This window comes from Pisolithus orientalis, assembly GCF_024613125.1.
Source record: "Pisolithus orientalis strain OTSU chromosome Unknown F5J12scaffold_11, whole genome shotgun sequence".
Taxonomy (NCBI): domain Eukaryota; kingdom Fungi; phylum Basidiomycota; class Agaricomycetes; order Boletales; family Pisolithaceae; genus Pisolithus; species Pisolithus orientalis.
Window position 1 is genome coordinate 31,447 of NW_026260792.1, and position 64,749 is coordinate 96,195.

The 64,749-nt window shown below is 47.7% G+C and overlaps 10 protein-coding genes across 10 annotated transcripts; 4 read left to right on the forward strand and 6 right to left on the reverse strand.

The window, feature by feature from the left end:
• Positions 1-892: 892 nt before the first annotated feature.
• Positions 893-3,429, reverse strand: F5J12DRAFT_935275 (uncharacterized protein; the record flags this gene model as incomplete). The annotated part of the gene is made up of 13 exons (XM_051749607.1): positions 893-1,006; positions 1,093-1,133; positions 1,254-1,287; positions 1,342-1,407; positions 1,508-1,590; positions 1,650-1,692; positions 1,763-1,999; positions 2,170-2,263; positions 2,374-2,530; positions 2,670-2,735; positions 2,801-3,010; positions 3,075-3,191; positions 3,291-3,429. The coding sequence occupies 13 exons, from the start codon at positions 3,427-3,429 to the stop codon at positions 893-895; spliced, it is 1,401 nt and encodes a 466-aa protein (XP_051600715.1).
• Positions 3,430-3,915: 486 nt separating this feature from the next.
• F5J12DRAFT_891793 (uncharacterized protein) lies at positions 3,916-4,477 on the reverse strand (the record flags this gene model as incomplete). Its single annotated transcript, XM_051747524.1, has 2 exons — positions 3,916-4,344; positions 4,391-4,477. The coding sequence occupies 2 exons, from the start codon at positions 4,475-4,477 to the stop codon at positions 3,916-3,918; spliced, it is 516 nt and encodes a 171-aa protein (XP_051600716.1).
• A 6,189-nt stretch (positions 4,478-10,666) lies between these two features.
• Positions 10,667-11,535, reverse strand: F5J12DRAFT_782149 (uncharacterized protein; the record flags this gene model as incomplete). Its single annotated transcript, XM_051742684.1, has 4 exons — positions 10,667-10,954; positions 11,078-11,125; positions 11,197-11,292; positions 11,347-11,535. The coding sequence occupies 4 exons, from the start codon at positions 11,533-11,535 to the stop codon at positions 10,667-10,669; spliced, it is 621 nt and encodes a 206-aa protein (XP_051600717.1).
• Positions 11,536-13,234: 1,699 nt separating this feature from the next.
• F5J12DRAFT_926936 (uncharacterized protein) lies at positions 13,235-13,899 on the reverse strand (the record flags this gene model as incomplete). Its single annotated transcript, XM_051749394.1, has 2 exons — positions 13,235-13,418; positions 13,616-13,899. 2 exons carry the CDS (start codon positions 13,897-13,899, stop codon positions 13,235-13,237), a joined length of 468 nt encoding a protein of 155 aa, XP_051600718.1.
• A 19,856-nt stretch (positions 13,900-33,755) lies between these two features.
• Positions 33,756-33,983, forward strand: F5J12DRAFT_703930 (uncharacterized protein; the record flags this gene model as incomplete). Its single annotated transcript, XM_051740545.1, has 1 exon — positions 33,756-33,983. A coding segment is annotated over one exon (228 nt), but the record flags the coding sequence as incomplete, so codon positions are not given.
• Positions 33,984-34,005: 22 nt separating this feature from the next.
• On the forward strand, positions 34,006-34,164 carry F5J12DRAFT_719425 (uncharacterized protein; the record flags this gene model as incomplete). The annotated part of the gene is made up of 1 exon (XM_051741170.1): positions 34,006-34,164. One exon carries the CDS (start codon positions 34,006-34,008, stop codon positions 34,162-34,164), a length of 159 nt encoding a protein of 52 aa, XP_051600720.1.
• A 2,299-nt stretch (positions 34,165-36,463) lies between these two features.
• On the reverse strand, positions 36,464-36,712 carry F5J12DRAFT_719506 (uncharacterized protein; the record flags this gene model as incomplete). The annotated part of the gene is made up of 1 exon (XM_051741175.1): positions 36,464-36,712. A coding segment is annotated over one exon (249 nt), but the record flags the coding sequence as incomplete, so codon positions are not given.
• Positions 36,713-37,207: 495 nt separating this feature from the next.
• On the reverse strand, positions 37,208-37,966 carry F5J12DRAFT_912503 (uncharacterized protein). Its single transcript, XM_051749072.1, has 2 exons — positions 37,859-37,966; positions 37,208-37,716 (listed from the first exon to the last, which is right to left on the reverse strand). The coding sequence occupies exon 2, from the start codon at positions 37,561-37,563 to the stop codon at positions 37,288-37,290; it is 276 nt and encodes a 91-aa protein (XP_051600722.1). The 5' UTR covers positions 37,564-37,716; positions 37,859-37,966; the 3' UTR covers positions 37,208-37,287.
• Positions 37,967-38,389: 423 nt separating this feature from the next.
• Positions 38,390-39,229, forward strand: F5J12DRAFT_719406 (uncharacterized protein; the record flags this gene model as incomplete). Its single annotated transcript, XM_051741169.1, has 2 exons — positions 38,390-38,566; positions 38,645-39,229. Coding segments are annotated over 2 exons (762 nt in total), but the record flags the coding sequence as incomplete, so codon positions are not given.
• Positions 39,230-39,629: 400 nt separating this feature from the next.
• On the forward strand, positions 39,630-40,173 carry F5J12DRAFT_48517 (uncharacterized protein). The gene has a single exon (XM_051739653.1). It carries the CDS (start codon positions 39,744-39,746, stop codon positions 40,083-40,085), a length of 342 nt encoding a protein of 113 aa, XP_051600724.1. The 5' UTR covers positions 39,630-39,743; the 3' UTR covers positions 40,086-40,173.
• Positions 40,174-64,749: the final 24,576 nt, after the last annotated feature.

Genomic DNA, 64,749 nt, shown 5'->3' on the forward strand with positions numbered 1-64,749 from the left:
GCATAATTCGGTAGCAGGTTGATCTGAATCCCACCCATCACACATACTAAGTTTATAATTTCATGAGTACATTGTGTAGTGCTGCAAGTCTACTGAAATCCAAGGTATCAGTAAGGTGTCCATGATGTACAAGCTTGACTGTTATTAGAAATCTAGTATACATCACTAATAGTCCATGTCCCAACTAGAATTTTAAATTCTATGCATGTACAAACACTGCTGCTAGTCAACTGAGAACCTAAATTTCATGTGTGAATTGTATGCAGCAGGACAGTGATGAAAAATAATGTCAAATGTGGAGAGCAGTACATTCAGTGCCTGCATGATATACTTAAAATCAGGTGAGTTGATATGCTATGGGAAAACTTAATGTTGGACATGCTGCAGCTGAGCTGCTACACTGACAGAAATTTCAATATCAGTCAAGGAGTAAACATGTCATGACTTAGGGTGTTGTGAAGGTCACAGTCTTGGTGGCATTTCATCCTTTGTTTTGGATGTTGGCTGCATGTTGATGAGTGCCTGACATTTTATGTTTCAGTCACGAGCCAGCACAGCTCCCAGCCTTAATGAAACTTAAAACATCAGTAGAGTCATTGACATGCACTGGCTGCTGGAGCTGGAGCCGGCCCACTGTGCTGCGCTGCATGGCATTACTGGAGGTACACAAGAGCCAGAGCACTGGCAATTCGTTACTCTGTGGCTCACAAACATTTTATAATATATTTTACAATATCAAGTCAAGAGCAGTCTTCTTTTATTGACGGGGACAGTGGGGAATGCAGGCTGGCGATCTACACAGTGAGAAGTCATGGTGAACGTTTGGCATGATATATCGATAAGTGAGAAAGTGCCGATTCATCATCGATTGGCAGTGTACAATACCAAAGTCCTACGGGTGGCCCTGGATGCACCCTCTGTAATATTGTCGCTTGCTCGCACCTTTATCTAAGGACAATACATGTGGTTCCATGGATGGGAATGGTGGGGAATGCAGGCTGGTGATCTACACAGCGAGAAGTCATGGTGAACGCTTGGCATGATATATCGATAAGTGAGAAAGTGCCGATTTGTCATTGATTGGCAGTGTACAATTCCATGGACAGGAACAGTGGGGAATGCAGGCTGGCGATCTACACAGTGAGAAGTTGTGGTGAATGTGCGGCATGATATATCGATAAGTGAGAAAGCGCCAATTTGCCATCAATTGGCAGTGTACAATACCAAAGTCCTATGGGTGCCCCTGGACGCACCCTCTGTAATATCGTCACTTGCTTGCACCTTTATCTAAGGACAATACAGGTGGTCAGTTTTGTGAGCATGCATCGATTTTTGACTTACCATGAAGGGGTCGAATTCCAGTGTAACAGGAAGGCAAAGGGCCCCAATGATGAAAGTACTTCCTACCTACACGCTTGTAAGTGGACCATTGAGCAGCATTCCAGTTCCCACCCCACCATCTCTTTATCTGCTCACTGCCCCACTCCTCATTTTGCTGTCAAGTAACCCCTACATCTTTGAATTCCTCCATGTTTGCAAAGGTCACCATTCCCCTCCATGCATCCATCGTGGCATCTTGGGCCGTCTTGACTGGAGGAGTTCCATCTCAGGTGGAAGGATTGGATGAAGTGCTGAGTAGACTGGCTCACAAAGCCCGCAGAACTGAGAGGGACCACCAGTAGTATATATGTTCTGTGTTGACATCATGGTCAGTGACAAGTAAAACAGCCCCAAGAAATAACTGCAAAGGATATGGCCTTACTTTTACTAACCGCGCCTTTTCTGTGTCTGTGAATGTTGCGGGGACAGTCTGCAAAACCTTGCCAATTCTAGCAGCATTGGCTCCTGCCACCAACAGAGCAAAGTATGATTCACAGACATGCCACCATTTGGTGTTGAAATGGATTCTTGCAGCAAAAGGTTGGGTCATGTGCAAGGAGCTTCGATTCAACGAGCAGCAGTCGTTGGATATCGTCTTCTTCATCAGAGGATGGTGCAACTGTATTCTGGTTACATAGTTGGGTAATAAACATATGGGAGTAAAGGTATCTGGGATGTACGATTTTACAATATATTGCCCAATCTTCGTTGTCAGCGCCAAACATGTCCTCTTTCCATGCCCTGTCAGTCTTCAGCAGGTGAACTCTGCTTGCCCAGATGGAGACTCACCTGTACCTGCCTTCCTGTTCGTCTTTGATACTCGATCGTCTGTGGGAAGGGAAGCAATAGTTCTTCATCTGTGCCTGCTGCAACAACACTGTTCCTATCCAAAAGGGCAGCTTTGCGACTGTTCATGCTCCTTAATCCTGCTCATGATCGCCTAAGTGTAGTGTCACCAACAAGCAGTTAACACAAAGAATCGAATATATATACCTCTTGTTCCTCACACAGCCTTCCAGCCCAACCATCAAATCATTCTCTCGTTCTGCCTCATCATGACATTCCTCTGCTTCCCGCTCTTCTCTTTCCTTTTCTTTCCCTGCATGCTGAACACGTGCTTCAAACCCAGTCTTGAGCAGTTCGTTGGTACCTGTAGTAGAATGACATAAGTGCATTGATGCAAAATGCCAGTAATGGGACAGAGTATTGTTCAAACATGAGCTGGGACATGACTGCTGGTGTGCTTGAGTCAACCAAAAAAAAGAATGAAACATGATGAGCGAAAGCACCTACAGGCTCGAGCATAATGGAGATGCGAGCTGCTCTGTCATTAACACTGGGGTGGTCAATGGTGTCTGTGTCGATCCCCAATGTGATGAACACGCAATCAAAGGCATGTTCCTGTTCGCGTTAAGCATACCGTAGATATACCAGTACAGAGGACATAGAGAAAACCCAAAACGTAATTGGGATGCACCGTTATCGATGAGTGGGGTGTCCTGTCCATGGCATACATTGTACAAGTCGAGTAGCACAGCAGCCAGAAGGGTTGGTGTTGGGACCTGAAAGACCTCAATGGGCCCTTGTTCTGACATCCTCTGCAGGGTGCTGCCTGTCCAGACTTGCTTTGCTGTTCACTTTTGGCAACCAAATGACATCTAACAACTCTATCTGAATTGATACTACATGCATACCCAGAATGGAAAGCCCAGCATTTCTGGCAGAAACTTGGGGGACAAACAGTTTGGACCAGGATGTGTCCAGGAATTTGTAACATAGTATTACACCAATCAATCTTTGTAAATTTCTATCTATCATGCAACATTCAAAAAAGCCTTAGAGTAGCAGAGCCCTCTACAGTATTCAGTCCTTGTCTAAGCTTAATTGAGTAGTAAAGTCTTCGACCCCACTCTCAGTGTTGCTGTCATTATCTTCCGGTTCGATGGAAGTGTCATCACAGTTCTCATTGTCTGTCTGCATCACCGGCGGGGTAGCACCAGCATGTGGTGGGACAACGACCTCTGGGACTTGATCAGTAAACACTGACATGTCAGCCGAGGATGACCTGACCTGTTTTTCCACTCTCGAAATTATACCACTTATCCACCCGGGCATTCAGTTTCTTTCTCTCATTAGGCAGTAAGGACAGTCAGCCAACTTCCCTTGTAGCAGTTGAGTGGCAGTTCCGGGGGTGCCACCACATCCTCATTGACGAGGTTACTGGGTACTCGGCACCTGGGTTCTTGACTGCAAACAGATATGTGTCCAACTCTTGGCTGGCGATTAGAAACCATTGTGGAATCTATGGTGCACATAAGATCGGCCAGTTCTTCACTGTGCCAAGCAGGAGGGATTATCGGATAAACTTTGCACCCATTTGAGTCCATGTCCTGACTCGTCCAAGCTGATGCCTTGAGAGCCTATTAACTGTATCAGGTCATTATGAATGATAAGTTCATCATTGTTTGTGACACAATCTGCCCTGCTCGTATAAAGCTTGGGGCACGTAAGATAAGGGAGGGCATGTAGGTACAGTCAATGATGTACCCTTGTTTTGCGCATACTACGAGCGGCACTCCTCAGCCTGGTGCGACGCATCTCCTCTGACTTTTTCAAGTTGGTGTACACATCCTTGACATAATGCAGGTGAAGGTAGAGGGACAGCTCGATGTATTCCAACTGCAGGAAGTGAGCAGGTGGAGGTGTTGGAAAAGAATACCATTTGCTCTCCTCTACCTTCCTCTTGAAGTCCTTGGCAAATACACAAATAGCCTCCATGTTGAAAGGCATTTGACGGGAGTGTGATAGATCGATGTGGAAGTCATTGGGAGTTATCTTGATGCGACCCGGGTCATGCCTGTTGAATGCAAGATTTTCATTGTCAGAGGGGGGCAGTGGCAATTGGTCTAGACAGCTATAATCACTAATACGCAGTAATTGCAAGAAGTGTTTCTGTATCGATTGCTGATGGAATGTGAGCCACTCAGAATTGTAGTGAGTAAAGGCATACCCAGAATTTTGTATGACCGGGTTTTCCATGATATCTGTCTTCCAAGGGGGGCTGCTTGTGTCTTCGAGTGGGCTTTGTCATGTCCATGACTCTCGGACTCAGTCCCGGTCCAGTCTGGACCCCTAGCCCCTATCTCCGGTCAAGTCCAGTCCTGGTCCAGCCTAGAAAACCCAACTCTGGCCCTAGAAAACCCAACTCCAGCCTAAATAACCCAAGTCCGGTGTTTTACCCCTATCTCCGGTCCACTTCGGCCTCCTGGCCTTGCACTGCTCCACCCCGGTCCTCCCAGGTCTATGTCTGGGTCACCTGGACATAACTCCGGTCTGTTTTCCTTTGTTTGTGCTATGTTTAGTTTGTTCCTTTCGTCTGGCTCTGCTTACTGTACAAATCCTGTGTCTGACCCCGGTTATGCCAGTCACCCGGACTTTGGCTATTAGCCTCTGCATAGCCACTGTGGCTATCCTCGTCTTGCTAATCATCTCACTAATAGCTTATTCACAAGTCCAGCTCTATGTTTGTTATCCTGGACCAGCCTCGTGTATTTAACCCCTGTACATACTTCATAGCACCCCAGTCAGAATATCAATTAAGTATTACCCTCAACTCCTGTATGACACCCCAAGACTACTCTATAGCTAAGGCTGAGCCTTAAGCTATCCCCGACCCCCTGTCCTGGACCTCTCCCCGGCTTGCATAAGGGTACAGCACATAAGCTGAGACCAAGGGAGGTAGATCCAACCCTGGACCAGCTTCCCCCTGTGTGCACTCCAAGACCAGTCAGTTTCCCATGCTACCAGTCTTATTCCTGTGCTCCCGGCCTTAAGTCCGGTCCTCCGGACTTAGCCCCTAACCTCCGGCCTCAACTCTGGTCCAACCGGACTTAGCCCCTGACTTCCAGCCTTGACTTTGGCCACTTGGACTAGCCCCTGTCTCCTGGTCTTGAAGCCTGGTCACCCAAGGGTAAACCTGTACTTCACAGGCTTGGACCCTGCAGACTTGTTTTGTCCCTGCGAGCTTGCCTGAGCACCCCCAGATTCTGATCTGCTGTTGAGAGCTTGGTGATTCAGCTGCATCAATCCATCAAATTCCATGCACATTTGCTTCATGTCCCATCGGTGTGCCTCGGAACTTGCATTCACAGCTGTGATCAGCTCTGACATCCTTGCAGCCATCAGTGAAAAAATCGGGCCCATGCCAGAGCCTGCTGTCAGAATCTAGATTGATGCATAGTAGGTATAGACACAGATTGAGAGAAGAAAGCCAAAGCTTACCTCCTGTGCATTGTGTGTTGTCTCCTTCTCATGTCCTACGTTGACTCGTTGTGGCTGGTTCATTTCACGGGCAGTGGTGGCTGGTGGGTTTAAAGCACCCTCAAATGTGGGAACTGTTGATTGAAATCGAGGTGCTGGAGGGAAGGTATTCTGCGCCATAATTGGTTGTTGAACGACACCTACAGAGCCACGAGCCAGAGGTCGGCCCAAAGTAGAAGCCGTCTGCTGGGGTTGGATGGGGTGTGCAGAGTCAATGGTGGGATGACAGGAACTGCCAGTGCTCCTGTCTGTGGAAAAAAGGTGCTGAGATAAGGGGGCAGATGGGACGACATGTTGCCCCCTGGTATTGTGTTGCTGAAATGACCCCATGGGGTCCTGAGGCATATGATGGTTCGACCCAAGTAGCGTGAGATCAGTCATTTGACTGGTCTTTTGATTCTGCTCCATCCAGGCATCAACCATGGTTGTCAAGTCCAGGCCTACTCCAACCAACTCCAATGCTAAACAAGGTCTAGAGAGTGGTTCGGAAGCAAGTCCGACACAGGGAAGCAGAACCCCGACTAGCAGAGAGATGGCAGGAACGAAGTCCACCAAAGCAAAGACAGAGCAGAGTGAGGGTGTTGGGTTTAGCTCCTGTGCTACCCCCTTGCACAATCTCAGCCCTTGTATTTCAGAGGGAGAGTACAGACAGAAGGTCAGAGGTGACTCCGACAGACAGAAGATGGAGTCAGAGGGAGTAGGAACTAAGTTGATATTCATACTGAAGAACAGCGGAGTACAGTACATGCTTTTATACTGCTACAGAGGTACAGTAATCAGAATCGGAACTGGCATATGGAGACTCATAAATTTTCAAGTAAAATTTCCTGGATGACAAATGAAGGGTAGACGGAGGACATACGAACGGGTAACACAGAACATCTAGAAAAGGAAATAGTCCAGGCACTGGACCATGTGGTGAGTGCACTGCAGAGTACCTGACTGCAAAGGTAGTCACATGACCCCTCAGAGGACAGACTGCTCAGTCCAGTAGAAGAGCAACACAAGTCTGGCAGCAGTCAGAACAGAGATGGCTCGCAACCAACAGAAGTTGGGTGGAGTTGGTGCGGAGTGAGTAAGGGCTTAGTGTGAACACACAGTTATGACAGTGGTGCCAATGGAGGCCAGAGGAGGGCGTGCAAGGTTGCTAGGGGCCATGGTTGTTACAGGGTCGACCTGCGAGTGCAGGAAGGTAGAGGAAACCATCATGACCTGGTGTTCATGTGGAGTCAAGTCGTTTGGTGGCAACTGATGAGGATAATGGTTCATTGGCATTGGCGGATGCGCATTTCCCATAAGGGGTCTCAGTGTTGAGGGTTGGCCTTGCAAATATTTTGTGATGTCAGGATATACATTCGATGAACAGGGAAAACTTGCCCCCTCCATGTTACCCACAGGGAACTGCAAAAGACTATCAGTACATGTCAATGGGCATGGCCACAGCTCTTACCAAGTTGTGGGAACTGTGTTGTAAATGCCCATTTGACTGAACAAGGAACAGAACACAAGAGAAACCAGTAAGGTCCAGCCATCCATGGCCCTCAGTATCTACTGCATTCCTGAATGACACCAGTTGCATCAGCATCTCTTAGTATTCTCATAGTAAAAGGGAGATATCTTGTACCAGACCTCCTGAGATGCTGATGGTGAAATCTGTAAACCACTCAACACTGCAAGGACATGCTGATAAGCAACAAGTCCCTTGCATCCACCCATGGCCTTGAGATGGTGAAACCAATTTTGTATGTCATCTGAAATAGCATTGAAACGTACACTTTGTACAGCCTAATTATGAAGTTCATTAGCTGGTAGGTGATGGTGGAGCATTCCCACTCACCTGCTGTGCAGATGCACGATACAGGGCATGGGCTGCCTCAGAAGACATCTCGATATCACCATAGGCCTGACAGGGGTTACAGTCGTTCGAGAGAGATACTTGCCCAGCCTAGCGAGGAAGTCCATTAGTAACTGTGCAGGAGCAGATTCACCATTCATTCACCTGCTGTGCAGACCACTGATATGAGATGAGAGGCACCTCAGTGGCCATCTGAACATCACTGTAGTCGGGGTGTATTGTCAAGTCTGAATCGTGGTCATTCGACACTTGCAAGGTCTGGTGAGAAAGTTCATTAGTGGACCAATGGGGGAAAGCAGTTTTCTTTCACCTGCTCTACAGATGTCTGATGCATGGCATGAGGCGTTTCAGTAGACATTTGAACATCACCATAGTTAGACAGCTCTGTCACGATATGTTGAGGAGGGATAGTACAGCCATTCAAGGCAGATACTTGCAAAGCCTAACAATGAAGTTCATCAGCAGCCAAGGGGGGGCAGAGTTGTTGTCACTCACCTGTCGTGCAGATGTCTGAAAAGTGGATATCAGATCATCGCTGCAATTCAACTGCTCTGTCAGGTTTGGGGTGATATGCTGATGAGGATTATGATCATTCAAGACCAAAGCCTAATGACAAAGTTCAGTAGTGGCTGAGTGCAGGAAGAGTTCTTTTCATTCACTTGTTGCGCTGATGTCTGATACGCAGGCATCTGAGCATCATGGCAAATCGACTGCTCTGTTGGATCCAGGGTGACATGCTGAAGAGGGTTATGATCATTTGAGACCAAAGCCTAACAATGAAGGCCATTAGTGATCGAGTGCAGGAAGATTTCTTTTCGTTCACCTGTTGCGCCGACGTCCAGTACATGGGAATCTGAGCATGACAGTGAATCGACTGCTCTGCTGGGTCCAGGCTGATATGCCGACGAGGATTATGATCATTCGAGACCAAAGCCTAATGACGAAGTTCATTAGTGGCTGAGTGCAGGAAGAGTTAATTTTGTTCACCTTTCACACAGATATTTGAACATCACTGTTGTTAGACTGCTCTACTGGAGTTGCTGGCACTCCATTAAAGTGCATATCACTGTTGGCAGTTGAACAAACCTGAACATAAAATCAGAAGAGTGCTTGCCTTGAGTGATGAAAACTTCACCTGAGGTGACGTGGTGTCATCAGAATCCAAAAGATTGCAAATGGTGCAGGGTAGCCATGTGGACCATTCCCATGACTGGCATAGGCAGAATCGATCCAGAATTGCTTGCCAAGGAATAGTGATTCACGATGCAGAATCGATCTGAGTCCTGGTCAGTGCTCAGCTAGCCTAGTGGAATGCTGTCTCTCCACCAGTTCTCAGAGGCGACTTTTATGAGGCAGGGGATCAGGTACCTGCAGACTGTTGACATGCAAAAATTCATACAGCAAATAAAACACACCACACATACCACTTCCAAGCCAGCATCCTTATTGGCCTTCAGGGACTTAGGAAGGTGATACCCACTTGTCCATTGCTTTTTGGGGCCACACTTTGTCCTTACGGGTGCCAGTTCCTCGACTACTTCACATTCAGATCCAGGTGATACCTCTTGCTGATGCCCCCCCACTGATTCTGGGACTCTCTGCACCAATCCAGCCAATGAGGATTTGTGCCCATCTGGAGGCTCTTCAGTGCCTGGTGTCTGGCCCCATGCAGAGTGAGTAAATGTTCATGGTAGTGCGATTGAAAATGTACTGTGCCCACATATTCGTGTGGTTCTTGTTCCATGGAAGTAGCATGGAACGGAGCCACTCAGTGAGCGGAATAAATACCCAAATTCACATCCCGGGTCCAGTGCTCTCGACAGCCTTGTGCCCTAAGAAACAAAGGCAATTCAAACAATCTAAACATAAAGACCAGACCATTAAAGACCATACAACCATGGTAAAACAATCTTTGTTCAACGGTTGGCTTGAGGGTGATCTTGGATGTCCAGGACAAATTGATAAGAATGGCAGGTATGACGACTATGGATGCCCAACGTGTGCCACTCTTGCACCACTCGGGGGGCAGGATGAGAGGAATGGTGTTTACATAAGAGCCAACGAAAACAGATGTTACAAGGTCACGAGTCTACCATAGTTGGGAGAACGATTTTCTTGCCTTTGGTCTGCCTATGGGAGACTACGAATCTACACCATTATATATTGAAAAATAATGCTTTGGTTCTTGCTCTAATATAAAATGGGGTCTGACAGTAATGAATTGATTTCTCACACTACAAAGTAACCTACATATATGTATGAACAGACTTGATGTGATCAGTCATCATAATGAAGTATGTACATTGTGCTGCTAATGAGGAAACACTATACTTTCTAGTTGCAGGGTAACTTTAAAGCAGGTGTGATCAGCTTGCAAAAAACTTACGATGTAGGATCATAAATGGGACCTCACGATAGAGCGTTCATACAATGGACAGCATAGATATATCCCCTGCTGCATCACCATTCTCCCCTTCTGCAGCTGCTACTGTCGACATAGCAGGTTCGGGGGTGGGATTCCTCATCTCAGGGTACTTTTTCTGCAAATAATGCAGCAATGTGTCGCATGACCTTCCCAATTTTGGAAAACTGCAAGCATGTTCGGGGAGGTAGAGGTCAGGCACATAACACCATCAACTCCAGAAATGGGAGACGCATGGAGAGGTAGTCAATGAGCTTTGGATGTTCGTAGTTGTGAAAAGTTGATTAAGGCCTGGAAAATGAGTAACGTCGAAGGAGTTATTACTTACCAACGGTGCCAGCAACCTAAACTACCTTCCGACCCAACTATAGTTCCTCCCACCACCAAGCTCAGACACGATAGTGGGCAAAGTGGTAGCAATGACTGTCTAGGGAATGTGGGCATGACAGACACTTTGGAATGATAAGTAGTGTACCTCATCCGATTACAGATGCCCAATGCATGTGACTCTTGAGCGACTCTGGTTGGAAAGCGGGGGAATTCAGAAGAGGGTGGTAAGGCGGAGAGTGGGCCGACTCACAGAAATCGAAGCAATTTGCCTTATGGTGCCCATATTGTGAGAACATATGCTGAAGCCGTAAGGGATGTGTATGACAGATCAAATATGCATATCATGCAGTGCTCGCCATTTATTCTATGTCTTCTTCATAAAAGACATCCGCCCAGATGTTGCCATGCTGGAGAAGCAGGCCTGAATCGACTTGGCCTACAGGAGCTCCAACCACAGCATTGACCACACCGATCATATGCTTTGCGACAGCTACCTCGATAGGCTTGCGATCCACAAAAGTCTGGCAAGTTACAACAGGACAGGTATACCAAGGGATATAAACGTGCTTGTTTTTGTGCAGCTCTTTGAGCTTCGCAGCCATCATAGGCTTCTCCTTTAAGTGAGCAGGGATATCCTTCCAGCCTACCTGATCCAGTAAACATCTGTGGAACCATGTCCTCAGACAGCCAAAGCAAAGTGAATGGCCACATTCGACCAGCCTGATACAGTGGGATGATTACATAACGTCACACGTGAATTGAGCACTCACGTGAATGGACAATCCATACAATTCCTGCACATGGGACACTTGACTGCCCTGGCATGGATGGCAGCAAACTGCAACACCAATGCACTCAGTGATTGCATAGGTAGGTAAACTGATTTCACCTTTGCCATATGTTTATGTATCTTCCCTTCTGTGGCCTTCGCATCAGCCTCGGCTTTCTGAGCAGCAACTTGTGTGTCCTCAGCAGCTTGTTTCTCCTATGGACAGTCAGGACTTTGGCATTGGGCTGGAGGATCAGAGGTAATACTCACCTCCCAAGAATGTATCACTTCCAGTTCAAAGAACTTTGTCATTTGCTCCACTTTCTGCAACAAATCATGAAGAAAACGATCTGCAACTGTCGCCGGTGGAATCGCAGGAGCTGGTGCTGGCTTGAGTGCTGGCTGGTGTTTACGTGGGGAATGCTGGGGAGTTTGTGTAGAAGATTGGATAGCAGGCATTGGAGTAGAGGTTTGGGATGCTATTGACAGTAAGTCATGCTCAACGGTGGTGCCATACTTATAGGCTGAGCAAACAGCCTTTCAAGTTTTTCTCGATAGCGGCAACAGCAGAGCTACAGCGCAGAGCCTGCTTTCAATTCCTCCTGCAAAAATTATTGGGTCTCTGTTTGTGTCACCATCCCTGACATGCGGCCATTGTCTTGTCATCGCTTGATTGTCGCTGAACATCTGGTCCTTCCGATATTGGCCTGCTGGCCTGTCCTAGTCTCATGATTCACATGTTTTGCTGGTTGTGATATTGCTCAACACAAAGGATCAACAAGTCCTGCGATGCATGTACCATTTCAACTCTTCACAGATTCACATAGCACAAAGGATATCAGAGCGACTTGCCTGCGATACACACATCATGTCTTGGGATTTGCTTGTGCTATACTGCATACACAGCTATTTCGACTCTTCACAAAATCACATCTGTGGCGCGTCTTTTAGGGTGCATAGTATCGTATTATGTCATGCTACCTTGTGTGCTGTGAGGGCAGTTTGATTGGATTTCTTACAAAAGGAGCGAGTTCCCTCAAATCGCTGGTGATTTGCTAACATTTCACAAGTATTTTCTGATGCTCTCCACTCCATACATATGGGATAAAAGCCTGAGAGGCCATACTGATACTGTGAACTGTCTAGCATTCTCACCTGCAGGTCGATTACCTTGCAAGTGGTAGTGACGACTGTTCACTGATGGTGTGATGTGTCAGTAGTGGGGAAGTGGTGTGCATCGTCTGCACTCCGGTCCCGATACTCTCCATTCTCTGGGATCCATGCTGGTGCTCGACTATTATTTTTGGTTGTGATAATGGAGTAGCAGCAGTGTTGAGTGATTTTCAGGTAACAGAACATCCGTCATCACCAAAATTGTCAAACTCCGCTATTGCCCAATAAGGAATATATTTTCGAGTGGCTGTGCCGCTGACGCGCCAGCGAGTCAGTCTCGTGATACCAGTGCACCCCTGCATGTCCTGTCGATTGCTGAGGCAACGACATAGCATTTATCGATCTACATCAACACCTAGTGTGCGCTGGTTACTATATATTGTGTCTACCACACATGCCTGTACATATTGATGAATATATATATCACCACAAGTTCATTGTTCTGGGCCTTGCCAATCGCTTCATTAGAACGCACTCCTACGACATGCTTGGTAGTAAAACATAGTTACACTTTACAGTAATCTGTACTGAGAGGGAAATTGAAAATCTAAGAGGAGCTCCGGTGACGTTTAAGCTTCTTGTGTGCCATAGCAAGCTCATTGACAATGACCGGAGGAACAAGGGGAGTGACAAAATATTCAGAGGGTGAGTGCTGCTTGAATACCTGGCAGGGAGTTGCAGAGCATGGGCTGTGAGCAGACATCAGTAGAGAAACCACAAAGAATACCCTATGGCACACCTAAACTTTACATTCTCCATGTCTCGCAATGTAGGCTCACACTTTACTGTGAGTGTAGTATCGTCAGCTTGGGTGAGGGAGGGGTCACTGGCTTGCGTGGCCTGCTCCTTTGTCTCCTTGCTGTCTGTTTGTATAGCAACATCATGACAAGGCTTCCTGGGATAGGGGATCAATTAGAATACACATTTAAATGTAAAAGGATAGCTTGTGTTATCTACTGCAGACATCTTTCAGATGAAACATGACTCATTTCCTGCCAGGGGTGGTGATGTTGACATTGAAGTAATGCATGTTCCAGGATGAAAGGGCGCCATTGATTTCAAGGTAGACGACATCTTGAAGCATGTTGACGGTTGTTGCCCTGATTTCGCCTGCCATTATTACCCTGTTGTAGTAAGGCCCCATGTCGGAAGCACAATGGCCACTGCCACTTGGAAGCAGATTGGCAAATTCCAGTAATGCAAATTACAAAGTAACTATAATTGAGAAATGACGTCGAATATATGATGATTTAACATGAATATATGTGTACACATTCAAGCTGAGAGGCATCTAAGAAGACGAAATCATTGACTTTGAATGAAAATGACAAGTGACTAAAGCATCCCATATCCCTCCTGGGCATACAAGTTCTCATTATCATCGAGGCCTGCCACCATTTCACCATCATTATCGTCCAATTTGTCATCGTCAGGCTTGCTGGAGCTTCCCTCATCCTCGTCCAGGTCTGTATCATCATCTTCCTCTTCTCCACTCATCTTGTTGTCCTCCTCGGCTCCTTGCACTGTATCAGCTTCTTTGCACGTGCCACTGACCTCCTCACCAGCGGTTTGACAATCCAATTGTAAGAAGGAATCCCACTCCCTGGATACCTTATGCCCGATGCTGCCACCTCGAAACCGCATGAACATATCTCAATCAACAAACCTATCTGAGCTTTAAGTACACATCCATGCCGATTTATTTCCTCACTTACATGTTAACATCAAAATATTGCCAGTCCTCATGGAGGTCCTCATCAGGCCACACGAACGATGGTCCTAAATATTCAGATGTTTGTCTGAGCGAGAAAGCTGGAATCAGATGGACGCCACGAATGACTACATCTGGGTCCAAAAACCCAAACGCATCTGGGTCATCATTGGAAATGAATCCTACCTGATACAGTCAGCGTGCAGCAAACCCTGATCCCCCTGGTCTGCTGTTATCATGGCTGAACCACCGCACAAAGAGCACATTCATCTGCTTTATCCCATCAGATGAGGCATTGTTGTCATAGTACTGTACATTGACATGGAAAATTTTAATGATGCATGCGTACCAATATGGGTGACGACAACCATCTGTCTCATGTGACAAGAGCATGATGTCAGCACGAGTGCGTGGATTAATGGTGTCTTGTTCCTGGCAGAGGTTGTAGGTCGTATAGTTGACATGCAATGTCTGATGCTCATACATCATATTATGTGAGATGATAAGATTGTCACGGTCGGTGTCAGAAAAGCTTGGTGGGTCACCAGTGTAGTCCACTCCAAGAATGCATTCAAGGAGATGGTCTTTGAGGTGGTCAACAAAGTCCTGCAAAGAGTTAGTTGGTTGCACGCAGTCATGCACACCAGATGACATACCTCAGTGGCTCTGTCACCTGCCAACAAACCCAGCCAACCAGGGATGTCCACAGGAATTCGTGATGATGCTGCAATGTGATAATGTTGAGAAGGTGAAGACCTCTCATGTTTCTGCCTTGGGCGGTTTTCACCACCGCTTTCACTTCCTTCAGTGTCATTGCATGCCAATTTATCCAGAGACTTGACTATTCGGTCAATAACTCGTTCTCGAGCCTCGTGTTTGCTCATGGATGCCATTGTTGTAGCATGGTTCTTCGAAGTTTGTGGGTACCACCGCTTCAACTGCCTGTGTTCAAATTCACCCTATGAAATTCATCTGTAAGTGTTTTACAATTGTGCGAAAACAATCCTAGTGGTTGTGTTGTATAATTATCTGTTGTACCACATTGTCGGATCGTGTTTGGATAGTCACCTAGGGCGTGGAACTTGTACGTTTGCAGATTGAGGGATTTGTGTTTGGGTCCAGATAACCCAGCTGAGCTCAATGTACCGGTCTTTACTGCCATTGCTGCGGTATGGCAGCTGTGGACAGCTGTCTCTTGTGGTAGTTCACGTGTGTCGTAGTACTCACATGTCGTTTCATGAAAGTATGGACCGTCTGACCTAGAGAGACCATTGCAGAGTCAAACAAGTCTAGTGTGTCAGATGTATGGAGCCGAAGTTTTGCATATGCATGCCAAGTAGCAAGGTTGAATAGTAGGTTGAGTATGCGACTGTTGTGAGGCTCTGGCAGCAAATTTTCGAAGGGAGGCATAGCGCACTAATCCAGGCAAAGTCAAATAGGTAGATGATGTTTGTCTCTGGCTCACATGAACCTGTAATAAGTCCTCAAAGTCTTGTGCTGCGAGTCTCTTCATGGCTGATGCATTGTGGGCAAACTTCTGAATCGTTCCGTGACCAAAAGTAGGGATGTTTCGAAATCTGGTGAATGTATTTAGTAACGAACATGCAAGTGGAGATTGGGATTGGTTGAATCATTATGAGACAAGTACTTACCTTTTATTGAGTTCTTGTATACCATCACCTCCTGCTGCAAAGAGAACACGTAGTAGGTGTGTGAAAATCGCCTTCCATACACCAAGCTCGAATTCATGGAGCTGGTCCACGACCAGAAGGAGGAAAAAGTTAACCATGAATTGTAGCAGGTGTTCAGAGAACACATTCTTAAATAGATTCCATTCAGCAGTCTTCTATATGTAGTTTACACTGAACACTGACCGTCGTCAGAACATAGGAGTGCTCGTCCAGTTGATATCCCACTCGCTTTCCATTGACGGCTGCACCTTTCTGGAATATGAGCTTGCATCCCCGACTGATGCGCCCCTGCCATTCAATACTGTCCATCTGAACATGCCTGACAGTGTCACATATCGCATGCCATGCCCATCTTCAAAAATGACTTTTTCGCTACAAGACATCACGGACAGGCACATTTACCAAGAAATTTCGATTCCTGCCACCAAGACCCTTAGGATGGCATTAGTATGGCACCCCAGTGACCAACAGCAAACTGACTTTTCTGGGTAATTGGCTGAATAAGAGAAAAAGTGGGGATATATCTGCCATGTGATCCCGTCAGCACACCATATGACTATACCACTTTGGTAAGCATCCATGAACTGTGTGTCAAGGATTAAGTCCCAAATGGCGTGGAATAAATCACACTTGCAATGAGTGAGAATCTCCCTGGAGGACACTTGACCATAATGTCCCCTATAGATATCTTGAAAGTTGTCCAGAAGCTGTGAGGGATAAGCACAAATGTGACATACCAGCTACAGGAGCTACCATACCTTCGGAATGTAAGCGACATGGTGACATGCCATGGCTGTTGGCTTCCCTCTTAGGTACTTCGACTGGTTCCCAAAATACATATAAAATGGCCACATTGATGTGTCTCCGAAGTTGGTAAGGGGTGTTGAGTCTGACCAAAGCATCAGGCACGTGACAACATGTTCTAGGTCTCCTGTCCAGTTCACAAGGCAGTTTATTGACGTCTTTGTGTGCATGAAGCATTTCCGGTGAGGAGTAGACTTCTGAAAGTATGTCAATTACACAATCATCACTAACCTGCCAGCACTGTCTGAATGGCATAGTGTGGAATGTCTTGAACTGTTCACTTTGAAAGGCGCTTGTGATGATGTCAATGAGGTCCCAATGCCAGACTCCATCGATAATCATTTCGGGGGCAGCTGACTCAGATGGCCACTTCGACTTTTCATTTGGTAGGCGAACTGTGACAGCAGATCGATGCCATCCATATTCTTCCTCAAATGGGTTGTTCGTGCCAAGAACTTGTCAAGTAGTTTGGCCTCACGTGAGTGGTGGAAACCGGTGAGCTCCCTTGGATTGCAGAGGGGGTAAGCCAGGAACTGGGCCAACTGGTCGAGTTCTGCAGCGGACTTCTGGTTAGTTCCCGAATACTGCCAAGCCATCAAAATACCACATGTGAGGTTGGTGAAAGGAGCAAATGTGGCCGCATGTGTGCAGCCACCTTCAAAACCTGGAACTCCCATAGACACTGGGTCAGTGGTGCAAGTAGGTGGAAATGGGCTGTCCAGGCCTGGAGCATCGCAAACACTCCCAAGTGACTCAGCAGGTATATGAGTTGGCCGGTTGGCATAGACATGGTATAGTCCAAATGTGTCTGGGTCAGTTGTGAACGGCTCGAGACGTGGTGTAGCAGGTGTATCGGACCGGGTGGACTCGGGCAAAGACGGAACTGGTGAGTCAGGCCTCAAAGAACGTAGCTGAGCGGCTGAGAGAGGCATGTGCACGAGGTGGGTTGAACTTCCAGGAAGGAAGTCAACAAAGCGAGTGGGCATGTGAATGTGCCAACCAGACTGATGGGACAGAACCGGCTCTGGTTGGTCCGCCCCCGGGGCAACCTCCATCATAAACTGCGCATATGACAGTTGTCATAGTTGCAGATATATGGACAATAACTTACATCGATATTAGTAGCTAGCGCATCATAGTCATCCAAGTCTCCTGCTGGTATGTCATCGGGGGAACCAGTAAGCAGGGTTCAGCATCAGCTTGACGAGTTCTTTTCGGACGTCTTGTGCATTCAAGATGGAATACTTGGTGCGATACCTCACAGAACTCAGGACACTGGGGTGTGTGTGCCAAGAGCTGCTTCTGAGTCTTGAAGAAAGCATCACATCCAAAGCAGCTATACATCAGAATTTTCAGAAGGAGGGAGTTGGATTTCGGGCAACTCGAACAGATTAAAATGAATGCCAGAGACATTGGTGAATAGTTATATTTCTAGTACAAATTACTGTGAACCACCATCAGTCGACTTAGATGGGTGACATGAACAAAAACATACCAAGTTTGAACTACTCAAGGAGCATTCAATGATGCATCCCAGAAACTTCAAAAGAACAAGTTAACAGTGACATTAGTCATGAAGATCAGTGTACGAAGGGGACCAAGTGAGTTCAGCATTTGCTGACTTGCTCCTTCTGTCCTACCTCAATGTCTATGCGACATCCGTGCAAGCCTGACCCTACTTCTGATAGTTCTGAATCTGACAGCAATCAATCTGATAGTGCTCAAACATCCTCAAGACACCACCATAATGGGAAGATTAATAAGTCAAAGTAAGTTCCAACCCTGATGATGCAGTGCTCTCCAGCTGATGTGACTGTGGATAGGACAAAGTCGAAGAAATCGCAGGATTGCGCTGTTTCTACCCTGCGAGATCAGTGTCTCCATGCAGCAAGATGGATTCCCCACGCGTTTGATATGTACTGTAACCTGAATGAAGTCATTCAAGTCTCCCATGCCCTCGAAGCAGACGATACAGCGAGTGGTACTGATGACCCTGATGATGAAAGTGCTAGAAAGGCCCACAATAAGATCCTTAGAAAAGCATAAGTACAACATTTAACAGCATATATGCAATGTTCTTATGATCACAGCAACCCTGAGAAATGCAAACAATACAAGCGCATATATGACTACCTGAAGGAGCAGGCACCGTACTTCATTTGTGTCTGGACCACCTCCAACACTAGAGCACGAGGCTGCATCACACTTTATTGTGATCCTATGATTGCTCTTTTGGTCAATCCTCATGCCACTTCAAAATTAAAGTGGGATGATCTAGAGGCAGAATATGGCAAACCATCTGCCATGACTATGTTTATGGAGTTGGAGCAGCTCATCAAAATTCAAATCAAACCCAAGGATGACATTATGGCAAAAATTGCTGAAATTAATATGCTCTTCAATACCATCACTGGTCAGGGCATCACCTTGGACAACAAAATGAAATCACTGTTACTCATTCACTCTATGACTGCCTCTTGGGACCAGGCTCCCACAAATATTTTATTATCCTATCAACCCTACACAGCTGGAACCCAACAAAGTAATCCCTTGTATGAAAGAAATCTGGTCACACCAGTCCAGACAATCTTTATTGTCCTAAACAGATGGAGCAACAAGGCTCCTCATCTACTCAAGTGAAAAAGGAGAGCAATTCATTGCTTGCTCACATGAATAAACCTCCCCTCTGCAACATATGCAAGGGAGGTCATAACACTCAAGACCATCATGGAGGAAGTTCTCAAGGCCATGGTGGCCAAGGATTCCATGGATGTGGAAGAGGGGGAGGTTACCAACCTTACCCTCAACATCAACAACAGCAGAGTGGTTCTTCCAATCATGGAAAGAACCAGAATTGTTGCCATGGCAAAGGCAAAGCAAAGGCCCAAGCCAATGAACTGGATGTTCCAGGACAGGGCACTGAGGAATTTAACCTCGCCTCTATTGAGGAACTTCCAGAAAATTACCCAAACAACAATGACATTGATATTACTGCTATTGAATACAACTGCCAATCCCTGGAATATTTTCCTGCTCCTGAAGCAGTTGAACAAGTGCATTCTCCAGACATGGAGATGACACTTGGCCAGCACACTATCATTGCCTCTCATGTTCCATCTCCCAAGTTAACTTGGGAAGATATAACTATGGCAATGGAACATGTTGGATATGTTCCATCACTTCCCATTCAACCAGATGGTACTCTCATGGATTGGTACCAGGAGGAGATTGCCTACTCCTTCATGAATGAAGTTGAGTCAGTCACTCCTTGTGTCAACATCCTGAGATCTAATTCTCCTTGCCAATGCACTGTCTGTCTCCACTCTGCAGTGACAGCAGGCTTCAGAATGGATACATCCCTTTGGGAATCCCAACAATGGGAGACAATGGATCCTCTTTTGTGGACAGTTCTGTTTCCCTCTTCTGAACAGGACTGGGTGGCATCATGTGACACCCTCAGATCCTTGGATGGAGTGGGAACTCCCAATGTGGTTAGTGCAGATGTGGCAGGAGAGGGGAATTCTGCAGGTCAGAGCTTGCAGACTTCTGGAGGACTATGACATATTCCCAAGTCTTCCAGAAGATCTTGCAAGGGAATTACAGTATCTTTAGCAGAATTTCATGCGAGTGTACCAAATCCTAGGACTTGTATTTGTCCCAGACCTTTTATTTCACTTGATGTACTGGACTTTGACTTTGATCCAGAGAATTCTGTCAGTGGTTACCACCCTGGCAAATTTGACCACAATGCATACAACACTTATGACTGTTACCCATGTGACACATCAGTTTTCTCATCACTACCAAAAGGCAAGTCCATTTGGATGCTTGATTCTGGAGCTTCACATCATGTGACTCCTTATTGCTCTGACTTTTTGTCATATCAAGCATTTAAAACTCCAGAACTGGCTAATACTGCAGGTAAACAATACATTAATATTCTTGGCAAAGGAACAATTATACTTTGCCTTGACAATGGTGATAATCTTTGCCTCGAAGATGTTGTTTACAGCCTGCAATTTTCAAAGAGACTATGTTCTCAAAATATGCTTCTAAAAAGGGGATATAGAAGTGATGTGACTTCTACAAATGAAGTAATCTGAACACCAGATGACCAGATTCTTGTGAAAGCACAATTAGCTTCTCCAAGTTCACCATTACATTAGTTTGTGGGCATACCACTTCCACCCTCCAATGCTTTTATGGTCCTTTGCCTGATGGTAACACCAAATGCCAAACTTCTTTGGCATAATCGGTTAGGACACCTGGCAACAAATATTTTATGTCACCTTTGCTGGTTGGGTCTTCCAGAAATTCCTTCTTTACAAGGAATTCCATCCTGCAAAGGATGTGCCTTAGGCAAAATGGCTTCCAAGTCATTCAAACCATCCTGGAAATGTGCTACACGACCTCTTGAACTTGTTCATGCCAATCTCCTTGAACTTCCCATTGAATCCTATTTCTGCTCCAAATATGTCTTGACTTTACTGGATGACTACTTTTCCTTTGGCTTCTGCATTTATTTGCAGAATAAATCCAACACTTATCACCAGTTTGCTGATTGGCTTCTTTCCATGCAGTGTCAACATGGCTTGGAACTTTCCATGCTCCATTCGGATCAAGGGGGAGAGTTTATGGGAAATCAATTCAAAGCACTCCTCACTTCTTGAGGAATTGCTCATCAGCTTTCTATAGCTGATCAACCACAACAAAATGGTCACACAGAACAATTCAACTAGGACTATTCTGGAAAAATCAGGAGCAATTCATCACTATGCATGTGTTCCAAAGAAGTATTGGAACTTTGCTTTTGATTGCGCACTTCATGTGTACAATAGAACACCACTCAAGTGAATTAATTTCAAGACACCAGCTGAACTTTTCACTGGCAAAATTCCAGACATTTCATATTTCCACACATTCAGTTGCAAAGCTTATGTTTGGGTGCCAAAAGAACAAAGAAAGGATAAACTGGACCCACACACAATTGAAATGATTTTCTTAGGATACAAACCAAAAACAAAAGGCTATCACTTTCTTTATGGCCAAAAGGTCATTTTATCTCATACTGCCAAGTTCATAGAAGACTCTTTTCCATTCTGTTCAGATAGAAAACAAAAACCTGATACCTCAAATGACCCAGATTCTGAACCTGACCAACCAACTGGTCATCAATCTATTCCAGTTGAAAACTTACCAGATTTTGGGATTGATCCTCCCGCTATTGGACTTCATCCTGTCCAACCACCAGCTCCTCACATTCCTCCTCATATTCCTCCACAAAACCCACAGCAGGGTGGTCCTCCACACAGACCACAACAACCACCTAGACCACCTCCAAAAGCACCTGCTGCTGCACCACCAGTCAACCCTCATCTTGTTCAGCATCCATTACAACCATGGAATGCAGGACAATGAGAACCTTGTCCACAAAGACAAACCAGAGTCCCCATTAGACCTGGTAATACATACAGAGAACAGAGACATCCAGTCCAAATTGAAAGAGATATTCATCGACCAGATTGACTTGAAGAACTGGAGATTTGGCAATGCCAACAAGAACTACCAGAGCAAATTAGGAGAGCTGAAGAACAAGCTTGTTGAGCTCCAGAGCTCTGACAAGAGGCTATTTATAGAGAGTTGGAGGGAAGGCAACCACCTTCACCACTGTTGCCTCCTCATATGCAACAACCATCTGTTCCATGAGAATGGACAGAACATCCTCCACTTTCTCCTTTAACTCCTCTTCCTGAAGAAGGAGAAGAAAATAAAACTATGAATACCTTCGAATTCCTTCTTGCTGCTCATGTCAAGGAATCTCCAGAACATTACAAGGATGTTCTCAAACTTCTCTGGAGTTGCAAAAGAAATGGCAGGATGCCATGAAGGATGAAATCAAATCTATAGAGGAAAGGAATGTATGGACCTTAGTGGACCCAAAACTGGATAGAAAACCAGTCAAGTGTCAATGGGTTTTTGCTATTAAAAGTGATGGTCAGTATAAAGCTCATCTTGTGGCAAAAGGTTTTACACAAGAATTTGGAACTGACTTTGAAGATACCTTCTCCCCAGTTGCTCATTTTGAGACCATGTGAATTCTTTTGTCATTTGCAGCTCAATGAAATTGGGAAATGAGTGCTCTGGATGTAAAAACTGCCTTTCTTTATGGCAATTTGGATGAAGAAATATATATGGAACAACCAGAAGGTTTCAAAGTTAAAGGTCAAGAGCACAAGGTTTATCAGTTGCTGCATACCCTTTACAGCTTAAAGCAAGCAGCATTAGCATGGAACAAAGCCCTACATGCTTCCCTTCTTCACATGGGCTACATTCAATCAAAAGTGGATGCTGGGATTTATATTTTTAAATCCAAAGCAGGCATGGTCATTTTCCTCATCGATGTTGACAATGGATTGTTTTTAGGGTCAAATCCTAAACTCCTAAAAGAAAAGAAAGACAAGTTTATGAAGAAATGGGAATCTCATGACCCAGGAGATGTCAAAGAATACCTTGGTCTTCAGATCCACAGAAACTGCACTAAGTGCAAGATCTACTTGGATCAGATCCCTTATGTTAAAAAGGTGATCAAATGATTACAAATGGAGAATGCACACAATGTTCACACTCCATTACCCTCTGGCTACCAACTGAAGAAACCTGAATCTACCTATTAAGCTTCTTCTTCTCTTCGATCCCAATATCAGAGCATAATTGGCTCTCTTCTGTATATGGCTCTGGGAACTCACCCAGATATTGCCTTTGCTGTTATTCACATGTCTCAATACATGTCAAATCCTACAGAAGATCATAAAAACAAAGCACTACATATTGTCAAATATGTTGCTTCTGCTCTGAACCTCATGCTATACTATTCTGGGACAGAAGCTCGGATTTCAGGTTTTGCAGATTCTGATTGGGCTGCCAATCTGGATACTTGTCATTCCACTACCAGATATGCCATGTTTCTTGGAACCTCCCTTATCTCTTGGCAATCAAGAAAGCAAAAGATAATTGCTTTATCATCAACTGAAGCTGAATATATGGCTTTGTGCAACTCTGCCTGTCAAATTAAATGGCTTCATATGTTGTTTAAGGAACTGGACCTGGAAACAGAGAAAACTATTCTCTACTGTGACAATATGGGTGCTCACTTCATTGCAGAAAACCCTGTCCCAGATGGTTGTTCCAAGCATATTGATGTCCAATGGCACTTTGTTCGTGAATGTGTTCAAGATGGACTTTTTGCCACTGAATATATCCAGACAGACCAACAAAAGGCTGATGGATTAACAAAACATCTTACATGGTGTCAAGTTCAGGGATGTCCGGGTTGAGTCTGGGCTGGAGACCAAAGTGGATGCAAGGCCAAGGGGTCAGGATCAGGGAGAAAGACAAGGATACAGAGGAATGGACTGTTTGGACTTAGCGACTGAGGTTACAGCACTATTCCCTTGTGTGGGTCTCAGTCCAAGTCTGAGGCCAAGATGGGGTTATCAGAATAACTTTGTTGATTTCAGACTGAGGAAGTACAGGCCAAGTAACTATGAGTTTATATACTAGAGACAACTATAGTACAGAGACCAGTAATGCCAGTCTCACAAAGATTGCTAAGAAGATTGGTAAGACAAGTATTAGTAATGTATGACCAATGTGATGGAGACCGGGACAGGGGGAACCAGGGACAAGACCAGGCAGAGTTTAACTGAAATGACAAGCACTGCAAAGCAGTGTTCACTGTGCTAGGTCATCTGGGGATAGGGGACAGGTGAGGCCAAGGCCAGACTGAATGAGTGCGAGGCCGAGTCCAGCTGGGGTTGAGACACAACCATGACAGTATCTCCCTCTTAGGGGTTGAACCCATGAGACCCCTGCAAGGGTGGTAGGCTGAGTTTGAAAAAATGATACTTGTGGGCCACTAAGCCCTTTGCATCTTTTCCTTGTATCTCAACCATCATGTCTGATTCAAGACCGATCACCACAACTGACAACAACAGTGAAGGCCAGGTCATGGTTCGACTGGACCCAGGTGTCAGACGATGCCATCAACTATGACACTGACAATGAGGAGGAGACAATGAGGGCCAAGGCCAAAGAGAGGAAGCAGTGCAAGGCAGCTGAGCAAGCCTGGTGGGAGGAGCAGGCACAGCTGGAGGCCAAAAGGGTGGAGAGAGAGAGAGTTGAGGCCAAGAGGGCAGCACATGAGGCCAAAGAGGAGAGGGCTGCAATCAAGCGAGCAGAGAGGGAGGCCAAGGAGAAGAAGATGTGTGAAGAGGAGGAGAGGCATGAGGCCAAGTGCAGTCACAAGGCCAAGGCTGAGAAGGGCGACAAGGCTGATGCTGGGGCCGGTAGTAGTGAGGCTGCAGGTGAAATAAAGAGGGTAGTGATGGACCCCAGGTGAGTTCTCTTCCCACTTCCTGCACCTCTGTCTAAAACACCTCTTATCTGTACTTGCTGTACCCAGGTGAAAACTGTCTGCAAGTTCCTTGTAGATGGCAACAAAAAATGGGTTGCTTGTATACAATGCAACCAGTCAAAGTGTAAATGCCAGTGGCCTGGAGATGGGAAGGACACTGAGGCTGGACCCAAGGCTGCTTCCAAGATCCACAAGGGGAAGAAGCAGAAGGCTGACAATGAGACACCTGAGCCCAGGCCAAGCCAGAAGAAGCAGGTGAAGTCAAAACTGACCAAGGTGCTGGAGATTGACGAGCCTGAGGCCAGTGGGAGTGGGGCGAGGAAGGCCAGCACAGGGTACCCCTCAGGCCTAGAAGAGAAGCTCGAGTGGCTGATCAACACTGCAGGGATGATAGCCAACAACTTGGCGGGCCTTTTTGAGCTTCAAGAGGCTGCAGTTGAGAATTCAGGCCGCATTGCTGATGTGCTTGAGGCCATAATTGACAAGTCTTATGGCTTTGGGGTGGTGGTCTCCCCCTCGGACTTGGATGAGCTGTGTGAGGAAGTGGAGTGGCTGCAGGCTGAGGGTGAAGAAGAGGAAGCTGAGGGAGAGGATGATCCCATGGCCAAAGCCAAGTAGTCACCATAGCATAGCAGTCTTGTAGTTTTTTCTTCTGCCAATGTCACATGTCCAGTGTCTAGTCTCAGTGTTATATAGTAAGTAGGAAAATCAAGAAAAGGGGAAAACAGGGTAAGTAAGGAATCAAAGGAAAAAAAAACTATATACCAATAGAGGTCAGAAAGAAACTGAGGCCAGTTGAGACCAGTCCTCATTGGTATGGGCTGGGTTTATTAGGATAGCTGGAGTGAAACTCTTGTATGAGTTCAGAAGCATTGTCCAGATCTGTAATGAGTACCCAAGCAGTTTCTCCATCAGTCCCTTCATAGCCGGTCCACTGGACTAAGTACTGTAGCCAACACCAGCAACACTGGTCGACCTTAGAGTCAAGGATTTCAGCCACCTCAAACTCTAGTTCACTGTTGACTTTGACTGATGGGGGTGGTGGCTGAGTCCAGTTCAGGATGGTATTAGGGATGGCCAGCTCAAGTTGGGAGACATGGAAGACCAGGTGTACTGCACGCATTGAGTCTGGCAGGTGCAGTGTGAAAGAGTGGGTACTGGCCTGAGCTATGACCAGATATGGCCCAAAGTTCTTCTCCAAGAGCTTCTTGGAAGGCCAGGTAGACCAGAAGTATTTGGCTTTGACATGTACCTGGTCACCAACCTTGAAGTCCAGGGCTGGCATGTGTTTAGCATTGGCTGGTCCTTGATAGCGCTGTTGTGCTAGGGTCATTTCTTCCCATAGGTATTGATGCAGTGAGTCTAAGTCAACCACATAATCATGAGCCTGAGTGGAGGTAAGATCATGCTCTGGGTATACCAAGATGTTGGGATGGTAGCCCTTATTAGCAAAGAAGGGTGAAACACTGGTAGTAGCACTAGGGGCATTGTTGTAAGTGAACTTGGCCAAAGGTAGTAGGTCAGCACAGTTGTCCTGCTGGTAGTTGCAGTACACTTGGAGGTATTGTTCCAGGGTCTGTTTGGTCTGACCATCACCTTCAGGGTGGTAGCCTGAAGTAAAATGTAGACGCATGTCTAAGGCCTTACCAAGTGACTGGAAGAAGTGGGAGATGAACTCTGAGCCTCAGTCTGAGGTTACATGGGCCGGTACTCCATGCTTTGAAAAGACATAGAGTAAGAAAAGTTTGGCAAGTTCTGGGGCCATGATGGTGTTGTGGGTGGGGATGAATATGGCCTGCTTGGAAAGCCATCAACTACAACGAGGATGGCCATGAAGCTGGTTGAGGCCAAGAGTTGCTCAATGAAATCCATAGAGATAGAATTCCATGGCTTCTCCAGCACCGGAAGTTGTTTGAGAAGGCTGTAAGGCTGATGGTGGGGAACCTTAGCCCAAGCACAGGCCATGCAAGACCAGACATAGTCTTTGACAAATGTCCTGAGGCCAGGCCAGGTATATTCACACTGAATGAGCTCTAGGGTGCAGTTTTGGCCAAAATGGCTGGATAGAGGGTGGTCATGCTTGAGGCACAAGACCCTAAGGCAAAGGTCATTTGAGTCCAGCACGTAGATCCTTCCATCAAGCCAAAGGAAACCAGTGTCATCTACTGACCACCAGGGATCAGACATGTCAGACAGGTGGATTTGTGAGACTGGGTCATCCAGCAGTGTGGTCAGGATATCATTATGAAGTTTCTCTATATCCATCAGTGTGACTGCTCATAAGACTGGGTACTCAAGGTAGGTTGTGCGAAGGGAGACTGCTAGCTGCTCCTGTGTGAAGACTGGTCTCAGGTTTTGCAGGTTCACTTGGGCATAGCCACTATCCCCCTCTTTGGGGTAGATGTCCCATCAGCTAGTTAGGGCATTGGGCTTAGCCCCGAGCTTACCAGGCCTGAATCTAATGATCATATTGAACTGAGAAAGGGATTCTGACCAGCAAGCTTGGCAGCAGGTGAGTACTTTAGAGGTAGAGAAGTACTCAAGGTTCTTGTGGTCGGTAACAATGTCAACTGGTGAGGCTGAGCCCACAAGGTAATGACACCAGGTCTGGAATGCTTCAAAAATAGCAAGCAATTCCTTGTTGTGAGTATCATAATTCAATTCCAGGGCAGTCAGAGTTCAGGAGTAGAATGCGACCAGATGTATCTGGCCATCACTGCAGGTAATGGATAGAATGCTGGCGATGGCATAGTCCAATGCATCAGTCTCAATGGTGATAGGAACCCTGGGGATGAAATGAGTTAAGACTGGCATGGTAGTAAAGGCAGCCTTGAGGTTGTTGAATGACTGGCAGCATTCCTCAGAGAAGTTCCAAGGAGCCCCCTTGTGGGTAAGCTGTGTCAGTGGTATGACAATGTCCGAATAGTTAAAGATAAACTGGCAGTAGAAATCTGCGAAGCTGAGGAAGGATTGTATGTCCTTGACCTTGCAAGGCTCAGGCCAGTTGCAGATGGTCTGGACCTTTTCCTTTGACATCATGAGGCTGGCAGGGGAAAGGTGGAATCCGAGATATTCAACTGAGTCCAAGTGAAACTCACATTTCTCCAGCTTTGCATAAAGGCCATGAAGCTGAAGCTGGTGGAGGACTTCTCAGACATGCTGCTTATGGGATTCCTTATCTCCGGAGTAGATTAAGATATCATCCAGGTAGACAACCACACAGACATCCAACATGTCCATGAAGATGGTATTCACAAAGTGCTGGAAGGTGGCTGGGGCATTGGTGAGGCCGAAGGGCATTACTAGCCACTCATAGGATCCATACCAAGTCCAAAAGGTGGTCTCCCATTCATCACCCAGGGCAATCTGGATGAGATGGTAAGCATGCTGAAGATCAATCTTAGTATAGATCTTGGCTTGGCTTGGTGAATCCAAGAGGTTGGAGATGAGTGGGAGTGGGTAGTGGTCCTTCTTAGTGATTTTGTTCAGGCTGCAGAAGTCTACACAAAGCTGGAGGGAACCATCCTTCTTCTTAATGAAGAGGACTGGTGCAGCATATGGGGAGGAAGTAGGCCAAATCAAACTGGTAGTGAGGTTTTCATTGATGAACATCCAGAGAGCTTGGAGCTCAACTGGGGACAGTGAGTAGATGGTGCCTAATGGCAGGGTTGTTCCTTCTTCAAGTTCTATTTTCAGGTCATACTCCCAGTGTGGTGGTGCCAAGGCCTTGGCCTTGCTGAATACATCAGCAAAGTCATGGTACTCTTCCAGGACATTTGGTAAGGCCAGAGGAGTGGAAGCCAAGGCCAACCGGGCTTGAGCTGAGTCCGAGGGGCAGAGCTGAAGTTGGAACTGGACAGACCCTTCTAGTTTGCAGGCACACACAAAGGCGGCTGCATTAATTAGGGAAATGAGGGGGGCCTTCAGGGGGGTGCAAGCTGGGGAGTTGGAGACCAGTACAGATGGCACAAGGCTGGGTTGTTCACTAGGACTGGAGTCAGGAAGGCTGGTGGGGACCAGGCTTACAGGGGGTGTCGATGGGGTTGGCATCCCTTGTGCAGGAGTCTGGAAAGTTAGACTGCCCAATACCCAATCAATCAATGGATTGTAGCAGGTGAGCCAGTCATGTCTGAGGACTATCCTACACTCAGAATCCAACAGGGCTAGATACAGGGTTACTGGGGTGACATTGCCAGACACAAAGCAGATATTGACATCTACTGCTTGGGTTATAGTAAAGGTGGACATTCCATCGAAAAGCTGGAGTCAGATTGGTAAGACCGAGTATGGTGTCAAGTCCAGGCCTACTCTGACCAACTCCAATGCTAAACAAGGTCTAGAGAAGTTCGGAAGCAAGTCTGACAAGAAAGAACAGAACTCCGACTGGCAGAGTAGTGGCAGGAACAAAGTCCACTGAGACAAAGGCAGAGTGGAGTGAGGGCATTGGGTTTAGCTTGTGCGCTACCCCCTTGCATGATTTCAGCTCTTGTATTTCAGAGGGAGAGTACAGACAGAGAGAGTCAGAGGTAACTCCAACAGACAGAGGACAGAGACAGAAGGAGTAGGAACTAAGTTGATATTCATACTGAGGAACAGTGGAGTATGATACATGCTTTTATACTACTATGGAGGTACAGTAACTGGAATCAGAACTGACATACAAAGACCCAGAAATTTTCAAGTAAAACTTCCTAGATGATGAATGAAGGGTAAATGGAGGACATACAAATGGGTAACATAGAACATCCAGAAAAGGAAACAGTCCAGGTGCTGGACCATAGGATGTGCATGCTGTGGAGTACCTGACTGCACACTGTCAGGGAGAAGTCCAAAGGTAGTCACATGACCCCTCAGAGAACAGTCTGCCCAGTCCAGTAGGAGAGCAACACAAGTCTGACAGCAGTTGGAGTGGAGATGGTTCACAACCAACAGAAGTTGGGCAGAGTTGGTGTGGAGTGAGTGGATGACCAGCAGAAAAGGTTGCAGAGTGAGTAAGGACTTATGATGAACGCATGGTTATGACAGTGCCCCCCCCTTAGGGCCTGAACCCCTGAAGGCCACATGTATGGGACGAGATCAACATGAGTTGATCATTTGAAATTATTCTGATGCCTCGAGGATAATGGCTTTAGCTGTGGTGGAGCTCCATCAGAGTTCAAAGTACCACTTAAAAACACGTGTTAGGGTACTGAACCTTCATATCCCATTCCCCATCATCATGTCTTCCCAGTGCCAGAGCAAAACCCCCCAGCCAACCCCCAGCCATGTCCACAACTACTCCCAAGTCATGGATGAGGAACTGGTCATCCTCACAGACAACTCCACCAACACTGAGCAGGAGAAGTCCATGGAGAAGGTGCACTGACAAGAGGAGGCCAAGCAGAGAGAGAGAGAGAGTGCAAGGCAGTGTGCAAGGCCAAGCACGAGGAGGCCAAGAGGTGGAAGGCAGAGGAGGAGCAGTTGGAGGCAGAGTGGAGGAAGAGAGTGGAAGAGGAGGCCCAGAGGAGGGTGATGGAGGAGGAAGAGGCTTGAAAGAAGAAGGTGGCAGAGGAGGAGGCAGAAAGGCAGAGGTGGAGGGCCTCTGCACAGAGGGCTCAGGCCAGGCAGGATGAGGCTGCACAAAGGTAAGTGGTGGAGTACTGCAAGCCAGGTGGAACTGACTCGCAACCTTACTCCCTAGATTATGTGGCATGGTGTACGATGTCAACACTGCCCAGAGGGTCCCTGGGACCTCTGTGGTGGTTACCACAACCAGGAGAGCCCCCTGCACTCGCTGTACAGTGAGTTTGACAGCAGGGCAATGTGAGCCAGGGCAGGGTAAGACCAGGGCCTGTGTGCCCTGCCACAACAAGAAGAAAACTTGCAGCTGGACATGGGAAGAGGTGGTGGCAGGACCCTTGCAGAAGAGGGCAGGGACAGGGAGCTCCTGAGGGGAGAAGAAGAAGCTGTGAGGGAAGGGGAAGGTGAGGGCGATGGAGATGGAGGAGGCAGATGATAAGCAGGAGGTAGGTGGAGAAGAAGATGAGCCTGCGACCCCACTTGAGGGTCCCTCAGGTGCAGGAGTCCACATGCAGGAGCCCTTGGAGAGGTAATGTCTTGGTCAGGGACCACAGACAGGTTTGGATGGTATCCCTTGTTAGTGAAGAAGGGAGAAACTCCAGTTGTCGCACTTGGTGCACTGGTGAAAGTGAACTCCGCTAGAGGTAACAGCTCAGCCTAGTTGTCTTGTTGGTAGTTACAGTAAACACAAAGGTACTGCTCGAGGGTCTGGTTTGTTCACTTGGTCTGGCCATTGCCTTCTGGGTGGTAACCTGAAGTGAAGTGAAGACGCATATCAAGGGCCTTTCCTAGAGAGCAGAAGAAGTGTGAGACGAACTCAGGACTTCTGTCAGAGGTGACATTAGCTGGTACTCCATGCTTGGAGAAGACATGGGTAAGGAAGAGCTTAGTGAGTTCAGTGGAGGTGACAGAGTTGTGGGTGGGGATGAACGCTGCTTGTTTTGAGAGGCGGTCCACTACCACGAGTATGGCAGAGTAGCCATCAGAGTTGGGAAGGTGCTCAATGAAGTCCATGGAGATGGAGTTCCAAGGCCTCTCTGGGATGGGGAGTTGCTTCAGTAGACCATAGGGGCGGTGTTGCAGAGTTTTGCCCTGTCCACAGGTGGTGCAGGACCTGACGTACTCCTTCATGTCAGAGTGGAGGTTAGGCCACACATAGTCCCTGTGGATGAGTTCTAGGGTGCAGTTTTGCCCGAAATGGCCTGCTAGAGGATGGTCATGCTCGAACCAAAGCACTTGTAGGCAGAGATCATCAATGTCAGGGACAAAGATGCATCTGTCAAGGCAGAGTAGACCATCAGAGTCCAGGGACCACTGAGGCTTAGTCAGAGTTGGAAGGTGGCTGGCAGAAACAGGGTCGGAGGGAAGGGCAGAGATGATGTCGGAGTGCAAGCACTCAACATCAAAGACCATGGCAGCATGGAGCACAGGTGCCATGAGGGTAGTGGTATGGAGGGACGACGTGAACTACTCCTGTGTAAACATAGGGCAGAGATTGTGAGGATTTACCTGCATGTAGTCCCTATCCCCCCCTTTTGGGTAGACATCCCAATGTCACATAAGTGTGTCAGGTTTGGCTCCTAGGCAGCCAGGGCAGAAGCGGATGGAAAGGTTGAATTGGGAAAGGTACTCCCACCAGCAGGCCTGTCAATGGGTGAGGACCTTAGAGGTGGAAAAATACTCAAGGTTTTTGTGGTCTGTCACCATGTCAACAGGTAAGGTGGAGCCTTCTAGGTAATGCTGCCAATGGTGGAAGGCCTTGAAGATAGCCAACAGCTCCTTGTTGTGGGTATCATAGTTAAGTTCTGGCATGGTCATGGTGCAAGAGTAGAAAGCGACTGGGCAGAGTTCACTGTCAGAGCAGGTGAGCGATAGAATACCAGCAATGGCATAATCAGAGGCATCAGTTTCTACTGTAAGTGGAGCATCAGGAGCCCAATGAGTGAGAACAGGAGTGGAGCTGAAGGCATTCTTCAGGCGGAGGAAAGCAGAGCAGCACTTCTTGGAAAAGTTCCAAGGAGCACCCTTTCATGTGAGGTGAGTGAGTGGAATGATGATGTTGGAGTAGTTATTAATGAATCAGCTATAGAAATTTGTGAAACCAAGGAAGGATTGGATGTCTCACACCTTCCGTGGCTCAGGCCAGTCATGGACTGCCTGAACCTTCTTGGTGGACATGGTGAGACTGGAGGGAGAAAGAATGTAGCCAAGGTACTCAACAGAGTCAGAGTGAAACTTGCACTTCTCTGGCTTGGCATAGAGACCATGCTTTTGAAGGCAGCAGAGTACCTCTTTTACATGTTCACGATGCAACTCCATATCCTGCAAATAGATTAAGATGTCATTGAGGTATACCACAATGCAGACATCGAGCATGTCTGCAAAGATGCTATTAACAAATTGCTGGAAGGCTGCAGGTGCATTAGTCAGACCAAAGGGCATTACCTGCCACTTGTAACAACCATAATGAGTGTGGAATGCCATTTTCCATTCATCTCCATCTGTGATGCAGACTAGATGATAGGCATGGTGGAGGTCGATCTTGGTGTAGACTTTAGTGTGGCTTGGAGAGTCAAGTAGGTTGGAGGTGAGTGGCAGTGGATAGTGACCTTTTTTCGTGATTTTGTTGAGTCCTCGGTAGTCTATGCAGAGGTGGAGTGAACCATCCTTCTTCTTTATGAAGAGGACAGGTGCACCATGAGCAGAGGTGGACTGTTTGATGAAACCATAGCCAAGATGCTTGTCAATGAAGGTGTGGAGAGCTTCAAGCTCTGGTGGAGACAGAGAGTAGATTGTACCAATGGGTGGAGAAGCTCCTTCCTTGAGGTCAATCTTGAGATTGAATGAGCGGTGTGGTGGAAGTTCCATAGCATTGTCTTTACTAAAGACATTGGCAGGACACAGTGATTTTTTCTCGTGCTTGTCAGGTCACGTTGTTGAACACTTTTTGTGTCTACTGCGTGGATTGGGGGATCTTGGCACAGATGCTGAGGCCTTATATTGCTTCTGACATGAACAGGGGTCGACGAGGGGGTAAGACATCACTAGCTGTGTTGCCAAGATGTTATCAATCTGCAGCCCCCATCGATCGGTGTAAGGGGTGTTGGCGTTGGGGGCCTTCAGGGAGAGCAAGTGAACGCCGCCAAAACACGATCAGCATGCGAGGTCGAGACAGGCTACGGGGTTTGGGGATTATTGGTCAGTAGTTATTCTGGATTCTGGTGGATGTCATTCGACGTTTGGTGGCGACGGCATCTTGCGTTTGGGGTTGGAGTGGGTGTCTCACTCACTTAAAACGACAGGGGAGAGCTCTGTGACGCTGGCAGCGATGTCTACAACAACTGTGTTCGGCTTCTTTGCATTATCTGGCAGCCAGCAAGTGCAGTCATCAAGACCTGGGGTGACGTCGAAGACATACCATTGTTTGTATGACACTACGGTGCAATGTACATCCGGCGCGATCTTTCCTGTGCAGCTTCGGGTGTACAGTCCATTCAACGATACAGTCCATGTCGACGATACTGTCACCTTCGTGGTGGCGAGAACATACATCCCAAAGTGGCACTTCCTGATTGTCCATGCGCATTTGTCTTCGGTCTTGGGATCATAAGCTTTTCTCTCATGGGCAGTTGTACACTGCACTCTCACGTATCCGCCATCGCGAACATGCTCGAGTGCTTCTTCCCCCTGGAGCCAACGTAACCTACAATGTCACCTTCCCAGAAATCCTACTTTAACTAGGTAGCATACTAAAGTTGCAGGCAGTCGTGTATCCTTAGCATTCAGCATCGTTTATTTGCGATTGAACACTGAGTACTACTACATTTCAAACTCCACTGCCGGAGCGAAGCGAGGCAGCCTCTCAGTAGTGTTTGACCCATAATATGTTGACGAAGTAAGTATGAAGAAGAAGAAAAAAGTAAATAATATTTGTTCTCCGACAGCCACGATTTTCATGGATTTCATTGCATGTAGTGTATTGAGTCCCTCAATCAGTCGTATTTAACCAAAGCCTCTAGCGTTGAAAGTTTAAGAGCTTGGGAAAACTGAATTGTGAGAGTAGTCTGGACCCTGCTGAGAGAGAATAAGAAGCTGCAGTACATTTTACGCCCTACATGTTCCGTGACATGGCAGCCAGCTCGGAAGTGACTGGTGGGACAAACCCTACTGACAAAGAAACCTGACAATTGGTTCGCAAAGGGCACGGACACAGAAATGGCAGAGAAACTACTTACTTTGTATAGCCAAAGACATGATAAATAAAACCAAGGATTTTCGCAGTACCAGCACTGGCCACCATGGCGCTGTACAGGCTAAATAGAGTACAGTAATGTAGTCCGTTCCTACTCAGTCAACTAGCCAACCAGCGATGGGCAACACTGCAAGAAAGGTGTGTAGCCAGATGAGATTTAACTGACAGATCAGAGCTGGTATGAAAGCAGCGAGGTAACGGCAAGGTAGGCTCTTCCATGCTATTCACAACACCGCTGAGAAGATGAGTCATAAAACTGGGAAGTGTAGGTGGTATTTACCCAAAAACCGATGGCATGAACAGGGCAGTGAGAACATGAGGCGATCGCAACAAATCGGTAATAACAGAAAGCAGAGAAGTTTCCGCACAAGGGCGGCTTCGGAATCTTGTAGCATCCCAGCCAACGACTGACGATGTGAGATTCAGGCATGATGATGATGAGTCCAAGTTCCAAAACATTTGTTTGGTCAGATATCGCTGTCGTCACCATCAGGACAAAGTCTGATGGAATGGAAGTCAGTGGACGTTGTACGTCTGTTACCAAACAGGCCGCCGACGCTGACCCAGTTGGTGGGTGATACGCAACCCATGGGTCGACGCCCCATGCGATAGCTTCATGCCTTTTGATCACGAGAAGACGGGCAAGGAAATCCAATGCCGCACATATTGATCCGAAAATGAATGGTCCAGTGGAAGCCAAAACAAGAATAAAATACAGCTCCCACTGGGTTCACGGGAACCTACTGCCAAACATTCCGTCCGGACATCCACAGAACCGCTGGTCCGGAATGGGAGAGCATTGCAAAGGTTCTCACAGACCAGGACTTGCTTACGTGTCCTGGAATACGAAACTTAGGAGCACCTCTGAGTTTGGAGTGGTACAGGAGAAGGACTAAATTTCACCAATCGACAGTAATTGTCATCGACTAGGGAAATGCTATTATGTAAGCCTAATCTCTAAAGCAGTGCAGGGCAGACGAACCTGGAAGAAGAGAACGACAACGATGCACGACATCAGAGCCTTGCTCGAGTATGAAAGCCATGGTCAGCGGGGTTGCTGCAGCGATACGAAAGAGGATGTACTTGAACCGTAGTTGATCATTATCTTGAAAATGATTTGCAATTTTGCACGGATGAACGATCGCAATTCCGAAACCAACGCCTTTGTGTTTGAGCGAAGACGTGATCATATCAGCGCTGAATCGGAGCATGTAAACGTGTCGGCGACACGACACAAATCGGGTCTGTGGTCACATGGCCGAATGCTGGATGTGAAGATGTGAAATGTGAAGAGTGGGAGCCCCCATTTCAAACCACTTTCATGAGAAGGGAATTCACGCTCCTCGTGTATCGCTAGTCGAAGCTGGCACTAGGTAGGAGGCTCTTTTCACTTCTGTCATTGACTGATGCCACAGAGAATTCCACGGAGTCTGCCATGCTGCCTACTCTCGCTAGAATACTCGGGTGGGGACAAGAAATCCATTTTTATGGCCGTAGTCCGCGAGATGATTATCCTGCGAGAGCCAGCAGTGGCCCCAGTGAATCCACTGAAGCGAGGTCATGGGAACTGGGGAGACTGTGTTTGGTGGCTCAAACAGCAAGGGAACGAAATTTGCACGCAGGGTGAGTCAAGCAATGCCAGAAGAAACGGAGGATTATCGTGCAGTGGTGGAATATCATATCACAAAGAATGGTGTATTATCATACAGCAGTGGAATACGACATACTTTAAAACCGATACCAAGCACGAGTGTTGGAAGAGCAACGTTTCAGTAAGAAATACTTCAAACAGGAAATGTGTTGGCACGTACCCTTCCCTGGCCAGACATCTCATTCTTGCGCGTTTGAGGGCGCCCTGTATAGCTGCAGATGTCAGGATGGATAATCTCCATCTTATACGAATTCAACTCGTCCTTGATCCTCTGCACCAGTGTCGGAGTGAGATGACTCCACGTCACAGGTTCACTTCGTCGATCGTAGACTGCCGAAGAGAAAGTATCGTACACTGACAAGTTGTTCGCAAAGACGAGTCGTTACTGGAACTAGAAAGAATAACTGGCAAGGACGAGTTACCTCCAGCAGCAGCAATCCCACTATTGCCACCGCTGTGCTGCGACGTCGATGAGTGCGAATGGTGTCGATGTAGTCCGTCTATCTGCTCTGGATCGGGAGAGGGTATACGTGCCAAGGGACTGAGTTGCGGCGTCGACCCTGGATGAGAGCTGTACGAGCTGGACTGGATACCGTTGAATGCTGGGTTCGAGACCTGGTCCTGGATATAGGCTTCTTGGTCGTAGTTGTTGGCACCTGGATGTAGCACATTAGGGGGCGAGGAGTCAGAATGTCATAGATAAGCTGAAGGGCATGGTGGATGAGAGGGAGATGTTATCGGTTGACGCGTTGAGACACGCGCTGAACAGAGAGGCTGCGTGGGATCGTTTTTCGGGGGTGCACCCGCTACTTCGCTGCCATTGGCGATGGTGCTCGATGCGTCAGTGGTATCGGTGGATGTACTGGGATCGAGGGACCGCCATTTTTGGCAGGAGCAGTGCCAAGAGAGATGCCTTCAAGCATGGTTGCAAGATCTGAGTCATCGCTGGAGATGCGGTTATCGGTAGGATGAGGGTGGGGTTGAGAATGGGCGTGGGATTGTTTGTGTGATTGTGATTGTGGGTTGGAAGTTGAGGAGGCGTGTGGGATTGTCGAGCCCTGTGAGTGCGGTGATGGATGAGACGGTCGGGCCTGGGAGTAAGAATGTGAGTGGGAGTGGGAGGACGAGGCTGAGGAGGACATGGACGAGAGCGATGTGAGCCAACGGTTTCAATGAGTAGGGTGAAACGGACAACAGCCGCTGGTCAACTGTTTTAACAAGCAGCGAAACCATGAAGACCTACTACATGATACGGGCGACAGATGTCTGCCAAACGGTCTCATGAGCAGGGCGAGCGGGTCGGGGTGGGTGAGTACCTGTTCAGTGAAACATGGCAACAGACGTTGGCCAATTGTTTCAACAAGTAAAGAAACCCATGAAAAGCTACTACATGATATGGGTGACAGATGTCAGCCAACAGTTTCACAAGCAGGTCGAGGAGGTTTGGGTGCATAAGCACCAGCTCACAGAAACGCGCAACAGATGTTGGCCAACTGTTTCAACGAGCTGAGAAATTGTGAACACTTACTCCATGATATGGGCGACAGATGTTGGCCAACGGTATCACAAGTAAGGCTCAGTGAAACGGGCGACAGATGTCGGCCAGCGGTTTCAATGATCCTGCAGAGTTAGTATTAGAAGCTGCCGAGATTTGAACATGCATGACGTACTGTGGTCGGTTAGCTTGTATGGACTTATTTTCTCATCAACATCGATATCAATATTTTCTTGTTGCGCTGCAAAAAAAATGTTTGTGACGGATGTGGCAAGAACGCTCAGATTTTAAGTGGATTCGAGGGAGATCCTGCTGAGGTTCATGTCCACCTTGGATTTGATTCGGATGGTCTCAATCTTACCAGATTCTTCCGTGGTCCGACGCAGGTTCGACACGGATCCATCTCGTGTAGAATTCAGAGGTTGAGGAAATCGAACACCCTATGTGGCGTGTACTCTGGAGCCTGAGATCGTCAACTCGCAGTACGAAACAAGTTTCATTTCCTTCAGGAATGCTCATATCAGATTTGCTCTATTACAGATATTTATAGGCGGATGGGCTCATCTAATTGAGTTTCCATCTGTTCTGCTACCCCCAGGAATGACCACCGGGACCATCGTCAACATCGCTGTACACCAGAACCTCTCCAAAGAACGCAAACGCGATCAACATTTTTGGCAACTACAACATGTCATTTTGGAGACATTCGGATGTGTCTTGCCAGAGCCTCCCCGCCTCGAGGTAAATTATACTAAACATATACCGTTTCCTCTCCATGCCCTTCAACTGACCTACCTCACCGTATTATTTATTGCCTAGGTTCGCAATGTCACGCAGACATCTGTTATGCTAGAGTGGCCTCTTATCAAACTTGCAACCACTAAACTACGGTCATTGGATATATACAAAACTTCGCAGCGCATCGCCGCAATTCCGAGTCCGGTCACCAACACATCGACAAAGCTGTCCAGCCTTTCCCTCGAGAACAGGCATGTGCCTCAACTCTCTTCAACATCATCTACCTCAGGTCCACTCAGACGTAGGGAACGATTGTCTACCATTGAGTCTTTGGTCTGCCTACAGGAGACTAACTCAGACGTGGCTCCGACGCATCCCGTAGCATGCCTCGGCCCACTTCTCCCCCTTCGTACATGTCTCCGAGTCCCTATTCATCGAGGAACCTCACCGGAAGGTGGACGCCAGGTGACCAGCCCCACTATTTCGGTGGAGTATCGTTTGCCTTCAAGTCTATCCGGTTATGATGTTGGTTCGCCTTTGTCTTCAAGCCATACCCTTCCTTCTCCAACACCCACACAATCCCGTAATGTCGCCTCGCCCACATTTGTTGCTTCTGACCCAAATCCCATCATTTCGCGTACGCATGCCGTTTTCGTGCGATTTTAAATTCACCTTCCTGCGAAGCAAGGTTTCTGGATATTACCGGTAATGCCCTGTGGTATACCGGTATTTGCCGTGCCCTCACAGCCCCGGCGGTCCAAGCGTTCGATATCACGGGTCAATATCACCACTCTGTTAACTCTCAGTTTCCGCCCAACACTTGGTAGCAGCCTGACAATCACCCAGTCCATGCCCTCTTCCAGAGGGCAGGTGGGGACAATGGCATCACCTACACTTCAGTAGGGTCTCCCGGTAAGTGGCCTTGCTCACACCCACGTTCCACTAACACACCCACCACCAGAATGGTCCAAAGGGTTCTCCGATCCTGGATCCATGCAAAACATGCCCCAGGCTTGACTTGACGCCCTCAATAAAGCCATTGCGGCTGGCAAGATTCCCAATGTTCCCATCACCACTGCCCCCCCTGGTTCCAATCCGAAATACCCTGACAGCTATGATCCACTGAGTCCTGACGTATGCTCTGCCACCTACCAGTGCAGGATTCCGGGAGATATATGGGATGGTCCCAATAGTTACCTTAGCCTCAACTTTGATGATGGTCCGCTGCCAGGGAGTGGTCATCGCGGACTGTGACTTCTTCTTTCGCCTTTTATTCATAACTCTACAGCCATCCCCCATGCTGTACAAATTCCTCAAGGAGAAAGATCAACACGCAACACACTTCTACATCGGCATCAACATTCTTCAGTATCCCGACTGCTTCGAGATGGTGTGGGACAACAAGGACGATATTGCCGTTCATATGTGGACTCATCCTTACATGACCACGAAGATGAATGAAGAGGTCCTCGTGGAACTTGGATGGACGATGCAGCTCATCCATACCTCGATGGCGGCATGAGTGCCTAAACACTGGAGGCCACCCTACGGCGATTCCGATATGCGTGTCTGTGTGATCACCAATGAAGTATTGGGTCTCACTGCCGTGATTTGGAACAAGGAGTAAGCTGTCATACTCCTTTTTGACCTACCTTACTGTGTATCTCTCCATCCCTTATTACCAATGATTGGAGTCTCTCAGATCCGGTTCCTATCACAAGTATGGACAATATCGCTACCCAAATGCATACGTGGTTGACCGGTAAATTTCCCACCACCATCAATCATTCCATAAAGCTCAGACAACAGCATCATCCCAGGTCCCAAGAAACCCGGTCTCATCATCCTCGAGCACGAGATCTCTAACCAATCAGTGCAGGCCTTCATAGATGCTTGGGATCTGGTAGTCAGCAACGGGTGGAAGACGATGTCCGTCGCACAGATGGGAGGTGCTAGCGCATACCAGAACTCCTGGAATACGACTTCTCCGGTCACCCAGGCTGGGGTCGCTGACCTTTCGGTCCACCCACCGCCAGTGCAAGCGGTTGCATCCACTATGTCAGAGGTCATTCTGGTTGCCCTGCTCACTCACTCAACCCCTATTCTATTGTAGGTCTAAAGTCAAGGTCATGTCGTTGCCGTCTGCCACTGCTAAATCCAGTCGACCTAATAGCATAGGCAGCTTCTGTATAATTCACAAAATAGAAGATGATTAATGTGTGCGCTCATCTGAGTGAGAGAATGCAAACAGCTCCGACAATTCGCAAGCAAGGTTTAGGCCACCGGCAGGCGGCATTTCCTGAGTCATTTTGGACAGGCCCACTGAGTGACTTGAAAACGATGTGATAAACGGCTTGGACATTTTCACAGGCGCCAGTGCTGACTCAGCCTGTCAGACATCATTTCCCAACATGCCAGAACAGGGTGGGGAGCACTGATTGATTTCTGTGAAGGGGAAAAATAAGCGGTATGTACTGAGTTTGGTGTTTCTGGCATTACCCATACCCAATCTCGCGCTGCTTCCATTCACGAGTCCATGTACTCGAACCGTGTCTCGTGCATTCATCGTGCTGCACGTAAAACTACATACATATCTCCTTGAGGTTTTCACAGGTTTTCACTTGGATTTCCCCCGCATCGGTTTCAATTGGCCAGGACTTACCTAATACCAGACAATGAAAGCGAAAATGCCATTGTTGATCGAAAACGTGCCATTGACGAGTGCAGTTAGGCCCGATAATCTACAACAAAGGCATATCCACACCGTTGCGAAAATGGAAAGTGTGTCTTCCAATACTACCGTAGGCGACGTTTACCTTGGCATGGATTTTCTGCACATGAGCAAGATACTGACCTTGAAGCTTGACCAGTTCAGTCTACGACCTCTTGAGCAATTCCCCTATCTGGAGGCTGCTTGCTTGCAGGTTTTGGTTATGGTAGAGGATGAGTTGCACAGGGTCGATGCCATACAGCAGGCTGCTTGGAATGGTTTTCCGAGGAGGGACCTTATTGCAAACTCGGGACAGATCCAAGGTGTGGGGCGGTGTGAGGGGGCCATACAGAGTGATGGTGATGAACAGAGCGAGGAAGTTGAGAAGAGTTCGTATGGTTCGCCCAACAAGGAGTCCTGTGTTTTTGTCAACACAGGTAAGCAAAATACCACCTTTTGCTATGTTTTCTGAGTATATTCAGAAGATGCCTATTTCCAAAGTATTGGAGTGTCCCACCCCACTGCTGTAGCGGGTAGTTTCTTGATTCTTTGCTTGAATCTCCTTTGTGGAATATCCCAAATGCAAAGCAGGTTTGTCTCTGACAGCCTGAGCTTTATGATGTCCCATGTCATCAACGACATACAAGCTTTTGCAGATAGAAGATCCTTGCTGAAATTCCCGAGAGTTTAGTCTTTTCCTCCTTTTTTGTTTTTCTGCAAAGTTGGCTTAAGGACAAAAAGTAGTTGACAGCATGGTGTGTGCATGAATGGTAAATATATGACTGATGCGAGGCTTACAGGTACATATTATGCCTTTGTTTGCTTTGCCCCTCCTGGCCTGCTCCTGTCATCTCACTAGGTGGGCCATTTTCATATAGGTACCTTTTCCTTACCCTCCTGACCTGTCTCTTGTCCATCTTGCTAGCTAAGTTATTTTTGATCACCTGGCCCATCTGCCATTTTTCTCATTCATCTCGCATCCTTACACGTTTGGCTTTGTTTTTTGTCATGATTCCTCTGTATGATATTACTTTTGTGCCTTTCTCTCTGCAATTCATCCAGGCTGCAGATGCTACACACTGCAGCCTTTCTTCACTATCTGAATCCCTTTCGTACCTCAAAGCATCCTGGCCACATCAGCAAAACAATGATTTTCCCACAGTGTGACAGCTGCCACAGCATCACATGGTAGCACAGAGTGAACTTAGACATGAAATGCAGCTCTACATAACACTTAAACTGCTACACTAATGTATGAAACTGATTGCTTAGCTTGAGTAGATTCTAACAATACCATTTTTGTGCCCCAAAATGTGGTATTTAAATTTTTTTGCTCACTGTACAGAGGGGGACCTTTCTGTGACACTGTGGTGGGCTGTGTGGCTGTACAAGTGCCACAGTGTCACAGAAAACATGTTGCAAGACATCCCCTGTTACCTTGAAGAACATGGGCCAAACACAGATGAATTGGTGAATTACATTTTCCCTGCAGATCTTATGGCTCAACCTGATGTGTGCATGAGATGTGCCATACTATGACCTACCAATCATCAAGTTGATGACACCTACAACACTATCATGCTCAGCTGCCTTCAAATGTCTTCCATATCCTACCTTGCCCCTGACTCACTGAAAGAGGCTAACAATGCTGGGTTGGTGTCTCCTCAAGGTACTATGTTGGATTACATTGCCTCACATCCACCTCCTGGACTCCTACCACACTCTTTAGCTGTATGCATTGGTGGTCTTTATTGTCTCATGCAGAACTTTTCAATCAATCAGGGACTAGTGAAAAACTGTCACATCATTATCACTGCCTCTGGATGTTAGCTGATTACTGTATGCATCATTCATGCTCAGAGAAAACATTGACCATGACCCTTTGACTGTGGATCTCTCACAGGACAATCCTGTACAGCTGGCTGCATTACTGAAAAAGTTCCTATGAGAGTTGCCAGAACTGTTGATGACATTCAAACTGTAAGTAAGGGACAAGATTTAATTGAAAAAAAATAGTAAACAGATTTAAATAAGAACAATACCTACCAGTGAGTTTGATGATTCTCTGAGTCCCATTGCTTTCAAGGCTTTGCCTGCCTCTCAACCTACTTGCCTATGATCTCCTGGCTCAAGCATCCTGGTGTATGGATGCCTGTACTTGATGCCTATTGTAATTGTAGTACTGAATTTATTTTCATGCATTATAACTGAAAGAGAAGCATGAATGCCTGTATTGAGTTGAGGCAACATATATTGATGCTTGTGGTTACATTGTTCTAAGATATTGAATCAGTCCCTTTGAGAGGCACAAAGGAGTCTTTGAACACAGGTCATTCAATGCACACAGTATGTAGTATTAAGTAGTGGACTACTGTATAGTTGTAGATCTTGTGACTGCCATTGCTTTCAAGTGCATTGCCACTTCAAGCCAAGCTGATCAGACTACCATCTGAGTGTCATCTGAGTATCTGGCAAAATGAGTGGCCAATTTTGAAACTGGGGGTGCATGGATATAGTGGCCTGTGGGTGGTGATGGAACTAATTCTGCAGTGTTTGTAATTACAATTGTGGCTCCCCCTCATCCTCATCCTGCTGCTCCTGCCAGTGGTTGTCCCATGCATGGTCTGAGCCTCCCTATACCAAGTGCAAATGCTTCCCCTACAGCTCTTCTTTAAATACAGCTTAGTACCAATTTAAGTGCCTTGAGGTCAAAACCTATGTGTCAGGACCACTCACTCTGACAAACTCTGACACTGCCAGAGGGCTAGAATCAAAGTGCAGAGGAAGTCTGACAAAGCCAAGAGGCAGAAGTGGAGTGAAGGCATTGGGTTCAGCTTGTGTGCTGCTCAAGTCTTGTAGGCAGCCAAAGGTGGGTTTCAAGGCTGCAAGAAAATTACAGTTTGGTGTCAAATCTGGTCAGCCTAAAGTGGATATGAAGTGCACAGCACCCCAAGATGAGCAGCAGCACGAGAACCTATGTGATGACTCAGAAGAAGAGAACATGTCTTTGTATGACACTGCAGATCACAGCACAGTGCATGATATAGCAGATGATGATGTCATGGAGGAACCAACTCACTCTGCTCAATCAAGATTCCCCTTCCTCTGGTGCAATATACAAAAAGGATTCAAAGTCAGATGCAAGATGCTTGGGATTAATCCAGTCATCACTGGCACATCCCATTTCTATCACATGTCCATGCCCCCCCCCAATGGCACTGAAGAGCAGGAAGTGGCATCCACTACCAGTAGGACCACTGTTCAGTCATGGTCTTGTGTCATGTGTGATTTGCATGGTACATTCAACAACCACACAGTACTTCACAAGCATCTCAGCTGGGACCACCCAGAAATTAATGTGAAGTGGAACACAGTGAGTGTTGATGCTTGGGTCACATGCTCCATCTCAAGCACTCCTAGGACTACAGTGAGTTGTTGCTCTTGAAGCATCCCTTGTACAAGCTCAGCCTTCAGATTTCAGAGTGGAGGTTGGAAGAGTGTTAGAATGGTGAGAGGGGAGAGGGGAGATTCAGAGGGATGGAAGGCAGAGGCCAGAGGACTGGATGCATTGCATGATTATATCAGCATAATTTGTGAGCTCTACAACAACACTCAACTACCATTGTCAGTACCAACCCACCACCACCACCACCACCACATGATGACAATGACAGCCTGGAACATGTAATAATATACTCAATATTTCATCCAGAAGTAATTTTTGATGTTTTGATCTATGATTTTCATGTGGAAAGACTTTATATCTGATTTGATTTTTTGTTGAAAAATATTTCACTGCATATTACATGTTTGTGCATAAAAAAGGCAGAATGTTTTTCAGATGAGCTTTAGCACACAATTCATTATTGCAGTACAATATTTGGGCTAAGTAAATACTTTCTACCTTTTAAACTTTCTGCTCACAAAAAAGCAGACTGTTAAATCCAAAAAAAAGTGAGATATATTGGAGAACTATTTACAATGTATCACATATATTGTACTCAAAATCATTCCACTGAACATCCATAATTATTTTATATGCAACAATTTAAGTTTTTCTGATAATATTTTGTGAGGCATGGTAGACAATACCAATCCTATATGTTTTTACAATATTTGTCACAAAAACATCCCAAATCAAAGAGTCTCATTTTTCAATCTTTTTTTAAAATGTTTTTAGCAAAGAAATTGAGAAATGCTTCCAGTGGTTGCTGGGCAAGAGTCATTTCTTCACATAGGTACTGATGCAGTGAATCTAAGTTGACTGCGTAATCACAAGCCTGGTTGGACGTGAGATCGCACTCAGGGAAGACTGAGATATTAGGGTGATAACCCTTATTAGTGAAGAAGGGTGATACCCCGGTCATAGTGCTGGGTGCATTGTTGTAAGCAAACTCAGCTAGCAGTAGTAATTCGGCCCAGTTATCCTGTTGGTAGTTACAGTAGACCTGGAGATATTGTTCGAGGGTCTGGTTGGTGCGCTCTGTCTGACCATCCCCCTCTGGGTGATACCCAGAGGTGAAATGTAGACGCATGTCTAGAGCTTTACCTAGAGACCGGAAGAAGTGAGACACGAACTCTGATCCCCGGTCTGAGGTTACATGGGCCAGTACACCATGCTTAGAGAACATGTGCATGAGGAAGAGCTTGGCGAGCTCAGGGGCTGTGATGGTGTCATGAGTAGGTATGAAGATGGCTTGCTTTGAGAGCCAGTCGACCATGACGAGGATGGTGGTAAAGCCGGTTGAGGCCAGGAGTTGCTCTATGAAATCAATCGAGATGGAATTCCATGGCTTCTCTGGCATGGGGAGCTGTTTGAGCAGGCTGTAAGGCCGGTGGCGAGGTACCTTGGCCCAGGCACAGGTAGTACAAGACTGGACATAATCCTTGACAAATGTCCTTAGGCCAGGCCAGGTGTACTCTCGTCGGATGAGCTCTAAAGTTCTGTTCTGGCCAAAGTGGCCGGATAAAGGGTGATCATGTTTAAACCTCAAGACATGAAGGCGAAGGTCGTTAGAGTCCGGTACATAGATTCTTCCATCCAGATGGAGGAAGCCGGCGTCATCAACTGACCACCAGGAATCTGATGTGTCTGAGAACCGGACTTGGGCGACCAGGTCTGAGGATAGGGCTGAGAGAATATCATTATGTAGCTTCTCCACGTCCATCAGTGCAACAGCACGTAGGACCAGGTATTCAAGGTAGGTGGCATGCAGGGAGGTGGCTAGCTGTTCCTGCATGAAGACCGGTCTGAGATTCTGTGGGTTGACCCAGGTGTAGTCACTATCCCCCTCTTTGGGGTAGACGTCCCATCATCTAGTTAGGGCGTCAGGCTTAGCACTGAGTTTACTGGGTCTGAACCGGATAACCATATTGAACTGTGACAAGAACTCAGACCAGCGTGCTTGGCGCCGGGTTAATACCTTTGAGGTGGAGAAGTACTCCAGGTTCTTGTGATTGGTGTCAACATCGACCAGTACTGCAGAGCCTTCTAAGTAATGCCGCCATGTCCGGAATGCCTCGAAGATCATGAGTAATTCCTTATCATGGGTGTCATAGTTTAGCTCCAGGGCTGTTAAGGTGCGAGAATAGAATGCAACTGGCTGGATTTGACCATCACCACCAGTGATGGACAGAATACTGGCTATGGCATAGTCAGAAGCATCAGTCTTGATGGTAATAGGAGCTTCCGGGGAAAAGTGAGTTAGGACCAGGGCAGTAGTGAAGGCCTGCTTGAGTTTATTGAAAGACTGGTGGCACTCCTCAGAAAAGTTCCAGGGAGCACCTTTGCGTGTCAACCGGGTTAGAGGTACCACTATGTCCGAGTAGTTAAAAATGAACTGGCGATAGAAATTGGCGAAGCCCAGGAAGGACTGAATGTCCTTTACCTTCCGGGGTTCAGGCCAGTTGCAGATAGCTTTGACTTTTTCTGAAGACATGGTGAGGCCAGCCAGGGACAAGTGGTAACCCAAGTATTCCACAGAGTCCAAGTGGAATTCGCACTTCTCCGGTTTGGCATACAGGCCATGCAACCAGAGCCGGTGAAGAACCTCCCAGACGTGCTGCTTATGTGATGACTCATCTCCAGAGTAGATTAAAATGTTGTTGAGATAGACGATGATGCAGACATCTAGCATATCCGTGAAGATTGAGTTGACAAACCGCTGGAAGGTGGCCAGGGCATTGGTAAGACCAAAAGGCATCACCAACCACTCGTAAGACCCATAGCATGTTCTGAAGGCAGTTTTCCACTCATCCCTGGGTGCAATCTGGACGAGGTGGTACGCATGCCTTAAGTCGATCTTAGTGTAGATTTTGGTGCGGCTAGGGGAGTCGAGTAGATCAGATATTAGTGGTAGGGGATACCGGTCTTTCTTGGTGAGTTTGTTAAGGCCCCGGAAGTCAATGCATAACTGGAGTGAACTGTCCTTCTTTTTTACGAAGAGGACCGGTGCAGTGTGGGGAGAAGAAGTGGGCCGGATGAAACCGGTAGTCAGGTTTTTGTCGATGAAGGCCCGGAGAGCTTGCAGCTCAACCGGGGATAGCGAGTAGATGGTTCCTACAGGGTGGTGTAGCACCTTCTTCCAACTCAATCTTAAGGTCGTACTCCCGGTGTGGGGGGAGAGTAGAGGCCTTGGCTTTGCTAAAGACGTCAGCAAAGTCGTGGTAGTCCTCCATGTACACTGGCCAGGTCTGGTGGGGGACCAGTGGAAGAAGACTGGGCCAGGACCGGGTCCAATGGGCATAGGTGAAGTTGGAATTGGGTAGATCCCTCTAGTTTGCAAGTGCGTACGTATGCAGCTGCATTGATCAGGGCGATAGGGGGAGCTTTCAGGGGGGTGCGAAACTGGTGAGTCGACAGATGGTACAGATGGCGCAGGGCCGGGGTTGGGTTGGTCAGGTAGGCTGGGTTTGGGAAGACCGGTTAAGACCGGTGTGGCAGGGGGTGTCAATGGGGTTGGCATTCCTCCTGTAGATGTCCGGAAAGTTAGACTGCTCAATACCCAATCAATCGATGGATTGTAGCAGGTGAGCCAGTCATGTCCAAGGACTATCTTACATTCGGAATCCAACAGGGCTAGAAACAGGGTTACCAGGGTGACATCGCTGGTTGCAAATTGAACCAAAAGATCTACTGCTTGAGTGATGACTGAAACTTGACTGACCCATCAAAGAGCCAGAGTTGGATAGGGGACACGGGATAAGGGGCAAAAGAGTGTTGATTAACAAAGTCTTTATCTATGAAACTATGTGTGGAACCAGAGTCCACTAGTGTACGAAACCGGGGTAAATCATGACTGACAATAGAAACATGGGGGGTTAACGAGTTTGGGTTAGAAAGAGCAGACGCATTGAGACGAGCCTCCGTGGGTGCACAGCCGGAGTCAACGCAGCTCTCAGTCTGTGTGGAGTCCTGAGAGCTGCTACCTATTTTTTTGCCTCAGGGGCAGAGCCCGAGGTTGAGGCTGGTGCTGCCTCAGAGGTGGCCTGCAGCGCGAGCTTTGGCTTTCCCGGCTTTCTTGGGGCTACTTATCTGCAAAATGTCCAGTGCCCCCACAGAATGCAAAGGTTATTGTCTCTACGGTGTTTGCACTCCTCCGGTGTCAACTTGCCATCCTTGCCCAGTTTGTTTGAGTCCGGCTTGGATGTGTTAGAGCCGGTCTGACCGGTGGAGGTGGGTTTGGACTGAGTTTGGTTACTGGAGTTGCTATTTCCAAAGTTATTGCCAGTCTTGGATTTCTCTTGACCAGGCTTAGACTGATTACTGTGGCCGGAGTTGTGAGTAGATTTGTTACCAGGGGATGACCCCTGGTGCTTACTGGACCTGCTGAACCTCCTCCTTGCGTTCCCAGTAGCGTGCATCAATCTCCTGTGCTAGGTGGCGAAGCTCGTGAAGGGTTCTTGGTTTGCCAACCCGGCAGACCTCATCTTTGATACGGTCGGGGAGACCAGTGTAGAAGAAGTGGCACAGGGTGCCATCACCTGTATCCCCAGACTTGTGAGGCAAGCCGGTTGAACTCGACCATGTACTTATTGACCCGGTGATTATCTTTCATCTGGAGGTGGTCTAGCTGGCTTTCAGCGTCAGCTACTGGGTCGTGAGGTCCGAAAGTAGTTTGAAGTCCTATGACGAACTCCTTCCAAGAGTCCATCCAGTAGGGCCAGTCCTCTGGTTCTTCAGTCCCAAGTAGGTCTGGCTCGAACCACTCGAGAGCCATCCCTTTAAGAAATGACTGCAGCGAAAGTGACCTTGGCTTGATCACTTCGAAAGGCCCGAGGCCAGTCCTGGAAGTTGAGTTTGCACTGGATAAGAAATGTGTGCAGCTTCTTTGGGTCTGTCCCATTCGAAGGTGTCCAGTTCGCACAACTTGGTTCTGGAGGGCGACTCAGAGCTGGTGCGAGCATTACACGCGAGGAGCTCTATGGCTTTGGCAAGATTATCGAGTACAGGTTACACCAGGCTTGACATCATCCTCTGGGAGGGGTTCTTCATCATCATTGCCTGGGTCATCTCCTGGCCCATCATCACCAGGACCTTCACCAGGGTCATTACCACCGGGACTGAAGCCACCTGGTTCGTCTGGGTCTGGTTCATCATCCAGATCATTAGTGGGTGCGAGAGGCCAGGTTAGGGATGGGGGTAGTGACTCTACAGGCTGAGAAGCCCCTGAAGTTGTTGACTTCGCCAGGTGACCTTCTGGCTGTCCCTAAGGACACCAGGGCAGCGGCACGGCACAAGTCGACTGCTGAAGCAGAATCTGGGTTGTTGGTAGCACGTGCCTGTGCTGCTTGGGTTCTAGTTTGGGTAGGCATGCCGAGAGTATAATGCTGAGGATTGAGCAGAAGGGTGTTTGACCCACACAAGTGTGAGTCTGAAATACTGTTAAGTCCAGGTCTTCACCAGTCCAAGGCTGGTCCAGAGACTGGTCAGGGATTAGAGGGTAACACGAGGTATCAAGGGTTTTGGACTATTGGACTTAGCGACTGATGACGCAGTGCTATTCCCTTGTGTGGGCCATAGTCCAGTCGAAGAAGCAGAAGACAGGGAATCAGGGAGACCGGGTTAAGACGAGAACTAAGTTGATTTCAGACTGAGGCTAGAACAGATTATCCTATGGCTTAAATACTGGAAGTAACCTAAGTGTAACTGTAGCACCAGAGACCGGTCTGTGCCAGGTACAGCAATGATTGGTAAACAGATTGGTAAGTAGTGTTACAAAGAATCTTATCAAGCAAAGAGTATGAACAAGGGATTACTGGCAGCCGGGACAGGACATGTGGCTGGGCCGGGTGTTACACCGGCCTGGTACAGATTGAGGGGACAACTCGACTGGGCACTGCCTTGCAGTGCCATGCGAGCTAATACGTTTCTGGGTTGAAGGGTTTAGGCCAGGACCAGGGCAAGGGTTGGACGGGACCAGGTCGAGACTGGTGTAGAGCCAGTCTAGGGTGGTCTAGACATGGTCATGACACTGAAGCTATGACCGGATACAGCCCAAGGTTTTTCTCCGAGAGCTTCTTGGAAGGCCGAGTTGATCGGAAGTATTTGGCTTTGACATATACTTGGTCACCAACCTTGAAGTCCGGAGCCGGCATGTGTTTAGCATTGGCCGGTCCTTGATAGCGCTGTTGAGCGAGAGTCATTTCCTCCCATAGGTATTGATGCAGTGAGTCTAAGTCGACTGCATAGTCACGAGCATGAGTGGAAGTGAGGTTGCGCTCCAGGTACACCGAGATGTTAGGGTGATAGCCCTTATTAGTGAAGAAGGGTGAAACACCTGGTAGTAGCGCTAGGGGCATTGTTGTAAGCGAACTCTGCCAGAGGTAATAGGTCGGCCCAATTGTCCTGTTGGTAGTTACAGTAGACTCAGAGGTATTGTTTGAGGGTCTGGTTAGTCCGCTCGGTCTGGCCATCACCTTTGGGGTGGTAGCCTGAGGTGAAATGTAAGCGCATGTCTAAAGCCTTACCGAGTGACCGGAAGAAGTGGGAGACGAACTCCGAGCCTTGGTCTGAGGTTACATGGGCCGGTACTCCGTGCTTTGAGAAGACATGGAGTAGGAATAGTTTGGCGAGTTCTGGGGCTGTTATGGTGTCGTGGGTGGGGATGAATATGGCCTGCTTGGAAAGCCAGTCAACTACAACAAGGATGGCCGTGAAGCCAGTTGAGGCCGGGAGTTGCTCAATGAAATCCATAGAGATAGAATTCCATGGCTTCTCTGGCACTGGGAGTTGCTTGAGAAGGCCGTAAGGCCGATGGTGGGGAACCTTAGCCCGAGCACAGGCCATGCAAGACCGGACATAGTCTTTGACAAATGTCCTGAGGCTGGGCCAGGTATATTTGCACCGAATGAGCTCTAGGGTTCAGTTTTGGCCAAAGTGGCCGGACAGGGGATGGTCATGCTTAAGGTGCAAGACCCTGAGGCAGAGATCATTTGAGTCCGGCATGTAGATCCTTCCATCGAGACGAAGGAAACTGGTGTCATCTACCAACCACCAGGGATCAGACATGTTGGACAGGCAGAATTGTAAGACCGAGTCATCTGGCAGTGCAGTCAGGATATCATCATGAAGTTTCTCGACATCCATTAAGGCAACTGCTCATAAGACTGGGTACTCTAGGTAAGTTGCATGAAGGGAGACCACTAGCTGCTCCTGGGTGAAAACTGGTCTCAGGTTTTGCGGGTTCACTCGGGCATAGCTGCTATCCCCCTCTTTGGGGTAGACATCCCATCGTCTAGTTAGGGCGTTGGGCTTAGCCCCGAGCTTACCAGGCCTGAATCTAATGATCATGTTGAACTGAGACAGGAATTCAGACCAGCGAGCTTGGCGGCGGGTGAGTAATTTAGAGGTAGAAAAGTACTCAAGGTTCTTGTGATCGGTAACAACATCGACCGGTGAGGCCGAGCCTTCAAGGTAGTGATGCCAGGTCTGGAATGCTTCAAAGATTGCAAGCAATTCCTTATCATGGGTGTCATAATCCAATTCTGGGGCGGTCAAGGTCCAGGAGTAGAAGGCAACCGGATGTATTTGGCCATCACCGCAGGTAATAGGCAGAATGCCAGCGATGGCATAGTCTGATGCATCAGTCTCGATGGTGATGGGGACCCTGGGGATGAAATGAGTTAAGACCGGCGTGGTGGTGAAGGCGGCCTTGAGGTTGTTAAAAGACCAGTGGCACTCCTCAGAGAAGTTCCAAGGAGCCCCCTTGTGGGTAAGCCGAGTCAGTGGTACGACGATGTCTGAGTAGTTAAAGATAAAACAGCAGTAAAAATTGGCGAATCCGAGGAAGGATTGTATGTCTTTGACCTTGGGAGGCTCAGGCCAATCGCAGATGGTCTGGACCTTTTCCTTGGACATCGTGAGGCTGGTTGGGGAGAGGTGGAATCCGAGGTATTTGACTGAGTCCGAGTGAAACTCGCATTTCTCCGGCTTTGCATAAAGGCTGTTGTGAGTCAAAGTGTGGAAAGCTGGTGTAAACCAAACAAATCCAACACCAAAGACAAATACAAGTGAGTGGTGGTTTACCTCCATGGAACCTGGAGTGCAGAAAACCTAAAATGTGTGGGGGAAACTTTGATGGCAGGTGCTCCTAGCACAAGTCAATGACGAGTTACGCAGGAGAAGACAAGCAAGTGATGATTAGATGGGGGATGCTGAACAGAGTGAAGGTGTTCAGCCGAAAGGACTTGGGATGAAGGACTTTGATAAGATGTGCTCTTGGCGCAAGTCGATGACGAGTTACGCAGGAGTGGATGGATGACTAAACAAGAGGTTGCTGACTAAGCACTGATGATACTGCTGATGATGAATAGAGGTAGATAGACCCTTGATGGAGCCTCAACTACCAATGATATAAGTGAAGACAGATAGACTCTTCCAAATGAGCCTCAACTGTTGACGACAAGATATGCTGAGCTGAGCTGACTTCTGGATTGCTTCTTGATTGCTTTTTTGTAGGTAAGTACATGGGGGTTTATATACTGAGGGGGGAGCACAGCTTGTGACAAACAAGGCACAAACACTTGGTAAGTACTGAGTAAGGACTGGGTAATCATGATGAGTAAGTGAGAAATGAAAAGTAAGCAAGCAAAGAAGATTGGTAAGTATTGGCAATGAACGAGTCAAGGATAGTCAAAATATCACAAAATGAGTCAAATAGAATCAGAAACTGAGTAAGCGCACTGATATCACATTAGGGGGTGGCGATGCAAGTTAGATCTCGGCAGAGACATCTCTAGATCCAAAGATGGCATGACAGATGGACAGTGTTTCCAGATAGGGAAGTATTAATTCCAGAATTGAAGGGCATGAGTCAGTTGTCAAAGGGGGCTAGGGTGTTGGGGGTCTGTGGGGCAATGAGAGCATACGCGACTGCATTTCCCACCCTTCCATCCTCTCAGCAAAGTTAACAAAAACTTCATGAATGGGGTTCCAATGGAGGAGGAGGAGAAGGGGGGACATCTTCTGCTGGATCTTGCAGTAAGAAGGCAAGATGCATGTCATACTTGTCATGAATGTGATCAGGGAGGCTGGAGGACAGTAGATTATACTGCAGCTGTCACAATGCAGGAAGAATGATGGACGAGACTGGAATAAAGATGGTGCAGGGAGCAGGGAGGAACAATCCATATGCTTCATCAACTGGGGAAACTGAAACGACCACATAAGACCATTCTAACCAAGTGACAGACCTGAGCCAACCAAAGAATGTCCTTCTGGAAGTCATACTGACAAGGAGAACATGCTGACCAAGCTGCATGGGATGAGACAGGGCTGACAACGATGGGATGAACCAGGGGGCTTCAGGACAGAAGCTGGTGGGAACACCTGGCAAATATACGTAGCCATTGTCTCTGGCAAATGAGACAAGTGAGATGATTGATGAAGAGGTGGCCATGATTGATAGACTTAGCGAAATGAGTGTCTGATGGATGGAGTGCTGTAGAAATGCGCAGGGTGCGAGGATCCTCTCCAAATTTGGAAGGAAGAATTGTGGGGCTGAGCACTTTAAGCGAGTGTGGGAACGGAGTCGATATCTTTAGAAATGGTGGAGATACGACGAAAACTGGAATGCCATACACGGGCGCTAAAAACCTTTAATGTGCGCTTAACTCGCTTCCTCTTTTCTCTTTAGCACTGACGACTCGTTCTTGTGCGAAGGATGACTGTTAATGTCCAACAGTCTTTCTATGCATGAGGCCTTTAGTCTTCATCTGCATGCTTGGGCATTGTGCGCAACTCGTCAACAAGTTAGGCAGAGTCAGCTGTAACCATGTCCACAACACCTTTGGTGTGTGACACCGTGAAGCCGAAGCCGGTGGAGGACCTCTCGGACATGCTGCTTGTGAGACTCCTTATCTCTGGAGTAGATCAAGATGTCATCTAAGTAGATGACTACGCAGACATCCAACATATCTGCAAAGATAGTGTTGACGAAGCCTTGGAAGGCAGCTGGGGCATTGGTGAGGCCGAAAGGCATCACTAACCACTTGTAGGATCCATACCGAGTCCAGAATGTGGTCTTCCATTCATCGCCTGGGGCAATCCGGACGAGATGGTAGGCATGCCAAAGATCAATTTTCGTATAAATCTTGGCTCAGCTTGGTGAATCCAAGAGGTCGGAGATGAGCAGTAGCAGGTATTGGTCCTTCTTAGTGATTTTGTTGAGGCCAGCGGAAGTCTACACAAAGCCAGAGGGAGCCAGTCCTTCTTTTTGACAAAAAGGACCAGTGCAGCATAGGGGGAAGAGGTAGGTCGAATGAATCCAGTGGTGAGCTTTTCATCGATGAAAGTCTGGAGAGCTTGGAGTTCAACCGGGGACAGCGAGTAGATGGTGCCTAATGGCAGGGTTGTTCCTTCTTCGAGCTCTATCTTCAGGTCATACTCCCAGTGTGGTGGGAGTGCCAAGGCCTTGGCCTTGCTGAATACGTCAGTGAAGGTCATGGTACTCTTCCAGTACATTGGGTAAGGCCGGAGGAGGGGAAGCTGAGGCTGATTGGGCTTGAGCTGAGTCTGAGGGATGGAGTTGGAGTTGAAACTGGACGGACCCTTCAAGTTTGCAGGCACACACAAAAGCAGGCTGCATTGATTAGAGAAACAAGAGGGGCCTTCAGGGGGGTGCGAGCTGGGGAGTCGGAAACCAGTACAGATGGCACAAGGCTGGGTTGGTCACTAGGACCGGGGTCAGGAAAGCCAGTGAACACCGGGCTTACAGGGGGTGTCGACAGGGTTGGCATTCCTTGTGTAGGAGTCTGGAATGTTAGACTACTCAGTACCCAATCAATCAACGGATTGTAGCAGGTGAGCCAGTCATGTCTGAGAACTATCTTACACTCAGAATCCAATGGGGCTAGATACAGGGTTACCAGGGTGACATCACCGGACACGAAGCAAATGTTGACATCTACTGCCTGGGTTATGGTGAAGGTGGATGTTCCATCGAAGAGCCAGAGTCGGATTGGTGAGACCAAGTAAGGGGTAAACGAGTGTTGATTAACAAACTGATTATCTATAAAACAATGGGTGGAACCGGAGTCCACTAAAGTATGAAGCCAAGGTATTTCTGGGTTTTCTATAGTGATGTACAGGGTTAAAGAATTCAGGCTGGAAAGAGTGGACACAGTTGAGACGAGCCTCCAAGTTTGCACAACCAGAGTCAATGCAGCTCCCAGATTGTGCAGAGTCCTGGGAGCCGCTACCTATTTTTTTGTCTCGGGGGTAGAACCCTGAACCTGAGGCCAGTACGGCCTCGGTGGTGGCCACAGGCGTGAGCTTTGGCCTTTCTGGCTTTCTTGGGGCATTTGTCAGCGAAAGTGACCGGACCCTCTGCAGAACATGCAGAGGTTTCTGTCTAGGCAATGCTTGCGTTCCTCGGGGGTAAGCTTTCCATCTTTGCCAAGTTTGCTAGGCTCGGGCCTGGACGAATTGCTGTTACTATTGTTGCCTGGCTTCGATGAAGCCAGCTTGGGGGAAGAACCGGAGTTATTATTGTTGCTGGTCTTGGATTTATCTTGACTGGTCTTAGGCTGGTTGTTGTTGCCGGAGCTGCCGGACTTGTTGTTGCTAGAGTTGGATGAGCCTTGGTGCTTACTCGCCTGCTGGACTTCTTCCTTGCACTCCCAATAGCATGCATCTATCTTCCTGGGCGAGGTGGCAGAGCTCATGAAGTGTCTGGGGTTTGCCAACTCGACAAACTTCAGTCCTTAATCCGGTCTGGGAGTCCAGAGTAGAAGTGGTGGCGCAGCACACCATCTCTGTAGCCTTCGGACTTGCGAAGCAAGCCGATTGAAGTCGACTACATATTTATTGATGTGCTGGCTATCTTTCATGTGCAAGTGGTCGAGTTGACTTTCGGCATCAGCAACTGGGTCATGGGGTCCTGAAGGTGGTTTGCAACTCTAAGACGAACTCCCTCCAGGAGTCCATCCAGAGAGGCCAGTCATCGGGGTCAGTCGAGCCCAAGTAAGTCCAGCTCGAACCACTCTAAGGCCATGCCTTTGAGGTATGACTGGGCAAAGATGACCTTGGCAGTGGTTGGTCCTGAAAGCCTGGGGTCGGTCTTGGAAGTTAAGTTCACACTGGATGAAGAATGCGTGAAGCTTCTTGGGGTCGGTGCCATCAAAGGTGTTGGGCTTACATAACTTGGTCCTACTTGAGGACTCAGGGGTGGTGCGGGCATTGCGAGCCAATAACTTGATGGCCGAAGCGAGGTTGTCCAAGACTGTAATGGCGGGCTCAGGTGTCCATGATCTGGGAAGTCCAGATCATCTTCCAGGATCATCATCACCTGGGACCATTATCATCGGGATCATTACCGGGGTCATCATCTTCTGGGTGGTTATCATCATCGTCGCCTGGCCCATCATTGCCAGGGTCACCCTCAGGGATGGGAGCAGTGGGACTGATGTGGGGTAGGGGTATTAGAAGTGTGGGCTGAAAAGCCCCTGAAGGGACTAACAGGGGTCTGGGGAGTGCCTAGTGGTGCCCAAAGCAGCTAGTGCTGTTTCATGGCGAGCCCCACTGGCTGAAGCGGAGTCGGGATTGGTGGCAGAGCGGCCACTGGGGAGGTTGGAATTGAGTCTTGGTTGCCATGGTGTATTAGACCCACACAAGTGGAGAGTCTGAAATACTGTCAAGTACGAGGATTGTCCAGGTTGAGTCCGGACCAGAGACCGAAGTGGGCAGCGAGGCTGAGGGGTCAGGATCAGAAGGGGAGTCGAAGATACAGATGATTGGACTGATTGGACTTAGCGACTGAGGATACAGCGCTATTCCCTTGCGTGGGTCTCAGTCCGAGTCTGAGGCCGAGACGGGGTTATCAGGGGTAACCTTAGTTGATTTCAGACTGAGGTCTACAGGCCAAGTATCTATGAGTTTATATACTAGAGTAGCTATAGTATGGAGACCGGTAATGCCGGTCTTGCAAGGATTGCTAAGATGATTGGTAATGCAAGGATTACTAATGTATGACTAAGGTAACAGAGACCAGGACAGACTGGACCAGGGACAAGACTGGGCAGGACCTAACCAAATGACAGACACTGCAAAGCAGTGTCCACCAGCGTTAGACCAATTGGAGATATGGGACAGGCAAGGCTGAGGACTGGACTGAGTGAGTGCGAGGCCGAGTCTGGCTGGGGTCGAGGCATGACTATGACACTCAGTACAAATATCAACTTAGTTCCTACTCCCTCTGGCTCTGTCTTCTGTCTGTCGGAGTCACCTCCAACCTTCTGTCTGTACTCTCCCTCTGAAATACAAGGGCTGAGATCATGCAAGGGGGTAGCACACGAGCTAAACCCGACGCCCTCACTCTGCTCTGCCTTTGCTTCGGTGGACTTCAGTTCCTGCCAACACTCTGCCAGTCAGAGTTCTGTTTCCTTGTGTTGGACTTGCTTCCAGACCACTCTCTAGACCTTGTTTAGTGTCGGAGTTGGTCAGAGTAGGCCTGGACTTGACACCTAACACCAGTGAACATGAAGAATCCAATGGAGCAACATAAAATGAAGCAGAGTTGACATTGCCAGAAGGGAAATGGAGGGAAAGATCTACTTCTTGGGAAATGACAGCATTTGTACTACCATCAAACAAGCAGAGTGGAACTGGCAGAGAAACAGACACTGCAAGCATTTCACAAATTTTCAACACAGAACATGTTGAAAAAATTGAAAGAAGAGATACAATGCTATTTTGGATATTTCAAGCAAAAAATCCAAACAGTAATAATTTATTTTCTTTGCATGCCCCACCTATAAAAATTAATTGATGGTAGTGACCATTAGCTTCTAGTCAAATGACAATTACTGTCAATTCATGTTCACTGGTGGAGAAGGCCAAGAAAATGAAATATTATTTTTGGATTTTGTCTGTGAAAACATCCATTATAACATGGTATCTCTTCCTTCAATGTTTTGCAACATGTTTGCTCATGAAAAATTGTGAAATGCTTGCAGTGAGAGGAAACAGGAATGGCATATTTTTTGATTATAGACAGGTCTACGAAACAATGAGAAGAGCTGGAATTGATCAACACAGAAACAGTATCAACAGAATAATAAAGAAGGGTTACAGATGGAAGTAAAGAGTTTGGACTAGAGAGAGCAGACACATTGAGTCGGATGTCTGGTTGTGCACAGTTGGGTTCAATGCTTCCTCCAGGCTGTGTGAGCTCCCTGAAGGAGTGGACTAATTTTTTGGTTCTGCCTGCTCTGTGGGCAGAGTAGGCAGAGTTCCAGCCATAGCTGCAGAGGCTTTGGCTGCACAAGAGGTGGACTTGGGACAGTCCTTAGCAGAGTAGCCAGCCTCACCACAGAAGAGGCAGAGGTTATTCTTCATCCTGCACTGGCATTCAGTGGAGGTGAGTTTGCCATCCTTGCCCAGGAGGTGGGCAATATTGGACTTGGGTGGATCTTTCTGTTTGCCCTTGCCCTTGGCATCAGACTTAGGAGTGGAGGCAGAGGACGACGATTTAGACTTGTTGTCAGAGTTGGGAGACTGCGACCTGTTGGAGGCGGACTTGGTGGTGCATGAGATCTCCACTTTGCGCTCCCAGTAGTGCACATTGATGGTCTGGGGAAGTTTGCAGAGTTGTGTGAGGCTAGAAGGCTTTCCGATGCGAGTGATCTCATCCTCGATGCAGTCTGGAAGTCTGCTATAGAAGTGGTGGTGGAGTGCACCAACACCATAGTCCTTGACTTGTGAAGCCCAGCAATTGAACTCCATGATGTATTTGGTAATTCGAGAGCCATCCTTCATGGTGAGGTTCTTGAGTTGTTGGATGGCATCTGCTATGGCATCATGTGGACTGAAATTAGCTGTGAGCTCTTGTAAGAACTCATGGTAGTCATCCATCCAGAGCAGGTGGTCATAGTTGTCAGGATTTAGCAAATCTGGCTTGAACCAAGCCAGGGCCATACCCTTAAGATAAGACTGAGCAAAGGTAACCTTGGCTCTGTCAGAGCGGAATGCACAGGGGCAGTCTTGGAAGTTCAACTTGCATTGTACGAGGAACTTGCAGAGTTTCTTTGGGTCAGAGCCATTGAAGGTGTCAGGTTCGCAGACTTTGGTTTTTGGAGTGGAGTCCCCAGTGCAGGAACTAGACTGTGCAAGCGCATGGACAGCTCTAGCAAGAGCTATGACAGCATCCTCTGGCAGCTCAGCCAGGTCTTCGGGGATATCCCTGTCACCACTGCCCCCACCATCAGGATCACCATCAGGATAGTCAGGGTTGGGATCAGGTCCATCATCTTGGTTACAAGGAGATGGAGTGTGGAAGGCTGTTGGGTGGAGGTCAGAGCAACCAGCTTGTGAAGCACTTTCACCTTCAGCATGAGAGTGGCATTGAGCAGAGAAGGATTGGAACTGTTCGATGATGGAAGGGAGTCGACACAGATTGGCTAGCACTGCAGCAAGGTTCTCAGTGACCTCTCTCTGGGATTGAGCTCAAGTTCTTATAATGGTGTAAGTTTTTTGGAGGACAGAAAATGAGATTGTACAAGTGTGAGTACGAATATACTCTCAAGTCCAGGCCTACTCCGACCAACTCCGATGCTAAACAAGGTCTAGAGAGTGGTTCAGAAGCAAGTCTGACAGGGAAGAACAGAACTCTGACTAGCAGAGTGGTGGCAGGAATGAAGTCCACCAAAGCAAAGGCGGAGCAGAGTGAGGGCATTGGGTTTAGCTCGTGTGCTACCCCCTTGCACAATCTCAGCCCTCATATTTCAGAGGGAGAGTACAGACAGAAGAGTCGGAGGTAACTCCGACAGACAGAGGATGGAGAAAGAAGGAGTAGGAACTAAGTTGATATTTGTACTAAGGAATGGTGGAGTATGATACATGCTTTTATACCGTTACAGAGGTACAGTAACCAGAACCAGAACTGACATACAGAGACTTGTAAAATTTCAAGTAAAACTTCCTGGATGATGAATGAAGGGTAGGCGGAGGACATATGAATGGGTAACACAGAACATCCCAAAAAGGAAACAGTCCAGGCACTGGACCATGTGGTGTGTGTGCTGCGGAGTACCTGACTGCATGCTGTCAAGGAGAAGTCTGAAGGGTGGTCACACAACTCCTCAGAGAACAGTCTGCCTGGTCCGGTAGGAGAGCAACACAAGTCTGACAGCAGTCGGAGCAGAGATGGTTTGCAACCAACAGAAGCTGGGCAGAGTTGGTGCAGAGTGGATGAATGACCAGTGGAAGAGGGTGCAGAGTGTGTAGGGACTTATAATGAACACAGGGTCATGACAGTTGGTCAGAGTTGCAGTCAGAGCTGCAGATGGAGCAGAGGATGCAGCGGAAGGTGACGAAGGCACCTGGGGCATTGGCATTCCTGTCATAGCCATGTCTCGACCCCAGGCAGACTTGGCCTCGCACTCACTTAGTCTGGCCTTGGCCTTGCCAAACCCTTGTCCCCAGATGTCCTAGCGCAGTAAGCACTGCTTTGCAGTGTGTGTCATTTCAGTTGAGTCCTGCCTGGTCCTGTCCCCAGTCCACCTGTCCCTGGTCTCTGTTCTCTTAGTCATATCTTACTAATACCTGTCTTACCAATCTTCTTAGCAATCTTTGCAAGACTGGCATTACCAGGTCTCCATACTATAGTGTCTCTAGTATATAAAGTCTTAGATACTCGGCCTGTACTTCCTCAGTCTGCAATCAACTAAGTATACTCTGATAACCCCATCTCAGCCTCAGAGTCAGACTGAGACCCACACAAGGGAATAGCACTGTATCCTTAGTCGCTAAGTCCAAACAGTCCGACCATCTGCATCCTTGACTTCCCCCCTGATCCCAACCCCTCGGCCTCACACCTGCCTCAGTCTCTAGTCTGGCCTTAACCCGGATGTCACAAACTTGACAGTATTTCAGATTCTCCACTTGTGTGGGTCTAAATCATCATGGCAACCAAAACCTGTTTCCAACCTCCCCATGGCCATTCTGCCACCAATCCTGACTCCACTTCAGCCACTGGGGCTCGCCATGAAACAGCACTAGCTGCATTGGGCACCACTAGGCACTCCCCAGATCCTGTCAGTTCTTTCAGGGGCTTTTCAGCCTGGACATCTAATACTCCCACCCCACGTTGTCCCACTGCTCCCATCCCTGAGGGTGACCCTGGCAATGATGGACCGGGTGATGATGATGACAACAACCCAGACGATGATGACCCCAGTGATAATGGTCCCAGTGATGATAACCTGGAAGATAATGATCTGGACTTCCCAGACCTGAACACCAAGCCTGCCATCACAGTCTTGGACAACCTCACAGCAGCCATCAAGCTGTTGGCTCACAATGCCCGTACTAGTCCTGAGTCCTCAAGCAGGACCAAGCTGTGTGAGCCTGACACTTTTGATGGCACTGATCCCAAGAAGCTCTGCACCTTCTTTATCCAGTGTGAGCTCAATTTCCAAGACTGACCCCAGGCTTTTAGGACCGACCATGCCAAGGTCATCTTCACCCAGTCCTACCTCAAAGGCATGGCCTTAGAGTGGTTTGAGCCAGACTTGCTTGGGCTTGACAACCCCGATGACCAGCCTCTCTGGATGGACTCCTGGAGGGAGTTCGTCCTAGAGCTACAAACCACCTTTGGCCCCCAAAACCCAGTCGCTGATGCTGAGAGCTGACTTGACCATTTACATATGAAGGAAAGTCAGCGCATTAACAAATACATAGTCAACTTTAATCAGCTTGCTTCGCAAGTCCAAGGCTATGGAGATGGTGTGCTGTGCCATCATTTCTACTCCAGGCTACCAGACCGGATTAAGGATGAAGTCTGTTGAGTTAGCAAACCCCAGACACTTCATGAGCTCCACTGCCTTGCCCAAGAAATAGATGCACGCTATTGGGAGTGCAAGGAAGAAGTCCAGCAAGCGAGTAAACACCAGGGCTTGTCCAACTCCAGCAACAATAAGTCTGGCAGTTCTGGCAATAACAACCAAGCCAAGACTGGTCAAGATAAATCCAAGACTGGCAACAACAACAACACTGGGTCTTCCCCCAAGCTGGCTTCATCGAAGCCAGGCAGCAATAATAGTAGCAACCCATCCAAGCCCAAGCCTAGCAAACTTGGAAAGGATGGGAAGCTCACCCCAGAAGAATGCAAGCATTGTATAGAGGGCAATCTCTGCATGTTCTGTGGAGGCCCTGGCCACTTTGCTGAGAAGTGTCCCAAGAAGACCAGAAAGGCCAAAGCTCATGCTGCGGCCACCACCAAGGCTGCACTGACCTCAGGCTCAGGTTCTAACCCCAAGACAAAAAAATAGGTAGCAGCTCCTGGGACTCCACACAATCCTGGAGCTGTGTTGACTCTGGTTGTGCAAACTTGGAGGCTAGACTCAACATGTCCACTCTTTCCAGTCCAAATTCATTAACCCCCTATGTCACATTAGAAAATCATGAACTACCTTGGCTTCATACTTTAGTGGACTCTGGTTCCACCCATTGTTTTATAGATAACCAATTTGCTAATCAACATTCATTTACCCCATACTCAGCCTCCCCAATCTGACCCTGGCTTTTCAATGGAGCATCCACCTTTACTATAACTCAAGCAGTAGATGTCAATGTCCTGCTTCACATCTGGCGATGTCACCCCAGTAACCCTGTATCTAGCCCTGTTGGATTCTGAGTGTAAGATAGTTCTCGGACATGACTGGCTCACCCACTACAATCTGTTGATTGATTGGGTACTGAGTAGTCTAACATTCCGGACTCCTGCACAAGGAATGCCAACCCCGTTGACACCCCCTGTAAGCCCAGTTTCCACTGGCCTCCCTGACTCTGGTCCTAGTGACCAACCCAGCCTTGTGCCATCTGTACTGGTCTCTGACTCCCCGGCTCGCACCCCCCTGAAGGCCCCTCTTGTTTCTCTAATCAATGCAGCTGCCTTCATGTGCACCTGCAAACTAGAAGGGTCTGTCCAGTTCCAACTTCAGCTCCGCCCCTCAGACTCAGCTCAAGCCTGATTGGCCTCAGCTTCCTCTCCTCTGGCCTTACCCAATGTACCGGAAGAGTACCATGACTTCACTGATGTATTCAGTAAAGCCAAGGCCTCGACACTCCTGCCTCACTGGGAGTATAACCTGAAGATAGAGCTTGAAGAAGGAACAACCCCACCATTAGGCACCATCTACTCGCTGTCCCCAGTCAAGCTCCAAGCTCTCCAGACTTTCATCAATGAAAACCTTACTACTGGATTCATTTGGCTGACCTCTTCCCCTTATGCTGCACCGGTCCTTTTTGTCAAAAAGAAGGATGGCTCCCTCCAGCTTTGTGTAGACTTCCATGGCCTCAACAAGATCACTAAGAAAGACTGATACCCACTACCACTCATCTCCGATCTTTTGGATTCACCAAGCTGAGCTAAGATCTATACTAAGGTTGATCTTTGGCATGCCTACCATCTCGTCTGGATTGCCCCAGGCGATGAATGGAAGACCACTTTCTGGACTCGGTATGGATCTTATGAGTGGTTAGTGATGCCCTTTGGCCTCACCAATGCCCCAGCCACTTTCCAATGCTTCGTGAATACCATTTTTGTGGACATGTTGGATGTCTGCATAGTCGTCTACTTAGATGACATCCTAATCTACTCCAAAGATAGAGAGTCCCATAAGCAGCATGTCCGAGAAGTCCTCTGCCAGCTTCAGCTTCATGGGCTTTATGTGAAGCCAGAGAAGTGTGAGTTCCACTCAGACTCGGTCAAATACCTCAGATTCCACCTTTCCCCTGCTGGCCTCACAATGTCAAAGGAAAAGGTCCAGACCATCTGTGACTGGCCCGAGCCTCACAAGGTCAAGGACATACAATCCTTCCTCAGCTTCGCAGATTTCTACCACTGGTTTATCTTTAACTATTTGGACATTGTTGTACCATTGACTCGGCTTACCTGCAAGGGGGCTCCTTGGAACTTCTCTGAGGAATGCCGCCATTCATTCAACAACCTCAAGGCCACCTTCACCACTGTGCCAG

Excerpts from the sequence above, each read along its gene's own strand:
- F5J12DRAFT_912503 (XM_051749072.1), bottom strand. The coding sequence starts at position 37,563 with ATGGTTTCGCTGCTTGTTAAAACAGTTGACCAGCGGCTGTTGTCCGTT.
- F5J12DRAFT_48517 (XM_051739653.1), top strand. The coding sequence starts at position 39,744 with ATGGTCCCAATAGTTACCTTAGCCTCAACTTTGATGATGGTCCGCTGC.